Raw genomic sequence first — 72,089 nt, 5'->3', positions numbered from 1 at the left:
ATGCATTTAAAATGTACAGATCCTTCTTCAGATACAGACATTCTAGCTGTATCTGTGGCTCATGAAAGCTGCAAGAAATTTTGTTAGTCTTGAAGGTGCTACTGGACTCTTGCTTTTTTCTACAGATCCTTCTGTAACAGAAAAAGAGAGGATTACTATTTGCATTTTTCAATAATATTGATATAATTATTAGACACAGACACTATTAACAGCAAATGCTCTTAAAATACGCGACTTTCTCCCCCAATTCTGTCTTTAGTGTAACTGACAGAGGGCTTCTAATTTTAGGCTTTTTCCCCATAGGTTTTTCTACACCTGGGCTTCTAAGCAGGGTGGGGGGCATCCACACAGTGTTATGCTGTATTCATCCTGTTCCCAGGTTTTTCTTGACTTCAGTACATTGATTCCCAAATCTGCTTTTTGGAAAGAACGCAGTCTAAGCATGCCTGTGAGCTGTCCAGAAGGAATAGTGTGCATTTTGCTCTCTTGCACAGATACCATGTGGATTAACAGAAAAAGAGAGGATTACTATTTGCATTTTTCAATAATATTGATATAATTATTAGACACAGACACTATTAACAGCAAATGCTCTTAAAATACGCGACTTTCTCCCCCAATTCTGTCTTTAGTGTAACTGACAGAGGGCTTCTAATCTTAGGCTTTTCCCCCATAGGTTTTTCTACACCTGGGCTTCTAAGCAGGGTGGGGGGCATCCACACAGTGTTATGCTGTAATCATCCTGTTCCCAGGTTTTTCTTGACTTCAGTACATTGATTCCCAAATCTGCTTTTTGGAAAGAACGCAGTCTAAGCATGCCTGCGAGCTGTCCAGAAGGAATAGTGTGCATTTTGCTCTCTTGCACAGATACCATGTGGATGAGGGTTACCAGGTCCCTCTTCACCACCAGCGGGAGGTTTTTGGGTTAACTATCTAGTTAAGTCTGACTATTCCTTTAAAAAAACTACTAGCAAGGTCCTAGGACACCACAAATGTGGAACTTGTTCGGTTTGCTCCTTAAGCCTTCCAGTCAAGGAAATAAGTTCCACAGCCTTTAATTTCAAATATAAATTGAATTTTTTCAGCAATTGTTCATCGTCTAATCTTGTGTACACAATCTCCTGTCCATGTTCTTTGATTTACATTGGATCCACAACGAGATTATTAAAATTAAGGATCGGGGAACACAGGGTGCACGTCCGCTCCAAGGTTTTAGACGGCCCCTTAACAGGACATTTCCTCGAAAAAGGTCATTTTGCTGATGACATTAGATTTTTTGCTCTATGGAAATATACACCACAACCATATAAAATCCAAGATGTTAAAAAATACTACATAGACAAGAAATGAAAATGATATTTTTATTTAAAACACTGGCACCAGCCGGCTTAAACAATGAATTTGACCTGGCGTGTTTTCTGTAACTTTAACATCACCGATAATTCATTACACCTGGTAACTGCCAAAACTAACATTTAATTAGGAATCACTCCCTTACTGTTCTAACCTCACTGAGGCATAGAGAACCCGGATGGGTCTTGTTGTCTTCAATTGCGGTAAGACACGATGCTTTTTTACGGTTATGTTTTATAATTGTATGTACGTTATCCTTGCAGTACTGTACGCTTACATGTATACTTTTGCAGAGGCTTACATGCCCACTTGCATACGACAATACTGACTGAAGAAGCCACTTCGCGAAACGACCATAGATCTAGAGGGGTCGTCTCCAGATTCCTCCTGGATTTCTCTCACTCTGCCAGGACCTTTTCGTTTCCTGGACTTTATGATTTAACAGTGACAGCCTTTTCATTTCCTTGGAATAAGAAGAACTTACCACTTTCAGTTTTGAATTTACCGCCGTGAGGTGACGCAACCGTTTTTCTTTTGGACTGCTGTGAGGGTGACGTAACCCTCCTTCATACGGACTTTCTTTCTCCGGACTTGGGTGATGTTACCCCGATTGGGGATATTTGAGTTTACTTTGTAGTAATGATATATAAGTTCATTTATGCATGGTAGTATTACAATATAGTCAGTAAAATTGTGACGACTTTCTCACGAGCCCCGTGCTGTATATTTATTGTTACACTACCTGGAGGTTGGCAACCCTAACCTGGATAAATGCCATCTGCTCCTCATGGGCACCATTTCCCCAGTAGTTTTTCCCCCGTTTGTGCCAGCTTGTCCTAATATAATTCATAAACATAATTAATTTTGATATATTACAAACAGAAGTCCTCTTTAGAGATGCATGCATTTATGAATATTCAGCCACAAAATATGTTCATATGATTCAAGATGTCCAAGAAATGTATATTTCAAAGATAGATAGATAGATAGATAGATAGATAGATAGATAGATAGATAGATAGATAGATAGATAGTTTATTTGCGGCCCTTGGCCAGATAAAACAAGCTACGTGGACTAAAATGGTCGTACCGACAAAAGTTTACAGTCTGAGTCTTAAGTCACTTAAAAAAATAAAAATAAAAAATAAATAACATCCAAGTTACATCTGCCTCTTTAGAGATGCATGCATTTATGAATATTCAGCCACAAAATGTGTTCATATGATTCAAGATGTCCAAGAAATTTATATTTCAAATATATATCAATACATTCCAGTAAGTACAGAAGAGAGAAAAAGAATGTTTCCACTAGTCAGAATGTTTCCTTAGGTGACTATACTAAGTCCACTCCGAATAACCTCAGTGAATGGACATGATTAGCCAAAGTAACACTTCTAAGAGTCATTGATGGAAAAATTTAAACAAATGCTGAACATTCTCACCTTAAAATCAGTGAAAATGAAAATGGCTTAATTTGATTGGATTTTATTTAACACGTATACAAGTTCATTTGAATGTAGCCTACATGCAGCCTGATCATTACCATGTTTACCTGAAAGCCGAACTATTATAACGTAGCAGCTTCAGCTTTCCTGACGTTTCGCCAGCAGCTGTGGGCGGCATCTTCAGAGGAGTAACACTGAAGGACAGTGTCTCTCAGTGTCAAGTGTGTAGGAAGAGTAATATATAGTCAGAAAGGGGTTGGGTTTGAGCTGAATCATTGTCCTGCAAAAAGTATCAAAGGTAATGTGCTAATCACTTGACACTGAGAGACCCTGTCCTTCAGTGTTACTCCTCTGAGGATGCCTGCCACAGCTGCTGGCGAAACGTCAGGAAAGAAAATACCAAGACCACGGTCACACAGCCCAGATAACCTACGAGAACCAATAAACTACCTCACAGTCTTCCTGTGGTAGAGAAAGTTGGTATATAAAAACCAACTCTTCTTCTAAATTTCATCTAGTTGGGCTCTACAGGCTAGAAAGAGCTGATATGCTTCTCAGGGTAATGTTTAAATAACTCTGCACCGCCCTCTGGAGGACTGTCCATGATAACCTAATCAAGGCAATACATGTACAGAACATTCTTTCTGCACACTCAACCAAATACTTTCTTAAAATGGGTACCTGAGTGAAAAAATCATTTACATTCCATTCTACAAAAAGGCAAATTCTAGCTACCCCTCAATAGAAGCTGGCGATATGAGGAAGTCCCTTAAGAAATGTCAACAGTTGCTTTAAAATTCTTCACCCGATAAAAGGAAACTCCATCCCTACCTCTTCTCTTTAAATTTTGCTTTTCCTTTAAGTGAAATTTTGGGGGCAACTCTACAAGGCTTCCGAGGAGGATCCCCACATCAAAAATAAAACAATTTATCAATAAAACATTGCATCCAGCAATAAAATAATAAACAGCAGTCTGAACGCTCTCTTAAAACTCAGCAGCAGCAATAATCAAAACAAGGAAATAAGAGCAGTAAAAATGGCAATAAACACTGTAAAGGAACGTTTAAACAAATTAAAATAGCATAAAGGTAAAAAAAGGTAAAGATCCCCTGTGCAAGCGCCGGGTCATTCCTGACCCATGGGGTGATGTCGCGTTTACTAGGCAGACTTTTGTTTACGGGGTGGTTTGCCATTGCCTTCCCCAGTCATCTTCCCTTTACCCCCAACAAGCTGGGTACTCATTTTATCGACCTCGGGACGATGAAATGCTGATTCAACCTTCAGCCGGCTACCTGAAACCAACTTCCGTTGGGATCGAACTCAGGTTGTGAGCAGAGCTTGGACTGCAGCATAAAGGGCAGGGGCACAATTAACCAAAACCTTGGGTGGGAAGAAAAATATTCATGCACAGTTGAAAGTTAGTAGGGAAGGAATTCTAGAGCTAGTGCACCACCACTGAGAAGGCCCTGTCTGTGATAGCCTCCTACCTCACCACTGATGGTGAAGGCACAAAGAGGCAGGAACTCTGCAGAGGACTGATGGGCAGGCTTCTCTGGGTACCAGAAGCCCATTAAATGTCAGTGTGACAAAGATATTCTGACTGCCTCATTAATATTTCTTCATTTGAAGGCTACTCCAGTGTAGCTTTGTAAGCCTGTGTGGTGTCGTGGTTAAGAGCTGGTTGTTTGGAGGGGTGGACTCTGATCTGGCGAACCAGGTTTGATTCCCCACTCCTTCACATGAGCGGCAGATGCTAATCTGGTGAACTGAGTTGGTTTCCCTACTCCTCCACATGAAGCCAGCTGGGTGACCTTGGGCAAGTCACAGTTCTCTTAGAGCTCTCAGCCTCACCTACCTTACAGGGTGTCTGTTGTGGAGAGGGGAAGGTGATTGGAAGCTGTTTTGATTCTTCCTTAAGTGGTAGAGAAAGTCTGCATTTAAAAACCAACTCTTCCTCCTCCTCCTCCTCCTTCTTCTTGACATTGCTAAACCATGGAGCAATATTAATAGGGATCCCATTCTGTGCATGGATAAAATGCATTCTGTCCACAACTGAGTAACCACTATGAGTCCCCACATATGCGGGATTTTAAAAGCAGGGCATTGTGAGCCATGCTTGTCTTTAAGACTTGTGTGAGCTCCAGCCATCCATTCTGTAAACTAGTAGTGCTGTCCTAAGCTAAGTTACACCCTTCTCTACATCCATTAACCTTAGAAGGGTATAAATCTGCTTCTCATTGCACTGTAAATGCTGTATTTTGATATGTTACTATACAACGTTACATGGATCTACTATAGGGAACACCAAACGTCGAAAAGAAAAAGAAAGCCACATGCAAGAAGATCATTAACGCATTTAACTGAGGACAATTCAGACATTGCTCTCAGAAAGCTGAAACCAGATATGTCTGTGTTCTTGTGACAGAATTAAATCCATTGTCTATAACAGAGGACGATTTGTAAACATCTCCATTTAGCCTCGTCCCTCTTCTGTTTTATGGGTGTTCTGTAGAAGTAAATAGGAATGGGGAGGGGGAGGACAGAGGTTCAGAATTGAAAATGGTTTCTTCACAGCGGTGTTTCTAAAAGACTCACCAAAGCCCTGAACCTTGGATAAAGCAAACGGATGTCTAATTGGATCGGCCCAAAAGACCAACTTTGTTCATGGTACAATCTACTGACAAACCTAAATGTGGGGGCATTGTAAGCTGCTTCTGCTTCCCCCGCCCTTGCAGGCTTGCTGCCAGGATGGGTCCAGTGAGTACATTCACCCCACCTGAATTTTAAAAAGGTAGGAGTATTTTAAATAGGGTTGCCAACCTCCAGGTACTAGCTGGAGAGCTCCTGCTATTACAACTGATCTCCAGCCGATAGAGACCAGTTCCCCTGGAAAAAATGGCCGCTTTGGCAATTGGACTCTATGGCATTGAAGTCCCTCCCCTCCCCTAACCCCACCCTCCTCAGGCTCCACCCCAAAATCCTCCCGCCAGTGGCGAACAGGGACCTGGCAACACTAATTTTAAAGTATATTTTTTAAAATGGCAAAAAATGATCAATGTGTTACTCCAAGTGGTCTTACTCCAAATTCAACCTGCCTGATCCAACCCACACACACACCCCAGCTACATCCACCCAATTTTTCCTCAAGCTCAGGAGAGATTTTCAAGATCACTCATATCCAGCTTAAATTATGCTGGAGAAAAGAAAAGTGAACGTGCTAAGTGAAAGAGGCAGGGTGATTTAAGGAGTAAAGGCTCAATCAAGGAAGTTCTCATTGATTAAAACAGGGGTCTCCAAACCTCTTGAGCCTTGATCACTTTAAGAACAAGTAGTGGGCACCCACACAAAACGGCTGCCATAGGATGTGGGGCCAATCACAAAATGTTTGGAAGTTCCAAGCCAGGCATGCTCCTATGACTCTATAGCACTGGTTCCCAACCAGGGGTCCATGGACCCCCAGGGGTCCGCGAGAACTAAATTAAGGTCTGCGAAACAAAGTTATAAACCCATAATAAATTAATATTTTCAATTAAAAGTTCTCTATTATAAAAATATATATTCAAATATTATTCTAAGTTTAATGTTTAACTAACAGTTATGATTCAAGTTTATTTTCAAATTCTCAGAATTTTTATTTTGAACCTTGGGGTCCCTGCACCGAACAAAAAAGTCCTAGTGGTCCCTGGTCAAAAAAAGGTTGGGAACCACTGCTCTATAGGGAGCTGTTTCCCAAATGTGTACACCCTGCAGACACAAAGACAATAAATGTCTCCTGAGCTCTTCTGAAGCACCTCCTACTAGGATTGCCAACCTCCAGGTGTTAGCTGGAGATCTCCTGCTATTAGAACGGATCTCCAGCCGATAGAGATTCGTTCGCCTGGAGAAAATGGCCACTTTGGCAATTGGACTCTATGGCATTGGTCCCTCCCCTCCCCAAACCCTGTCCTCCTCAGGCTCCACTCCAAAAACCACCCGCCGGTGGCGGAGAGGGATCTGGCAACCCTACCTCCTACTCAAGTGAGGTTGAGAAAACTCAAGACTGGTTCTCTCCTTCGGTAAAGAAGGAAGTGGGCACCAAGAAGCCCACTGGTCCAGAGGCGGATCTACTGTGAAACTAATGAAGCTTAAGCTTCAGGGCTCCCAATCCTGGAGGGCCCCCCCGAAGCAACTTTTTTTAAATGAGTGGATTTCTCTACAAAATCGATGGAGTTTTTTAGTGATAGAATCATAAGCCGATGGGTTGAAGTACTTAATATTGACTTTAGAATATGCTCTAATAGTAGACTGACCATACGTACCATTTTGAACGGGACAGTCCTGTTTTTGTCATATTTCCTGGTCTTTTTAATTAAAATGTCTATTTTGTCCCGTTTTGAATAAACCAAGCCAGTTTTGTTGCCTCGCCCTCACCACACAGCTTTATTTTACACTCCGAAGGAAAAGGCACAACTTTCCAGTTATGGGTGGAAGCAAAACGTGGCCCGTCAATCAACACGTTCACACCTGCTACGCTGTTGCGAGCCTCTGAAGCCGCATGCCAAAAAATGCACAAGGCTTGCCTTCCCCTCCCCTCTGGCCACCTCGGGATCATCGCGGCTAGTTTCTGAGAGTGGGTGAAAGCAAGGAGGTGAAGCCGGGATGCACTAAAACGAATGACAGGCTAGCCGATTAGAAACAATGGGAGAGGCTGCACAGCCCATTGAAGATAATGGGAGCCTGGATTGTCAATTGGCTTGTATGAGCTCCATTGAAATACATTACAGCACAAAAAGAGTTGCAAAGAAAATGTGGAATGGATTTTCCAGTAAGGTCTTTAAACCCAGATACACTACTCTGGGACTGGAATGACAGCCCATGGGACTAGCACAAGCGTTCTGGGACCAGAATGGCAGCCCCCAGAGTGGAATGACAGCCCCCGGGACTAGCACAAATGTTCTGGGACTGGATTGACAGCCCCAGGGGTGGAATACGTGGGACACAAAATGCCTCGGCTACACCAGCAGTTTTAGTTGTGGTTTTCCACGTTAAGGTGCCTAATTCTGCTGTTACTTGAACATTCAGAATACAGTTGATCATGTTCCATGTTCTGCTTCAAATTCCTTATTGCACATAAGAAGAACATTAGAAAAACCATGCTGGGTCAGACCAAGGCCCATCAAGTCCAGGAGTCTGTTCACACAACTGGGTGCCTCTAGGAAACCCACAAACAAGATGATGCAACAGCATTTTCCTGCCTGTGTTCCAATGCACCTAATATAATAGGCATGCTCATCTGATCCTGGAGAGAATAGGTATGCATCATGACCAGTATCTATTTTAACTAGTAGCCATGAATACCTCTCTCCTCCATGAACATGTCCACTCCCCTCTTAAAGTCTTCCAAGTTGACAGCCATCACCACATCCTGGGGCAGGGAGTTCCACAATTTAACTGTGCGTTGTGTGAAGAAATACTTCCTTTTATCAGTTTTGAATCTCTCACCCTCCAGCTTCAGCAGATGACCCCACGTCCTAGTATTATGGGAGAGGGAGAAAAACTTCTCCCTGTCCACACTTCCTGTACCACGCATAATTTTATAGACCTCTATCCTGTCTCCCCCTTAACTGCCTTCTTTCCAAGCCAAACATCCCTAAGTGTTTTAACTGCTTCTCATAGGGCAGTTGCTCTGGGCCTTCTTGAGTTAGGCTCACACCAAAGTGGTGGCAGCTACTGAAGATCCCCATTCCTCTCTCTTACCTGACAGCAGGTAACAACAATCATAATAAAATCATATATATCTAAAATTCATAAGTAATCAATAAAATTCATAAAACCATTCAATACAGTTAACAAGGTGGTACTCATATAATTACAGGGCCATTGGAGGCCTGGCCAAGCAGCCAAACCCTCGTATCAGAACCCTGAGGGAGAGGAGAGGGAGGCCAGTAACGATGACCTGTGGTTGTCCTCGATTGTAGGCCTGGTGGAAAAGCTCTGTTTTACAGGCCCTGCAAAACTTCTGAAGGTCCCGTAGGGCCCTGATGTTACTTGGAAGAACATTCCATCAGGCTGGGACCAGGGCCTTGTTGGATGTTGCCCTATTGTTGCTGGTTGCCCATAACAGTTCAAGCTTCAGGGCCCCAAAAATGTAGGTCCGCCACTGCACTGGTCCGCACCATGTTGCCTTTGAGTGCCACATTAGGGAACCACTGGATTAAAGGAACTGTTCCTTCTAAGTATGTAAAAGCTTTTGGATTTAAACTGTTCTTATTTGTTTTGTATGGTTTCGGATGCTAACAACTCATAAATGCTAAAAGACACTTGCTTGGCAGGAGGGTTCTAGAAATTTTTGTTGGTTATGGGGAAAGCACTGATTTCCTGTTCGTTTCTTTGAAACAAAGGAAGGCTGGCGGCATCCCTAGTCTTACGATGAGGATGATCAGGAGCCTGGAGACCAAGCCCTATGAAAAAAGGCTGAGAGACTTGGGAATGTTTAGTCTGGAGAAGAGGACATTGAGGGGGGACATGATTGCTCTCTTTAAATATTTGAAGGGCTCTCACTTAGAGGAGGGCAGGGAGCTGTTCCTGTTGGCAGCAGAGGATAGGAATCGCAATTATGGGTTTAAATTGTGAGCGGAAAGGTACCGGCTGGATTTTAGGGGGAAATCTTTTACAGTAAGAGTTGTTTGACAGTGGAATCAGCTACCTAGGGAGGTGGTGAGCTCCCCCTCACAGGCAGTCTTTAAACAGAGGCTGGACAAGCACTTGTCAGGGATGCTCTAGGTTGATCCTGCATTAAGCAGGGAGTTGGACTAGATGGCCTGTACAGCCCCTTCCAACTCTATGATGCTATGATTTTATGTCAAGAAACCAATCAGTCCTGGAAACGTCTCTTACCCTGACAACGAATCAGAATGCTGATGGTTGGAATCCTCCCCCCCCCCCACCAATAATTCCAAATAAGCAGAGGATGACTCTTGGTGGAGAGCATGTCTGAACCAAACCCTAGATATAAAACATCCTTGGCAACAATCTGCTGCATTAGCCACGCCAGATTAAAAGGCTGGCTGAACCACTTTCAAATAAATGGGTGACCTCACTAGTGCATTGTTGGCCAGGTGAACATGCTTTGCTAAGAGCCTGATGTTACTTGGTCTAAAAATCTTAAGATAGTTAGTGCTAAAAAAAACAAAATTAAAGTCAGGTGCCTATAATTAGATCCACTTGGCAACGTGATCTGCAAGAGCATTAGCATGGCTTCTACATCAACATCAAAAGATTGAGAAATAGTGTGTTTAGAAGGGAACACTTTATTCATTTTCTAACTTGCAGGGAGGAGGGCGAAAACGTTTTAAAAACAGTAGCATGTTCTGATGTGACAACACGCAAATGTCTCCATGCATCCTGGCATCTTGTAAAAGAAAGCTCTCCGAAACAGGATTTTCCTGTTGGCAAGGAGACACCATATTTGCTTAAAACAACAGTTGTATGTTTCTGCGATATTCAACAGGTACAAACAAGGAAACGTACTGCTAGTTGAAATAACATGGGGGGGCATAATCTACAGGGATTATTGTGTTCTGTCATTTACAGAGAATGTAAAACCAAAAAAAAAAAAAAAAACACTTTTCAACAAGGCACAAATTTAGTACAAAGTTTCCCTGGTATTTAAAATAATTTGATTGTTCCCTTAAGCTGATGTTTCCCAATAGTGTAATAACCCCATAATTCTGTATTTTATTTAGTAACATAATAAATTACTTTCTGCCAGATGCAGAAATGTTTCTCTCTATTTTTCCCTACTAGTTGTTTTTAAGAGCATCTTCGAGTGGTGGGGGTGGGGGGTGAAACAACTGGCCAGGCTCTGATCTCCATTCACAATAGTCTTAAGAACAGCACTACAACATTACCAATTCTTATATCTGAATAGGGTTGCCAGGTCCCTCTCTGCCACTGGCGGGAGGTTTTTGGGGTAGAGCCTGAGGAGGGCGGGGTTTGGGGAGGGGAAGGACTTCAATGCCATAGAGTCCAATTGCCAAAGCGGCCATTTTCTCCAGGTGAACTGAACTCTATCGGCTGGAGATCAGTTGTAATAGCAGGAGATCTCTAGCTAGTACCTGGCGGTTGGCAACCCTATATTTGAATCAAGATCATCATCATGTTATACACAATATTCGTAGAGGTGAACATCACTGGGAACAGTGTGGTGTGGAATACTAACATTAACTTCAGTGGAGAAAGAAAGTTATTTTTTTTTTACATCAAGTCACAGCCAACTTATGGCAATCCCAGAGACAAACAGAGGTGGTTTCCATTGCCTGCCTCTGTGTAGCAACCTTGGGCTTCTTTGGTCGTCTCCCATTAAGTACTAATCAGGGCTGACCTTGCTTAGGTTCTGAGATCTAATGAGATCAACCTAGCTATAAACGTTCCACGATCCCTCCTCCCAAATTTGGATGGTATGCTCAGAGTGCTGAGAGTGAAACAGAAGCAGTCCTTTATTTATTTATTTATTTATTTAATAGAAGAGGGCTCAGGTATGTGAGAGTCCAGTCATTTGGTCTATGAAGACTTGGTTCTTAACGCTGGATACGGGGAGAGGATACTGGTGTTCACTTAGGGGAAAGAAGCATTTTACGAAGAGGTACTTTCCCTGTATTTATTCATATGTGTTCTTTTCCTTAACAGCACGAACACAGATAGGAGTGGTGCTAAGTGGGTGTGATTCAAGGAGAAAGGGAGTACAAGACCAGCAATACCTGCAAGAGATTCTTTTTATACTAATGCTACCGGATACTTCTTTTATTAAACAACCAGCTCTTCAGGTTTTGATGCATTTCCTTTTCTGTACCTTATCCGCAAGCATAACAGCGGGTCAAAAATGGGATCCTAGAGAGGATCAGCTGGGTGACTTTCTCGTCATACACAATCAGAAAAGGAAGAAACCCTTGAAAAGGAGCTGGGAAATCCCCCAAATGCAGAGTCTGTTCAATAGGGTTGCCTGGTCCCTCTTCGCCACCGGCGGGAAGTTTTTGGGGTGGAGCCTGAGGAGGGTGGGGTTTGGGGAGGGGAGGGACTTCAATGCCATAGAGTCCAATGGCCGAAGCAGCCACTTTCTCCAGGTGAACTGATCTCTATTGGCTGGAGATCAGTTGTAATAGCAGGAGATCTCCAGATAGTATCTGGAGGTTGACAACTCTACTCCCCATCCACTTCTCTTTTGGCATTTCTGTTTCAGTGGGATCCCAAGAAAAGAAGTGATCTCCCCTGAGAGAGAAAAATAGATGAGAAGAAACAACTTTGGAAAGGGGAGCAGAGGTTCAGGAATGACTCAGCACGCTCCACCAGCCCTTTTTGTGCTTCATTTTAATAGGTACTTTGATGACTGTGCAGCCTAGCAGACCCAGAGGTTAAGCCTAGGTTCCAATTGCTACTCAGCCATGAAAATCACTCAGTGCCCTGGAACCAGGCACTACCTCTCAGCATAACCAACCACACAGGGGTTTTGCGAGGATAAACAGGACCAGGGAACAATATAGGCTTTCTAAAGTCCTTGAGGGAAATGGCGGGATAGAAATGTAAATAATTCTTATATCTAGTGGTAGGGTTGCCAGGACCTACCTCTCCTCCGGCAGGAGACTTTTAAGGCACATCTCGGGATCGCACCGATGCGCATGTGCATCACTTCCTGTTTACAACCAGAAGTCCCACCTCGCAAGAGGCCTTATGCCACTCACTCTTAGTTCGAGTGGCATAAGGCCCCTTGTGAGGCGGGACTTCCTGGAAGTGACCTGCAGCAGAGTGTACGCATGTACACGTTTGCCCGCCGGCCGTCAGCCGGCTGGTCAGCGGGCAAAGGGGCAAATTGCCAGGGGTTTGCCCGCCACCACCGGGCACTTGGCAATGGTCCTTGTGCTGTGGTAGCAACCCAAAATGACATGCAAAGGATGAAGAATGTGAAGTTGAAGGAAGGCAGAGCTGAAGCCAGAGAAGGGAGTGGGGAGAATTGAATTTTTACTCCCTCGTGAATACTTGGGGGTAGGGCTGTCAAAAAAAAAATTCGGTACAGTTCGGATTCGGCCGAATTTGGCCCTTGTGGGTTCGGTACGTGCCGAAGTCCGAACTCCCCCACTTCGGATCCGTTCAATTCGGCGGGAATTCAAAGTTCGGGAAACAAATTCGGCCGAATAAAGCCATTAAAAACACAAACGCGCCTTTCCGCGGCTCTGGGGGGGCATTTTTGGGCTTAGAGGTCCCAAACTTTCAGCAGAGCTTCAAAGGACGTATATTGAAAGACTCCTCAAGTTTTGTAACAATTGGGTCAGGGGGGGCTGAGATATGGGCCCTGAAACGGTTCCCCCCACCCTTAATGTGCATCTCTCAGCAGAGCTTGCCACCCATGCACAAAGCTCCCAGCCCCGACAACAGTTTGCAAAGCAACTCAACTTGTAAAACAATACCTTTGCAACAGGGAAAAACCAGAAGACACACAACTGAAACCTCCCCCCTCAAACCAGGGAGCGAGAGACTCGAGGGGGAACACACACCCCAGGCAGAACCGACGAAAGCCCCCTTTGGCTTCCCCCCCACCCACAGAAACTGCTCCCTCCCCACACACATACAGACTGCTTCCCCCCCCCACACACACACATATACACAGGAGAAAAATTATAGATTAAAGCCCCCAAAGGGGTCTTACTGTGGCTGTTTTCTGTTCCATCAAGAGGGGCTGAAGAGGACTTGTAATCCAAGATGATTCCAATTAGGCACGGGAGGTTTTCTCTGGAGAAGATGCACAGGATCGGCTGATCCATTCATCCCAAAAGGGGAAAGGGGAAAGGGGAAAGGGGAAAGCCCATATCTCAGGACCCCCTGACTCAATGTTCACAAAACGTGGGGGGTATCTTAACAACACTGGTCTGAAACTCCGCTCAAAGTTTGGGATCTGCACCCCCAAAAATGCGCCCCCTGCAGTCATGGAAAGAGAAAAGGGGGGAGGCGATATTTCTGCCCCAACTGAACCCATCTTTACAAAACTTGGGTAGTATCTTAAGAATAATTGACTGAAGCTATGCTAAAAGTTTGGGGGCTATATCCCCAAAAAAGTGCCCCCTGCAGCCACATAAATGGAAAAAGGGGGGAGGGAAAAGGGGGAGAGCCCATATCTCGAGACCCCCTGACCCAATGTTTACAAAACTTGGGGGGTATCTTAAGAACACTGGTCTGAAACTCCGCTCAAAGTTTGGGATCTGTACCCCCAAAAATGCGCCCCCTGCAGCCATGGAAAGAAAAAGGGGGGAGCCCATATCTCAGGACCCCCTGACCCCATGTTTACAAAACTTGGGGGGTATCTTAAGAAGCTTCATCTGAAGCTCCAGTGAAAGTTTTGTGTCTGTACCCCAAAAAATACGCCCCCTGCAGCCACAGAAAGGAGCGAATGTGCACAAGCACCCCCCACACACACACAAGAGGATTTCGCTCTCTCTCTCTCCCTGGCCGGGCCGCACATCAGCTGATTCCTCCAGTACTCAATCCTGACTGATTGGCCAGAAGAAGACCCAGCTTGGCCACCGATTGGCCGGGGGAGGAGAATGCTGCTTACTGACGGTTATGCTGCTTACTGACGGCCGAATTTGCCTAATTTATTCGCGAACTCCCGAACTCGCTGAATTCGGCTCCCCCGGTTGCCCGCCAGTTTTGAGTTCGGTTCCTCCCGAACTAAAAACCACCGAATCAGGGGAAATTCGGCTGATTTTCAGTTCAGGCCGAACCGAATTGACAGTCCTACTTGGGGGTCTTCTTTCAGTAAATTATAGAATCATAGAGTTGGAAGGGTCATCTAGTCCAATCCCCTCCACAATGCAGAAAATTCACAACTACCTCTGCCCCCACACACATCGTGACCCTTACTCAGTGCCCAGAAGATGACCAGGGGTGGGGGGAGTTGGATAGGGTTTCAGGGATGGGTGATATTTCCCAGTCTTGAAGGGTCGTTCAGTAAACATAGTGCTGAAGAGGAAAATGCCCAGTATTTCCAGGAGAAAAAGGAAGAGCCCGCATGCAAGTGAAGGGTTCATGTACGGATCCAGAATACACACACACACTATGAATGGCCAAAGGACCAATATTTATACCCTAAAATGGGTCCTGAGGCTGTATGAGGTAAGCTGGCAGGAAAGCCAGAGACAAAGAATTGATTGCTTTTCTGGGGTTCCAACAATACGATAAAAGAGGCTTGATGAGTTGTCATTACCCAAGAGAATGCCTGGGCAGTTCTCTTGAATACTGATTGATTGCTGGGATGGGTGTAGATAGGGTAAGTAATGGTTTGCTTGGAGCGCTGATTGAATCACCTTAGGGTCACACTATGGGGATTAGCTAGCCCCATTGTCCAGCTAGGCACACCTTTGGGCCAGGGGAAAAGTTCAGCAGCCAACCTCCTTCCTGCCCAGGCTTGACCCACAAGATGGATCTCAAAACCCTCTGAGGCATCCATTTTGTGGGGAGCAGTGTCTTGCTCTTATGCTGGTCTTTGGCCACTGTGCCTTCATGACACCCCTTAGCGGGAGGAGGGGTCTGAATGCTTACAGCTTTGTCTTTACTGATGCTTCAGAATTGCTGAAGATAGGCAGATCCACCTCGAACACTGGATGGGAGACCGTACAAGAGCAGTGTATAAATGTTTTACAACAATAAGAAAAAGTAAAAAAGACATAAATTAAGGGGATCTGAGCATGAACTTCAGTTGTTTTGTGACGTTTCTTGTCACTACAAAGGATCATGCGCAAATGTACATCCCAATTAACTGTAGGGTTTTAAATCTGAGGAAGCCACATATTTGCATCTTCAAGTGTCAGAGTAAACCATACGAAAACTGTTGAACACTTACATATTATTGATAGGAGCATCTAAAATAAGGTAGTGACAATCCATTCTACACTTCAAAGCCAAACTGGAACTGTTTGGGGCCTATAGGATAAAAATTATTGTTGAAAGGGCGAAATATAAAATTCTGTCTCTAGGTAGTCTGCATACTGCCTAAGGAACAAGTAAACATCCTTCCATTTAAGTAGACTTTACGATCCTACACTAAAATATTTAACAACGGGTGGTTTTTTTGCTTGGTCCCACATAAATGAAAGAAGGGGAGGGGCTGTGGCTCAGTGGTAGAGCATCTGCTTGTCATGCAGAAGGTCCCAGGTTCAATCCCCGGCATCTCCAGTTAAAGGGACTGGGCATGTAGGTGACATGAAAGACCCCTGCTGAAGACCCTGGAGAGCTGCTGCCGGTCTGAGTAGACAATACTGGCTTAGATGGGGAAAAGGTCTGATTCAGTATAAGGCAGCTTCATGTGTTCATGTGTTCAAGATACAAATGTATGTCCCTAAGAAAAAGGTTCATAGTGTCAGACTCTAGGCTTGCCCTTAACGTCCCTCAAGCAAAACTCGTCCAGACAAGGTTCTGAGACAGGTTTAGACTTTATTAGGCGCAATATTGGACAGATTCAGAGGCTGGCTGCCTCCAGGCATGAGAGGCTGCTAATGGAGAATCAGGGCTAGAATACAGGGTTAAAAAGCATTGCAGACTGTTACGCTGGGTAGCAAAGCAAAACAAGCCAGGAGAAGTCATGATAAGCGTTCTCAGGATAGCCAGCCAAAACAGGCTATGCAGCTGTGGTAAACATTATACAGGAAAGCAAAATACAAACTGTACAAATGTATGAGAACCAGAGACATGTGACCAGGGCCTGACACCCAGCAAACCTCAGGCCTGGTCAAGGAGAAACCATGAAGGGCAAAGTCAGGCTAAGGCAAAGACAGGACCTGACACATAGTGTATTTTTTTCCTCCTCTTTTGTTGTTGTGACTGAAGTGACATCCCACCTCATTTTGTATGTTTCCTGGACATGTGGACCTTCTTATTGAGGGGAAACAAGAAGGCATAATGCCTACAGGGTGTCTGTTGTGGGGAGGGGAAGGGAAGGTGATTGTGAGCCAGTGTGAGCCTTCCTTAAGTGTTAGAGAAAGCCGGCATATAAAATCCAACTCTTCTTCTTCTACTACTCTTACCCTTCCTTTCTAGCCCATCCCACAGAAATGAATTCTAACCCGGAGCCAATTAAGGAAGACTTGCATGTATCATTTGATGTACTGGGACTCATGAATGTAAATTGGATGCACATCTGAACCTGAGCGTGAATGCTGCCTTACTGCACTGGGGTGTGTTCAATGGAATGTGCACTTAAGAGGATGCATAGCTGATTCAGCCTAGTTCTTGACCCAGTGGAGGATAGATACACGGAAACCTACTTTCTGAATTTTCTGCTCAAGCTGGAAGCTCTGCTCTTGAACGGGGTTTGTCTCAGTGCAATCCTACGCAGAACTACACCGTTCTAACTCAGCGAGCTTAGAAGGGTGTAAGTCTGTTCAGGATTGCATGGTCTGGGGCGGAATTGATGTTGGAAGACCTGTTATTGACACAACACATTCACCAAGACCAGTTCCTCTCCTTCCCCTGCTCCACTATGGTCTTTTTAAACTCTGAGAAGGCTCTTGCAACGTAAGGATTCTGCAGAGGTAATGGGGTAGAGGAATGTGGGTTTAGAGAATTCAAGCCTAAACACCAAGGGTACTGGCATTTCTGAAAGTACGTCATCTAGATCAGTTGAGGGTTAGCATCCATATAGCCCAGGCTGAAGAATGAGATAATACAAAAAGAAAACTCATGGTGCCTGTGAAGAAATGTATTTTTCTTTGGGGGTCTGAACTGAAGAAGAAGAAGAGTTGGTTTTTATATGCCGACTTTCTCTACCACTTAAGGGAGACTCAATCCGGCTTACACTCACCATCCCCTCCCCACAACAGACGCCCTGTGAGGTAGGTGGGGCTGAGAGAGTATGACTAGCTCAAGGTCACTCAGCTGGCTTCATGTGTAGGCGTGGGGAAACAAATCCAGTTCACCAGATTAGCCTCCGCCACTCATGTGGAGGAGTGGGGAATCAAACCCAGTTCTCCAGATCAGAGTCCACCACTCCAAACCACCGCTCTTAACCACTACGCCACGCTGGACACAACAGGACTGGTCCACCACATTACCTCCATCAGCCACAGCATTTCACAACTGCAAAGAGAGATGTGCATACTACAGCATCAAAATCTGATCACTCACAGTCATCAATCATGCTCCTTTCTGTCTACGTTAGGAAAGTTTGACACCATTTTAAATGTTTCAAAGTACCACAGCGTTAATATGCATATCAGGTTACCGGTACTGTATCAGGAGGTTTTTTTAACGTGAAAAATTGCTTGCAAGGGAGCGTGATTTTGGGACGATGTTATGGAACTATCAAACCAGCACTGTGCAAAACCAGCTTCTGATTTAAAGGTGCCCAGCTTGTTTTTCAGAGCTTGACCTGGGAAGGTGGTTTAGACTGATGAGAACAAAGGCACTTCCAGAGTATCTCTGCAACCTCAATTTCTCCAGTTCTGCAATAAACGAACATTTCAGATTTTTTTAAAAAAATATTTCTGGAATTCACTTCTAGAGAATGACAAACATTTGGGCGTGGTGGTTTCATGCATTTTCTGAACCAGTTTATCCATCCATAATTAACACACACACAAGACAGATTGCACTGGAGATAGCTTTAAACAGCTGACAATTATGTAATTTATAATCCTTTGTATTGAAATACGATTGTCTTTATCTGATCAGCTTCATCTCAGCCTTCTTGCCTGGTATGCGCTTTCATGTTTCACATACCAGTGCAAGTTATTTTAATATCTAATCAGCTCGTTCCCTTTGGAATACTTTCTGGCGGCACCACTGATGCTCCACTCTGTGAGTTGCCTTAACCACTTCTTCCTTACTGTTGCATTTTTGACAGATTAAAAGTACCATTCCTTTTTGAACGAGTCTTAATGATATCCTGGACCGATAGCAACATACATTTCAACGCAGGGGTAGGCCTACCAGCAGAAATGTCTCTGAATGATACGTGGATATTCACTTAAAAAACAACAACACTAACATTGTGAAAATGTACTTCAAATGTCTGTAGAAGAGACAAACTGGGTAACTGTATCTCATGTTGTGTATAGATTCACATACAAAGGAGCCAACCAACCAGATTGGATTAATCATTATTTGGACTGCAACTAAGGGTACCTGGGCAAAAGAGTACCCCTTGAGGGAAGAGAGCCAGCATGGTATAGTGGTTAAGAGCGGTGGTTTGGAGCGGTGGACTCTAATCTGGAGAACCGGGCTTGATTCCCCACTCTTCCACATGAGCGGCGGACGCTAATCTGGTGAACCGGGTTGGTTTCCCCACTCCTACACATAAGGCTAGCTGGGTGACCTTGGGCTAGTCGCAGCTCCTTTAGAGCTCTCTCAGTCCCACCTACCTCACAAGGTGTCTGTTGTGGGGATGGGAAGGGAAGGTGATTGTAAGTTGGTTTGATTCTTCCTTAAGTGGGAGAGAAAGTCGGCATATAAAAACCAACTCTTCTTTTTCTTCTTTATGTGACCCAAATAATACACGGGAGATGCACCTGAGTTGACAGCTTTTAGTTGTATGCATAGATGAATTCATGCTGATACTAAAACTCTGAAAACAAGATCTTCTAGCATCTTGATAAGGTCAGCCTTCCTTGTTCCAGTGCTCTTACCTCTCTTTACCTTTTTAATAAATAAGTCCTGAAAGGAATCAGGGGAACAAGAACAAGAGGGCAGAAATCTGACACTCCCTTGACAAATCTCTCCAGGGGTTTTGTTTTCAACGTAATTACACATTTGGTTTTTAAAGTCTTGGACTCCCATGACTTTTCAAGGAAACTGGAGTTTGGCTCTATGGCTTTAAAAGCTGTGCTATAGTGCCCCCTAAAGGCAAAGATTTACCAGTGCAACTATCATCTCAGTGGGGTGGGGGGGGAAACCAAAAAAAGCATCCAAAGAATTGTACTCGCAGACCTCAGAGATGAAGAAGAAGAAAGAGAAGTACAAAGGAGGACTGATTGGAAGGGTAGTTAGAAGTAACAGAGAATACATGAGAAGGGGTTTAGTGGAAGAGAGATCTGGCTCAAAACCAGGAATATCATTTCACATTTGAGTCACGGAATGAATGAGAAATCACAAGGCAGGGAAAGATAAGGAAGGCCAGCTCTTTAATATATTCAAGTCTGAACTGCAAAGTTTTAAAAGGGTGTATTTTAAGAACTGTTTCTCTTATTGTTTTCATTTATGCTTCATACTATTGCCTCCAGAAGAGAAGTCATCCTTTATGGTTTATTCAAGAGGAGATTTGTACCTGTGGCAACCCCACTTAACACCTAAGCCCATTTAATGATTAATATAAAACTTTCACCTTAGTGCTTTGGTGCCCCTACTTAATGTACTAGGAGTAGGGTTGCCAGCTCTGCGTTGGGAAATACCTGGAGATTTTGGAGGTAGAGCCTGGGGAGAGCGGGGTTTGGGGAGAGGAGGGACCTCAGCATAGGGTTACTAACTTCCAGGTATTAGCTGGAGATCTCCTGCTATTACAACTGATCTGCAGCAGATAGAGATCAGTTCACCTGGAGATAGGGTTGCCAACTGCCAGGTAGTAGCAGGAGATCTCCTGCTAATTCAACTGATCTCCAGCTGATAAAGATCAGTTCACCTGAAGAAAAATGGACGCTTTGGCAATTGGACTCAATGGCATTGAAGTCCCTCCCCTCCCCAAACCCCACCCTCCTCAGGCTCCGTCCCAAAAACCTTGCGCAGGTTGCCAAGAGGGACCTGGCAAGCCTACCTCAGCAGGGTACAGTGCCATAGAGTCCACCCTCCAAGGCAGCAATTTTCTCCATAGGAACTGATCTCTATGGTCTGAAGATCAGTTGTCATGGCGGGAGATCTCCAGGCCCCACCTGGAGGTTAGTAACTGGGAGCTACCCATAATCCTCCCAATATGCACAGTCATCATTTTTTCTGAACAGGGATTTTCAGGACCTGCAAACTTGTATCAACAACAAAAACCAAAAAAACAAAACAAAAAAAACCATGGCTTTCTGGTGGCATGTGTCAAAGCTTGAAAATCCACACGTTTTCTTGTCCACAAAAAATGGTAATTGCACATGTGGAGGAATGTGTCCGGTGTGTTCTCGTGCTACTTAAAGCCACAAATATAACGACTGAAAAGGGCTCTTAATAGAGTCAAAAGTGGAAATGGGATAAGAAGTATGGTATGAATGCAAAGAATGGTTTTTTTCTCTCAACATGTAGGTCATCTAATGAAGATGACTGGCAGGTTCAGAAAGGATGGGAAGAAATACTTTTTTCACACCATGTATATTTGCTATATAATATTTACAGCAGGTAGCTTCAATTCTTTGTTAAAAGATTAGGCAAATTCTTGGAGAGTAGGCCTATCAATAGCTATTAGCTAGAATAGCTAAATACCTCCATGTACAAGGGGAGAATGGATGAGCCTTGTGGTGCAGAGTGGTAAGCTGCAGTGCTGCAGTCAAAGGTTCTGCTCACGACCTGAGTTTGATCCCGACGGAAGTCAGTTTCAGGTAGCCGGCTCAAGGCTGACTCAGCCTTCCATCCTTCCGAGGTCGGTAAAATGAGTACCCAGCTTGCTGGGGGTAAAGGGAAGATGACTGGGGAAGGCACTGGCAAACCACCCCGTAAACAAAGTCTGCCTAGGAAACGTTGGGATGTGACGTCACCCCATGGGTCAGGACTGACCTGGTGCTTGCACAGGGGACCTTTACCTTTACAAGGATCCAATACCTCTAAACGTCAGAATCTGCAGCCTGACAGAGGAAAGCCGTTACTTTTCTGCCCCGCTTGAGAGCTTCCAGAGCCATCTGGTTGGCCACTGATGGAAACAGAATGCTCCATTAGATGGATCCAACGTTCATGCATATGGCGCAAGTCATTCCCCCTTCTTTTCATTTCCTCTCACTCAGCCACTCATATCCACAGAGCCCCCCTATTAAAGCCTGCCTACCTCCCACTTAAAAAGGACTCAATGTTTTCCTGCTGGAAATCTGCAGAAGGAGCCCTTTTGAAAGTTGAAAGAGAATTCAGTCTCTCTCGACTGCGGCAAAACCCAGAACAAAAGGGGCCGCTTTGCTCCTTGATTAAAAGGTGTCATTAGTTTTCTAAAAATCCCTTTGCTCAAGAGGGGGGGAAATGTCTTTTTTTTGGGGGGGGGTTGAGTATGCAACGTATTTTCAGCGTGCCTTTGTTGATACATACAAAACTCTGTGTTAAAACATACGCTGAAGCTGGGACACAGGGGGATGAAAGCGAGAGACTGACTGTTTTTTAATGGGCCATTGTTTCGCCCATATGTCTACAGACACAAAGACAAATGCAGCCGCAGTCATGTGGCGAGTGGAGGCTGAATGGACAACAGCTGTGCACTGTTTTTCTAAAGCAGCCCCAGCAATTCCCCTGGGGAGGGGCAAAAGATGGGAGACAGCATGTTGAGGAAAGCCTTCCATTGAAGAGTAAACCCAAAATCATCTTGAGGAATGTTTCTGTATCTCTCAAGATCCGGCTCCAGAGCCTAAACACTCCAGGGTAAAGCCTTCGTCCCCTGCTTGGAAAAATCCCAGGTTGGCCTCTCTTAACACAGTTCCCCCTGCTTTAACAAGGAGCCATGGAATACCACCTTCAACACTGAGTCTTCTCTCCTCCCTCAAAAGTAGATGATCTCACAAGGAGACAAAACTATTTGGCTTGTGCTTAAGCTGTCTATTTTGACTGAGTCTTTGGTCAGGTAAATCTGCACACCTCGAGAATTTGGCTTCAGGGTTCATTTGCGGCTTGGCAATGCAAATTCCACCTGCAGTCAGAACTAGAAAGGGTCCCGCATCTCAGAAGATGTCACATCTGATCCCTAGAGCCATGTTAGCAAAAACAGGCCTAATCTGCCGAGTCGTCCCTACTATATGAAATAAAATGGTTTCTCTCCTGCTCTGAAACCCATCAGGGACCTTAATACACCAAGACCTGCGACAAATCACCAAAGACAACCATTCATGTCACAAACCACAATTATGGGCACAGGTGCAGCTTGGTTGCCATACAACTATGCCTGAATGCTTCCCTGATACATGGACAGCCTGGAAATGATTTTCACCAGAAAACATTCCTCCCAGGGGATCAGACAAATATCACGATCCAAGAGGAATGAAGAAACCATACTTCATAGCAACAAACTATGAAATTACTGAATTGATCTCATACTATTGGGTTTCAGCAAGAAAGGCCATTCACAAGGATTTGGTAGAGCACTACAAAATAAACGGCAGTGAGGCCGTGGCTCAGTGGTAGAGCATCTGTGTGGCATGCAGAAGGTCCAGGTTCAACCCCCAGCATCTCCAGTTAAAGGGACTAGGCAAGTACGTGACGTGAAAGACCTCTGCCTGAGACCTTGGAGAGCCACTGCTGGTCTGAGTAGACAATACTGACTTTGATGGATCGAGGGTCTGATTTAGTATAAGGCAGCTTAATGTGTTCATTTCATATACTGAGACTTTGAAAAGACTGGATCCATATAACATGGTAGGGCAAGGGAAAATATGTATACTACCTATTTTAGAAAGGCTAACAGTGTTACACTGGTATTCCAAAAGATTGTAATGGGATCTAGTAATAGTAATGTTAAAATTTCCTACTATGTGAAAGTACAAGGTTCTTGATATGCACAAAAGAAAATATAACTTACTTCCAAAACGATCTTTAATTGTATCCCAAGTGCACCCTGTGATTTAATTGTATCCCAAGTGCACCCTGATGAGTCAGTCACATTTCAGTGAGGCAGTGGGAAAGCAAGATGCAGAAGAAAAACCCTCAAGTAATGGTTGCTAACTAGTGGGGTGGGGACACACTACCCTAAGAAACCCTCACCTGGGCCTGGAACAAATCAGTGAGAAGGAATTCCCAAGAAGGATCCAATGACTACCGTGTTTCCCCGAAAATAAGACACTGTCTTATATTTATTTTTCCCCAACAAGACACACTATGCCTTATTTTCGGGGGATGTCTTATTTTTTATTACCATAAGTACGGTATGTGTCCCGAGTCCGCGACCTGGGGCGGACCCTCGGGACTGCGCCTCGCCCCCACTGCCACACCGGGGGACCCTCCGGGAGAACCCCAATGCCTGGGGAGGCAACCCCACTTACCAGGCCGGGGGGAAGAGGAGGCGAGGGCGGCCGAGCCCACTGGATGCAGAGCCGGAGGGGGAAACGGGGGGAGGCCGAGTGCCGACCTTGCACCTCGGGGAGGCAACCCCACTTACCAGGCCGGGGGGAAGAGGAGGCGAGGGAGGCCGAGCCCGCTGGCGGCGCAGGTGGATGCAGAGCCGGAGGGGGAAACGGGGGGAGGCCGAGCGCCGACCTTGCACCTCGGGGGGAAGTGGGCCGGCCCGAGGCAGACGGTACAGGTCCTGTGGGTGGAGGGACATCCCGGGGGACCCGACAGAGGCCAAAGCTTGGCCCCCTGTTCCAGCGGGGGAGCGGGAGTCCACCGCAAGTGTCTGCAGATCGCTGGGGGAGCCATCGGTGGGAGAGGGGAGTGGGGAGAAGGCGGGGAACGGGAGTGATCGCCCCCTGGGAGTTCGGGGCCCGAGCGCGGGAACAGGGGAAGACTGAGCCCAACGGCCCATGGAGGGCGGGGCTCAGGGGAGTTTAGTCTCTCTCTAGCCACGCCTATCACTATGTCTTATTTTCGGGGTATGGCTTATATTGTGCAAATGCTTGGAAATCCTGCTACGGCTTATTTTATGGGTATGTCTTATTTTCGGGGAAACACGGTAAGAGTGAACTACTTGTAATGACTAAACTACTTGCAGTGATTAGCCACATTTCTGTTCTCAAGAATGGCAGTTTATCAGCATTGGCCTCTAAAAAAATCCTCTCAACCAGCTGCCACCAGCATGTTTACGGGTCAACCTGGGGGCACTGCTGCTACAGAACAGCCCTTTGGCCTCTGAATGTGATTCTGTTCACCTCCCCTAATCCAAAATGGTGGCCTGCCTCCAGATTTGTGGCTGTGGCATGCTACATTAAGGACAGGGAAACCAGGGGATGTAACAACATAAGGGTTTAAAACTGTCTTGCTGAAGCCGACCAACGATCATTTGATCCACCGTTCTGTTTCCAACAGCTGCTAACCAAATGCTGGTAGGCACCCTGACAGTCTCTGCTTGCCATTTTGAACCAGCATCTGGTACTCAGATGCATGTCTAACAAGGGGGACTCATTAGCCATAAAGGGTAACAATTCATGATTCAACAATCTTCACAAGTATGTTTAAACACTGAACTTACCCTGCTCATAGCACACCCTCTAAGCTGACATTGACATGTTTGCAATTTAAAGCAAGCAGTATTTTGAGCATATTTATATCTGCTGAGTTGGTGGCATTAATCATCACATAAGCAGCCAGCCAGTAGCAGATGTTAGCACGCTCAGATCCTGCTTAATATTCTGAGTGGTGGAAGAGCTAGCAGTGAAGCATCAGGTCGAGCACAAGGGAAATCGGGAAAGTTGGACAAAAGTAGGGGTAGCCACTCCATGGCAAACCTGAACCAAAGCTTCCGTGTTGACTCTGTTAAAACTTCTACAACACTGCTTCCATCATTTGGAAAATGCTAATACCCAATTCCGTTGAAGCATATAGAATTTAGAGCAAGACTGCCGTCAGGATCACAAAATACATATTGATTATACCTTAAATGTTAATCCCAAGTCTGCCCTCCTCCCTTGTAAAGCACACACCTCAGTGGAAAATTGGAGGTCCTATTTTCTTTAACCATACAAGTCAGCACTGTCCTATTGTATACCACTGCAGAAAATCTAGTGCGTGGGTGATACAAGACAAATTGGACTTGTAATCACGGAAATGGTTGCTGCACAGGCCTGTACATACCATCTTGTTCGTATCACTCAATGTGGCTTTGCACATCCACAACTATATAGCTGAATTAGCCCTACCCACCAAATCATGCACCGAGCCAACAATTAATAATCACTTTGACAAAATCCGCTGCCTGTATATATGCAAGGAAGATGTCTTGGGGATCTGGTTTTTCCTTGTTCCATTTGTAGTTCTGAATAATTTAGATTAATACAGAAATTTAAATCAAAATTTGGTTCTCCTTTGTAAAGTGTAACTGGCCAGTAGAGGGCTCAGCTATCACTAGTCACCATGAAAACAGCCTGACTTCCCAAGGGCACAAAATACAGGATAACTCTTGTTCTCTTAAATATATTGCTATGTGTGTAACTTTGGTGTCACATTAATTTTTTTCCCAAATCAAAGGCAGGTAAGGCTTTTATGCTAACATCCTTCGGATTCTCCTCCAACTACAAACTGAAACACTACAGCCCAAAATTCTGCCGCCTTACTTTACAATCTCTTCCTACATAACCAATTTGAACTTACTGATCAGACATTCCACATAGCCAGCATCACATTTAACCTAGGCCTTCAGCAGATACGTGTTTTGAGTCTGCCAAGGAGACCACAGGTTGCCAAGCTCTACCATCTTTCTAAAGAGCCAGGACCGCTTATGTCAACTTTCCACCATAGCAAGTTCTACCAAATTACTGTGAAGTTGGATGAACAAGCAGTCACTGAGGTTTTAACAGTGCTTTGACCTAAGCTGTAAGGTATCATTTTGAACCATCTAACCTGTTTGAGCATCGGTTATGACATAAAGAGTACACAGTCAGAGGCATGAAATATGTGTTGGTAGAGATGAAGACACTCAATGCTACAAAAGCAGAGCAGGAGGAAGGCAGAAGGTCCGGTTATCCAGAACATTGGGTGTGTTACATAATGCAGATAAAACCAGATCAGAGTCAAAGGAATAAACTACCTGCTGGCATTGGTGTCAACTACTTGGGTTGGTGAACAAACCTTGGGAGGAGAAACTGCTTCCTCTCATCAACTACCCCGACTTTAGGAACAAGTTTGATAGCGCCTTGTCTCATTAGTCTCCCTTTGAAACGCTTCTGATAAACCGTAGAAACCTTTAGGCTTATTCTGCAATGCCAAGGTTGGTTGAGATGCTCCACACACACTGATGTGCCACTTTGTTGATCTGTCCTCTTTCCGTTTGGCCAACATTGATGTGTATTATCACTTGCACAGATTACATGAGATGTGCAGGTAACAAACCCACCTTGAACACTTCAGGAGAAAAATACAGGTCAGAAGTACTGTGAATAAAGTCGAGGAGTATCGCCGATATTGGCTCGTGCTCTAGTATCAACGCAATGGGTATGGGGACAGAAATGGTACCAGGCTAGTCCATGGCATTGTAGCTTCAGCAGGTGGTCCACTGTTGCTGGCAAGAATGTGTAAGCAAGGACTGACCTGTCCCCACCCCCAAGACTTGTGAGAAGTGTCATGTGATGATTCACCTTAGAAGTTTTAGCTGCCGGTGACAAGCTGTACTTCTCCAATTACCCATTGGGCTCATCCCTAGAAAAGGTGATGCCTGTGACGAGTTCTGCCTTGTCTATCACTTCTCCAGATGGTTGCTGCCATTTTAGGAACGCTTATCCTGCAGTTTGCTCTCATCCAAAGGATGGGTATAGATGTGGTTGTAAGCCCAGGCTCAGCTGGCAATGGATCATGTGGTGCATTCTAATGAATTAAGTACAAAACCATAGCTAAATGTAGCAACCATTTTCTGATATGCAACTTTGGGTACATCCCATTGAATGCAAGAAATAGTGCAACTGATGACATAGGTTCTGACTTCTGTTACAATGCATTTGCTAGTAGTGCAAAGCTTTGTTTGTTTTTGATGCATTAGCTTAATCCTTTTTACAGCCAGTAACAATGCCTGAGTACTGGTGTACTCTATATAGATGCCACACTTGAAAAGTGACTCAAATGCTTAAATGATGTTAAGCATTGTTACTGCAATGTCTGCCACTACCTCTTCCACTTCTGACTTGGCAATCTGGGGGAAGGAGGGATCAGGAACCACAAATGCCAGGTTTGGCCCAAGGACTTCTAACTGCCCCCTTCACACTGCATGAGACAGACAAGAGGGTACTAAGAAATACAACTCAAAACCTTACAATTAGATGTTACTTTTAATAGGAAATAAAAGGGGGGATGTGCATAATTTTTAGGGATCCAATAACTTGATTGTTCATCTTTTCTCCCCATGTCCTGAACATCTCTTCGAGAGCAGAAAATTTTCACAATGCTTTTGAACAGAAGAGAATGCAAGTTACTGGAATATTACAGTCCTTTTTAAAGCAGTACAAATGATAATAGCCTTCAGAGTCCCAGAGATTGAAATTATAAGATTACAAGCATTTAAGACACCTAGTTTTGAACTACTTACAGCTGTATTCATCAGATCAGTTTTGCTTTAAACAAAACATAGGTAAGAATGGAATCTCATTTCTTCATAAATACTTTTAACTAGGATGGAGAGTTTACATTTTCTTCATTGGCAATAAAAAGTGCTCAATTCACAAAAAGGGATACAGCAAACCCAAACATGCAATGTCTGTATTTATTTTTAAAAAACAAACCTTTTACTGAAACGTAATGGTGAAGTAATCAGCAATTAGATTATCTTGTAGTATTTGACCAATAGAGAAAAAGTATAATTTTAATCTGCATGTGTATATAGTCTCTCCACTTATATTATAAAAGGAAGAAGGGGATAGGGCTAGGGAAAGATGTCTCACAAATCGATGATCAAGAATCTAAAACAATGAGTGGTTTTATAATTTTGAATAATTCTAAATCAACCATTTGGGTGAAATGGGTCTCTTGCAGTAATCTGATACATCTGAAGCAGCAAAAAACACCCCTCCACCTACACTTTTTGGCATTTATGTTGTACAGTTGCTCAAATATACTTTTCTTCAATTTTACAAAGTCATTATCCAGTGTGACCATGAAATACAGACTGTCAGTTCTAGGTAGCAAAGGCTATCTCCAAGACCAATGTTAATTAAAAAGAAATGAAGCAGGGCACCGCACTAATTTTGGGAACTAGTACACTAAAAGAGTGAAAACTGGGGGAGGGGCAGGGGAGGGGGAGAAATAAAGTCAAGGAACTAAACATCTGCAAAAAAGCTGATTTTTTGGTTGTATAGTATTTTACATTTTGTGATCTGCTGCATCTGCTGATTTAGAGCAGAGACATGCTTGTCTTTCCTTGTGTCCTTTCTATATTTTCTTCTCTCTCCCCTCCCACCCACCCCACCCCCCATACCTTACACCAAGTATCATGGATATGAGCCCAAGTATCCCAGACAATCCAGTGAACAGCTCGTGTAATGCACTGGTGTGATGTGAGATTTTTTTAAAAAGAGTCTCTCCCCTTTCAATCTTCATCGAAGTTCTGTTGTAGAAGGAAGTTGGCCGCCAAATTTTCATTCTTCTCGCATGCAAAATACGCTTGAATCACAAGTCCTTCAGGGAACCCTAGTGCCTTTAACTGTCGGAAGAAGAGGGGGGGGGGGAAACACATTTACGATTCACAGTTGTAACAATTCTGAGCCCTGCTGGTGCTGCCTTTGCAATATCAGGGCCTAGCCACACTAAGGCCATTTATGCTGGGTCAATTTTGAAGCTCGCTCAAAGCTCTTTAAAAATGCGACCTTTAAAATGACTATTCACAGTCCTGATGCAAAAGGAGAAATTCCACCACCCCCACACTCGCCTGCTCGTTTGCACAGCCATTAGCAATTGCCGGTTGCATAGCTCACGGACAGCTGTGATTTTGCAAGTTTCCTTGAAAGGATTCTTCGGGGAGGTGGAGCATACACAAAAGGTAGCGTTAAAGGGTCTCTTAAGTAATGCAAAGCAGGCATGCGCCGGCTTCGCAATCACTTCCTGAACCATGGTTCACCGTGAAAAACTCAAAAAAAATATGCGGGGCAATTCAGCCTGGAACGCACTGCTAATTACCCAGCATAAATGGCCTAACAGACTACAACACAAGTGTATACTGCAACAATCCAATGAACAACACTTAAGGCCTATTTAAGTGAATGGATTGGAGGGGAGAACAGTAAGCTCCAAGCAACCTTTCTTAAATGAAGCTCTACTCACCCTTTCTATAGCTTCTTTTTCCTGAGGTGTTACTTGAATATAGTTCATGTGACGGCTTCCAGCTTCAGCTGCTACTCCGCCGCTGCCACCACCGCCGCTGCCACCGCCCCCTTGACCTGACTCTTGAACGGGCTCATTTAACATCTGAATAAAATGCTCTTGGTGCTGGCTTATTTGCTGTGGTGCATGGGAGGACAAAAGGAAACAATACACTGAAATAAAGCATATTCATTTCTACCGACAGCCTCAAAAGGTACTTCCGTTTACACTAAAAAATGGCAACCTACAGAACTCTGACAAGGAAAAACAGAAGGGTGACTTGAGCAGAATGCCCTGCAATATTATATCTATAAATGTGACCAGTGTCAGCTAAAGGTGCCTCATCTCATTTTACTGCCTCCACCCCACCCACCTCCTGACCCCAAGCATTTTTAGCATCCTTTGTGAAGGCAGCTTAAAATGACAGAGGAATCTCAGGGTGCTTAAAAAGTCACCTGCAATAGCTGAGGATTTTCCCGTCCTATCTGTTGTAGCAAGGCAGGCAAAAGAGATGGATTCTGCTGAATAATTTGCCTCATCTGCTGGAACTGAGGTTGATTTCGTAAAAATTCAAGTGGATGTCCTGAAAGGGAAAGAGGCCCATTTGTAAAGATACCAGTAATGCTACTTAATACCAAAACAAGGTATGAAAAGGCTTTGGGTCACAGAAGTCATGATGCTCTGAACCTACTGCAGAGTCCACCACCTGAGGAAACCTCATTTTGATCTGATTTAAAACGGGTCTGAGGGTAGGCAAAGAGATTCCATGAAAAGACAGCAATATTTCCGTTTCTGTCTTCAAGTCAATGAGGAAGCAAATTATTATTTACTTACAGGATTTCTGTGCTTGTTGCCTGATTGACACAAACATTTTGTTTTAAAAAATGCAACCAATATAGCAACAGGGGGACATTTCTAAAGGGAACAGGGCTGTGGTACAATTACATTGTCCAGGAGGATGCTTTTACAAAGGAACACATGCTGTAGTTTATGGCACTGTTTACAGTCTGCATTTTTACAAAATTGTTTTCTGATTCTTGTAATATAGCTTTTGTGTTTCCTATGCCATGTTTTATACTGTTTATCACATTGTAATAAGACTGGAATATGAAGTTAGAAAACAATGATTGTATGTCTACTGCATTACTAAATTTTATAATCCACCTTGAGTCTCAGCAAGAAAGGTGGACTATAAAATAAATAAGTGGACATTAAGAGGCAGTTTCAGCCACAATAATGCCCAAAATTAACTTCCCAGTTTATCAATACTTTCGCCTTTAGTTTTGATGCAGAAAGTATAAAACTAAATGCATACCTGAGTATTTCAAGGGGGTGATGCTTTATATATATGTGTGTGTGTGTGTGTGTGTGTACAATAAAAGACCAAGTGATATATATACACAGATATATACATGACCAATTTCCCCATGAAATTGTTTTTAAAAAGCCAGCCAGTAATAGCCATACCATCATTAATCCAAAGCAAAAAGTAGTAGGCACACTGCTGGGGTGCAACAATGTATCATACTACTCCATATGGCCAAGACTGACGCCATCCTCCCCACCAAAGAGGCTCTTCTGCCAGAGGAAGGCTCCTGTAGGCTGGAAGAAGGCTTCACGTCTGGCTGAGCAGAGAAGCTGAGACCACGCCATCAATATATGCCACCTGAGTTCCTTGGGCAAACTATGGGATACGAGTGTGAGATAAAACTGCAAAGGGATCTGAAACTTGGCTCTTACCGCCTGTAGAACTAGTAGTAGTTGTAGTAGTAGTAGTTGTAGTTGCTGCTGCAGCCGCCACAGCTGAGGATGGAGAAGCACCAGTGCTGGCTGCTTGAGGAGGATCAGCCATACCTTGACTCTCTCTGTCTCCAGGGATTCCCTAAATGAACAGACATGTTTTAAACAAAATTTACTTAGCAGTACACACTATGTCGAGTATATACTGAAATACCACATTAACAGCGAATGTCCAAATTTTTTGACAATGTCAATGTTCTCATGTAATTCCTAACAATACCAAATCAACTTTGAACAGATCCACAAATATACGCTTGCCAGCATGGTGAAGTGATTAAGAGTGCTGGACTCTAATCTGGTGAACCGGGCTTGTTTCCCCACTCCTCCGCATGAATCATGCTCGGTGACCTTGGGCTAACCACAGTTCTCTCAGTCCCAGCAGCCTCGCATAGAGTCTGTTGTGGGGAGGAGAAGGGAAGGCAATTGTAAGCTGCTTTAAGACTCCTTAAAGGTAGAGAAAAACAGGATAAAAAAACAGGATAAAAAACTAACTCTTCTTCTTTTCTTCAGACATACACAAGTGAACACTTACAATCATATTTAGGAGGCAGACACTGGTATAGCTCTCAGGTTTTCAGATATTCACAATATTTTGGATGGTTGTGAACTCTCACTAATAGGTCTACAACCACTAAGTGAGAACTATTTCTTCATATTGGGGTGGGGAACCTTTTTTCCGCCAAGGGCCACTTGGATATTTATAACATCATTTGCGGGCCATACAAAATTATCAACTTAAAAATTAGCCAAGCCCCAAGCAGGCAGCTGCCCCAGATGCCCCCCCCCCCCGAAGCAGGCAAGCAGGCAGGCATCCAACCGGTGGTGCACTTGCCCACCTGGTGGCACAGGATGGTCTGTTGCACCAGCCGGGCGCAGCCGTCCAGCCACACGCCAGAGTTGCTCCTGCTCTGCATGGTTGGGGTCGGATTCTACAGCCAGCTCCTGCTACTTCTGCCTGCAGGGGTGAAATGAGGATACACTGGCTAAGAACTCCCCCCTGCGCATTCTGGCCCTCCCCCTTTAACCCTTCCATTGTCGCCACTTCCACCTCCAACCCTCTTGTAGTACAGAGGGAATACGTTTCTCCACGGCCGGGGTGGGAAAGGGCGGTCCCAGTTTCCTGGGCGGTCCCCTAGCAGCTCCATAGCTAACGACTCTTCTGCAATGGGGGAAAGGGTTCCTGTTCTCAGCAAAACAAACTCACACCCGCCTTGAATACAGGCTATTCCTGTCCACAGGAGGGGGCGGATCGCCAGTCTTAGATCCTTCTGAGCTAGAGATCTGCCAGGACCCACAAAGGGCCAGACCAAATGATTTCACTGGCCTTAAAACGGTCCCCGGGTCTGATGTTCCCCACCCCTGCTTCAGAATCTCCACTGCAACTGTCTGTACCACTGTAGAGACAGGCCATGTTGTAAACTGAGAAGCAGACTTGTCATTCTCTCACCCCACACGCAGAAAACACTTGACACTTGTAACGGCCACAAGCAGCATTGGGTCAGGAGCTGTTTCTGGGTCACCTCCAAGACTTCTCAAAGCAATACGCTGTCTAAGATTGCAGAAGAGACTCCATGTTTGATATTAAAACTGACAAATTAAGATCATGCTATAGGCCATCAGGGCACTAAACTCACAAGGAAGTAGCCAGGTTTCCCTAGGGCAGGGGTCGGCAAACTCATTAGTCAAAAGAGCCAAATATCAACAGTACAACGATTGAGATTTCTTTTGAGAGCCAAATTTCTTAAACTATATAGGTAGGTACACTGTTTATTAACTTAATAAACTTTAATTTAAAGTTTTAAGTCTTAATTAAACTATAGGGACACTGAATAAAACTTGATATCATACTTAATAGTGATCTTATTTATTGATAAAAATTAAATTGTAAGTCCCTGCCATTTCCCCCTCCCCGTCCGGAGTCCTCGTCTGGAGGCCTGGTCTACCGCCATAAAAGCCTATTGGTAGACCTGGCCTCTGAGGAGGGAAAAAAGTAAGGTATCCATAAAATTAAATCATGACAATGACTGACAAATACTTAATGTGAACAATGTGAGCAAACTTTTCTCTAGATTCACAGATGCAGTAAACACATGAGAACATAAGAAAGGCCGTGCTGGATCAGGCCAAGGCCCTTCAAGTCCAGCAGTCTGTTCCCACAGTGGCCAACCAGGTGCCTCCAGGAAGCCCACAAATAAGACCACTGCAGCATCATTGTCCTGCCTGCGTTCCATAGCACCTGATATAATAGGCCTGCTCCTCTGATGCTGGAGAGAATAGGCATGCATCATGACTAGTATCCATTTTGATTAGTAGCCATGGATAGCCCTCTCCTCCATGAACAGGTCCACTCCCCTCTTAAAGCCCTCCAAGTTGGCAGCCATCACCTCCTCCTGGGGCAGGGAGTCCCACCATTTAACCACGCGTTGTGTGAAGAAATACTTCCTTTTATCAGTTTTGAATCTCCCACCCTCCAGCTTCAGCAGACGACCCCGAGTTGTACCATTACGTGTGTCCCGGGTCGGGGGCCCCACCCCGCGCCCTGGGGCTTTCCAGCCACCCTCCACTTACCAGACAAGCCCCTGCTGGCTCCAAAGTGTGCCTCTTCCCTACAGGGACCCGCAGGCCCAGAAGACAACGGGGGAACGGAGTCGGCGCCGCAAAAGACGGGGCGCCGCGGCCCAGCACCGCTGCCGGGGACGCACCGCCAAAGGAAGCCCGGCCCGCCAAACACCTGATAGGCGGGCGGGGCAGGCCAGGAACCGCCGAGCCGCCCGCCCAGCAATCGCGCGGCTAGAGGGGAGGGGAGGCATTAGCCTCCCAACCATTGAGGGCAAGGGAAAGGGGGACCCGGCCATTCTCCATGGCGGGGGGGGGGGGAGAGACAGCGCGCCCGCTCGCCTGCTCTCGCGCGCTCGCTCGGTCTCTCTCAGGCGCGCTGGCTCCTCAGCCCGGCTGCCGGCGCGAGAGCAGGGGCTCCGAACCAAGTTCGGAGAGCCGCACTCAACGGGCCAAAGAGCCGCATGTGGCTCGTGAGCCGTGGTTTGCCGACCCCTGCCCTGGGGCCTGTCCACTACCCTGTCAGTAGTTCTAGTTTTTTGCATCCTGAGGGTCCATCGAAAGTTCATGATCAAGGCTTGCAGAAGAATAACCTGCATCCTAGGACCATCCAGGAATCGGCCTCACAAAACAGCCTTCCAAGGAGCAGGGCCATCAGCCACCTCCTAGCCTTTGTTAAACAGGCTCGCCACTCGGGTAACTCAATCACCACATCTTTTCCACTGCCCCTCCTGGCACCCATCATCCCCCCCACCCCATGACCATTTTGGGCCATTTCCCACTTTACCTTCACAAAAATCCAAACCAACCAACAACCAGGTTTCTGACTTTCCACCAATCAGAACCAGAATTTTGCTAAGGTTCCAAAAATACCACTAATAGGATTTGGCCCCGATAATGAATGTCTAAAGGGAAATAAGGATAAAAATACCCTCCAACGGAGAGCTTTTATGTTAGCTCATTTTAACTCTTTCCCATCCAAGGTTCTTTATGGGAGATTTACAAAAACTCCCTTTACCAAGAGACTATGTCCATGTGGAATGGGCCAGCAAGATTCCCTACAACACATTATCCTAACTTGTCATTTACATGAGGAACCCCGCAAAAAACTTATATTACCTTTAATTAGCAAACTGATGGCCCCTTGCAGAACAACCATATGTCAATTCCTGCTGAATGTCTTCATGCCTGAGGTTATGGTGAAGGTAGCAGAGTTTTTGGTGGAAGTGGTTACGGTTAAGATTAAATCCTAAATATTGATTGTAATTTTTATGAAACACTTGTTATTTCTGATCTCATGACCATAACTATCTATGCCAATAAAGGTTGGTTGGATGGATGGATGGATAAAAATAGCATCCCAAGAAAAGGAGAGACTGGGTTTAATTTGATCTCCAATTATTGCTCATCCACCGAGATCACTAGACAGAGACACACACACCCCTCCAACCACCTGCCCTTCAACTGCATTAAGACTTCTGGACACAACAAAGTATGAGACTTTCTGCTCAGCTTATCTATGCCTCTCACTCATCCTTCCTCCTAAGCCTCATCATTCACTGAAGTGCTGCTCAGAGAGCACCTGCATCTTTTCCCTTCCACCCCCCTCCCAACTTTCTCGGGACACAGTATGCTCATATGAACACTGAGGGTGGGTTATAACTTTCTGGACTGCTTGAGGGAGGAATACCTAACATAACTGGGACAGCTTCCACTAGGGATCTTCTGATTTGCTTGTTGTTTCTAGCTTCATGTATGAGGGTGTGATTTTCACATGCCATCTAGTTATTTGCATTTCACTAATTTCCCCATTATGTAATATTCTATATTGCTCTTTCAATCTACCTGCATTTCCTACTTAGTCTTCTGTTAAGTTTTAATCTTTATTGAACATTTAAAACTAGGTATTGCCTTTCCTCACTGTCTGCCATAAGAACATAAGAAAAGCCCTGCTGGATCAGACCAAGGCCCATCAAGCCCAGCAGTCTGTTCACACAGTGGCCAACAGGGTGCCTCTAGGACAGTGGTGGTGAACCTATGGCACGCGTGCCAGAGGGGGCACGCAGAGCCCTCTCTGTGGGCATGCGCGCCGTCGCCCCAGCACATCTAGAGAGTTGCAAATCCAAGGCAAAACCTCCCGTGCGTTTTGGCCATTTGGTCCCTCCCCTCGCCCGCCGGCCGCGCTAAGACCCTGCGGGATCTGCCCAGGCCTGCCTCCCGCCTTCTTTTCCCCCCTGCTTCCCGGAGCCTCTCAATGGATCTCCGAGTGGCCGAGCGGCTCTGGAGCAGCAGCAGTAGCAGGCGGCAGCAGCAGCGGGGCGGGCATGAGCGGCGAAGCCGGGGGCTGCTGCTGCTGGCCGCCCTGGCTGGAGCGCAGTACAACAAGTACAGCTTCCGCAGCTTCCCGGTGGGCGAGCTGCCGCCACTGCAGCACGCCTATGCCTACATGCTGGAGCAGTACAAGGGCAAAGTCTGGAAGGAGAGCAGCCGCACCCTGGAGGCCAGCCTGCGCCTCCGCCGCCTGCCGCGCAACAGCGAGGCACACTGGCACCAGGAGTGCGCCGGTGGTGGCGAGGCGCCAGGGGAGCCCTGGCTCGGGGAGCCGGCCTCTGGAGAGCCGGGCCCCGGCGCCACGCCAGATGAGGGGCTGGCTGAGCTGGAGCTCTTTGGGTGCGTCCTGCGGTGCGCCTCCTGCCTGCGGTGCTGCAAGCATGGCCTGCCCATCTTCCAGCTCAGCTACCCGCTGGCCAAAACCCTGTGCGACTTCCAGCGACGCACCCCTGACCTGTACATGCACTATGCGCTCTATAAGATGAGGGGCATGCCCCCTGGAAACTGTCTGGCCGCGTGATCCTGTGCAGAGTGACTGTGCTAGCATGGGATGAAGTGGGGATGTTAATGTATGAGTTGTTTTTTCTAAACTAAAACCTCAGTATTCAGGTTAAATTGCAGTGCTGGCACTTTGCGATAAATAAGTGGGTTTTGGGTTGCAGTTTGGGAACTCGGTCTCAAAAAGGTTCATCACTGCTCTAGGAAGCCCCCAAACAAGCCATCCCCAGTCCTTCTGAGGTATTTGTGCTCATTCTGAGCACAGACAAAATAACTCCCTGATGCAGAAATCTAGGAGTGCACATGGGAACAGAGTTTTACCAGAAATGTTCAGAGTACATGTTCCCTGTAACATGGTTGACCTAAGAATTGGCTTCCATAAGGGTCTTAAATCTACACACCAATGAAGCAGGAAATGATAAAACACTGGAATATACCAAGAACACAGATCAAGATTCAGGCACATTAGAGAAAAACTGCAGACAAGAGAAAAAGAAGTGTGCAAACCAATCACCTCTCAGCCTCATGTCTGTAATACGGTGTAAATAGTTTAAATTAGTGTTTTTCAAGGACTACTGAAAATGGATGCAAAACTCTTTGCACTCTATAAGCCCTGTGCAAATGCCACCATAATTAGTCACAACAACAGTTTCACAGGATTATAGTAATCTTGGTTAATCATATATTTGTATTTTTATTACAAAATGTACATCCTGCCTTTCTGCCCAATCAGGACCAAGACAGCTAACCATTAAAATAAATTTATAAAAACATATCAAAGCCAATTAAAACCCAAACTACCTTACAAATGTAACAAACACAACACAGCAATTAAAACAGGTAGTGGGCACCATAACAAAACGGCTGCCACAGTGGTGGGCCCAGTCACAAAACGGCTGCCGTGGGGGCTGGGCAGAAACCATTGGGAGGTTCCAAGCCAAGCATCCTATGGCAGAGAAAGCTGTTTCCAAACAGGTGCTCCCTGCAAACAGTCTTCTGGGCTCTTCTGAAACACTTCCTGCTCCAATGAACAGTTACATTCGAATCCGTTTGGAGACTCTATAAGCTTTCAAGAGTCAAAGCTCCCTTCATCCCTGAAACTCTTGTTGATCTCTAAGGTGCTACTTGAACTCAAATCTAACTGTTCTACTGCAGACCAACATGGCTGCCCTCTGGAACTGAAGTGGAAGAGTGCCAGGATTGGCTCTTTTGCTTTGGGGAAGCAGCAAGTGAGCATAATGTCAGGGATCAATGATGCAGCGAGCCCATTGCACAAGTGAACAGGTAAGACCTTAGATGAGCCAGCAACTGCTTAACCCTCTCAGTTCTGTTCCAGCCCAACCGTAAAGAAACTGAAAGTAATGCTGAAAGTATGCAGAATGGGCGCTGATTCTTCAATAGACGTCAAATCATGGCCTTTCATTTGTCCAGGTAGTTATCCTGATATGTTCATTTCTTCTATCATACAAGTGATTCTCCAGTCACGCATGGAGATCTTGCCTAGCGGTTTCATATAAACTAGCACTATTCACATGTTTTTCATAAGCGGGCGCTATACTGTGCCTGGCGTGCTGTACTTGCTTCATACAAGATTTTCTCAGGCGGGAAAACACTGGCTTCCTGAGGTAAATGTGCGGAAAATCATACCAAGTTCCATTTTCTTAAATGGAGGACCTCTCCTTGTAGGGAAAACCTGAACAAACTGGGACTCATTCTAGAATCGTTGCATTCAGAACCCTTCCAGTACATAAAATGGCACTACTGAATAAATATTGGTATCTGATGAAGGAAACTTTGACACTCAAAAGCTTATACTCTGAAAATCTTCTTGGTCTGTAAGGTGCTGCTGGACTTGAATGTTGCTCTTCTACTGCAAACCAACACAACTATCCAGAACCCATGAGAAGTGAAGAACTCTGGCCCCTTTTCACCTGTCATTTTTTTAACCATATTTAGCTTTCCTTCAGGACGAATTGCTCTATTTATTTATTTTTGCGCAGTAAAGAGGGGGTGCGTAATTCTTTGAACGCTGAACAGCAAAAAGGAAACAAAGCAGCCACAATATTTCAGATTAGCGTTCTTACCGTAAGAATCCTGAAGCTCATTAGTGCACCAAGCCTTTAAGCCTCCTTCATGCAAGCCTTGCTTTCTCCATAGTTCTTAATTTCACAGCAAACAATAGGAACAGGAAGATGCTCACCATTAGAAGGTACTCCACCGCCCTGTCAGGATTGTTGAAGCTGGCTCTCAGTGCGGCAATCACTTGCTCTCGCTCGTATCCCATCGACATGATCTCGGTCACCATATTTTCATAGGACTGGCCTGTCACTGAGAAGGCGAAAGCAGAACAAGGTGGAATGGGCGGGGGGAATGTAGAGGAGCTTTGTTTGTATAAAACATGTCTGAGCTTCATATATCTAATCAGAAGTGACAGAACAGGCTAATTAGTACTTGTAGTGGTGACAAGACATAATGGTCTCTTTCATTTCTGGTTGCTAAGTTTATATCCAATACTCACTATAATGATAACTGAAACACCCCTCCCAATCGTGGTTTTACTATGGTCACGTGAATTGTAACTATAAAACACAAATTTAAACCCTCTAATGCACAAGCCTGGAAACTGTTTCACCAGCCAGCACGGGTTTCTCAAGAATAAGTCATGTCAGACTAATCTTATCTCCTTTTTTGAGAAAGTTACTACCTTGCTGGATCAGGAGAATGCTGTAGACATAGTTTATCTAGATTTCAGTAAGGCTTTTGATAAGGTTTCACATAGTATTCTAGTTGACAAACTGGGAAAATGTGGGTTAGATCCTATTATTGTTAGGTGGATCTGCAACTGGTTGAGAGATCGTACCCAAAGAGTGCTAGTTAATGGTTCCTCATCCACTTGGAGAGAAGGGACTAGTGGAGTTCCTCAGGGATCTGTGCTGGGCCCTGTGTTGTTCAACATCTTTATAAATGATTTAGATGAAGGAATAGAGGGGATGCTTATTAAATTTGCAGATGATACTAAATTGGGAGGGGTAGCAAATACGGTAGAAGACAGAGCCAAGATGCAGGATGATCTTGACAGGCTTGAGAAGTGGGCTAGAACTAATAAAATGCACTTCAACAAAGACAAATGTAAAGTTCTGCATTTAGGTAGGAAAAATCAAATGCATAAATATAGAATGGGGGAGACTTGTCTGAGCAATAGTGTGTGTGAAAAGTATCTTGGGGTCTTAGTAGACCAAACACTGAACATGAGTCAGCAGAGTGATGTGGTAGCTAAAAAGGCAAATGCAGTGTCCAGATGACGCGAAGTGATGGTATCGCTTTACTCCACTCTGGTTAGACTTCAACTAGAGCACTGTGTTCAGTTTTGGGCACCACAATTTAAAAAAGGTGTAGACAAGCTGGAACTTGTCCAGAGGAGGGCAACAAAGATGGTGAGGGGTCTGGAGACCAAGTCCTATGAGGAGAGGTTGAAGGAGCTGGGTATGTTTAGCCTGAAGAGGAGAAGACTGAGAGGGGATATGATAACCATGTTCAAGTACTTGAGGGGCTGTCATATTGAGGATGGTGCCGAGTTGTTTTCTGTTGCCCAAGAAGGTCGGACCAGAACCAACGGGTTGAAATTAAATCAAAAGTGTTTCCGTCTAGACATTAGGAAGAATTTTCTAACAGTTAGGGCGGTTCCTCAGTGGAACAGGCTTCCTCGGGAGGTGGTAAGCTCTCCTTCCCTGGAGGTTTTTAAGAAGAGGTCAGATGGCCATCCGTCAGCAATGCTGATTCTGTGACCTTAGGCAGATGATGAGAGGGAGGGCATCTTGGCCATCTTCTGGTCACTAGGTGTGTAGGGGGGGGAGGTAGTTGTGAAGTTCCTGCATTGTGCAGAGGGCTGGACTTGATGACCCTGGTGGTCCCTTCCAACTCTATGATTCTATTCTATGGCAGAAGCCAAGTTGCCCGATTATTTTTGCCACCTTTGAATAGCCAAAAATCCAACACAAAAGCTGGGCACATAGAACAATGAAGGACCTGCTGACAGCTCCAAACTGCTTCAGCAGGTGGGGGGGAAAGGCTCAGATCCTATGCATACCAAAGGTTCATCAGAATCAAACATTTTTATCCTATTCCCCCAAGCAGCTTAGGCCAGCATACATAGAGTTTCCTTCGTCAATTTATCTGAAGAATGAGGCAGGTAAGGCTGAACATGTGTGACTGGCTCAAGGTCACCCAAAGAGCTTTGTAGCCAAGATGGGATGCCCTGGGTAACAAGCTGGATAACTGAATGAAAAAGGAAGCCCTAACCAACCTCAACCTTTCCTTTACAGAGGAATGTTCATACAACTAGTGACTAAACCTTTCAAGCTTAGCATCCATATACATGTTTAACTCACTGCTTGTACCCTATTAACATTATGTTCCCAACTGTTCTCTATCAGGTCCCACCACAAACACCCAATTCCCTCCACTCCCCTACCGGGGTAACCTGCTCTAACCCATACTCTAGTCCTCCGATCACACTGTTCATCACATGGCAGCTGCTGTTACCTTCTCCTGGGATGACACCTCCCAGTTAGGGATGGGAAAGAGAGATGGGTAACCCTGTTTCTTTCCCCTTCCCTATTCAATTTCCTAAACTGATTCTCAGTACCTCTGGCTACCCCCTTACATATAACTGGCTGAACAAAGCAAGGCTTGCGATTTAACTTTCCTGCTTGGCAATCTCGTTTTATAGATCTCAGCACACTCATTCACATTTCAGCTACTTGATACCTTGCAATGTCCTTTGGCTTAAAGCAACTTTTCAATTCTGAAGAAAGCTATTAGTATGCAAATGTTCAATGAAAAATTCTGTATTTCCAGTATGAACAGTCACCTTGAACACCCACCACACCCCTTTTCAATGAGTAGAAGAATAATGCAAAATATATAATAATGAGTTAGATCCTTTAAAGATGAAGATCTGAATTAAAGCTTGTATGCGTGCTCAGGAAGCAATTTTCTGCCTGAGGGTCAAGTACCAACTTGCCACCCACCCCTATTTTACAGACTGAGGAAAGCATTCCCAAACACAGGGGTAACAATTCTTGCCTACTATGTAGTAACTAAGCAACCAAAATAAACACCTCTGTACTACTACCATAGGTAAGGAACTAAGTACAGGAAAGGCTGATGATATTCAATCAATCACAAGTTTACAAAAACAAGGTGTATTAAGTGCAGTGAATGACATACAACACACAAATCTATATACAATCCTATGTTAGCAGTCCTAAACAGTACAAGTCTCAAAAGTTCCACTATGAGTAATCTTCATAGAAGAATGGTGAGGGAATTTGGTATAAACAGTCCCATACAGGTACAAGTATCCAACAATGAACTGCAACAAATCTTCAGAGAAGAGTAGCAAGGGGGACGATCGTTTCTGTTCTTCCTCAGCCCCGTTTAGTCAAAGCCAATTTGTATGCTTTCAAAATTCTCATATTATTTCCTTTCTCCCATAGGGATGAAAAAAGCAGCTATGCCAAATATATCTTGTAGTGTTCCCCTAAGGGATACTCCATTTCCGATGCATAGTTGCATAAATACTTAAAGCCGTTCCCAAAGGGATACAAAAACTCTAATCCGCATGGCTATTGTGGACTAGCTTTGGATTTCACACATTAACAGATCACTTCAGGATACAATAGTTCCATATAGGGGGAGGCAGTTTAACAGAGCATTCCCAAGCCACGTTAGTTCCTTGTAAGCCTGCTGATTTCAATGGACTAAGAAGAATGTAATTGTTTAGGATTGCACTGCCAGTGCGCCAGTCTTGGCCTATGCTTAGTAGTTTGGGGGGGGGGGAGTAAAAACCCAGCCTCTTGCCTTTTAAAATCTGGAACAGCAAGTTCCAATACTACTTGTGAAGAGTTACAATGCAAAGAGGTGTAAAAATAATTTTTTTTGTCCAGTCTATATTACTTGTTGTATATTGATTACTATGCAATAAAAAATATTTGTTTATACTGCTACCTTTTTTAGGAGAGGTTGTTTTAAATTCAGGGTCATCTGCTTTTATGTACAACCTTCTCTTTTTTTAAGGGGTGGAATCGACCTACATTCAAGGCCATCCTCCTTTTGAGTAAATACAGTAAAAGTAAAACTTTAATAACATACAGAGGGGAAAGAGTTGATGTATGAAACTTGAACGGTAGTGACTTGAATCCAAATAGTCCGATTAAGCTTCCCAGATGCCAATGCTCACAAGACACAGTGATGCAAGTTTCTAAAAGAGAACAATTTTCCTGACTTGACAAGGTATCACACACCCAGACACCATGCATATATGCAGCTTACACTGAAGCTCGTGGTATTGCAAGATAAATCAATTAAAGCTGCAAACAAAGTCCATTGGTTTAGGAAGAATACAGACTGTTCTATACAAACTCAAGTAGTTGCCATATAAAAGCGAGCAGCCATTAAAAGAGGCATACTTGTTGAATTATGACACTAACTTCAATGGCTGCAAAAGTAAGAAGATGCAAACCAGCGATCTTTGAATCTTTCACAATAAATCATTTCCAACCTTTGGAACACTTACCAAGTGCACTTGTAGCATCTTCAAAGAGATTTGATCGTGAAGTATCACCTGCTGAACTGTAACAAAAAGCAGAAGTCAATAGGCACCTCTTCCTTGAAAGGGTAAAATGCTTCCAATAAAGAGGGGGTTTCCAGGGCACTTGACAAAACAATTAATAATGAAAGCAACATGTTATGTGTACTCTCTAAACTGCTAATAGTATGAACAACCCTGGGTAATATTCCAGTATCAGTTAGACTACCGATAGCAAATGTTGTGCAACCATTACTTTCACTTGTTCATCAACTCCATGAGACAAACTGGATTATGGGAAATGCTCAGGATTAACTATTTGGTGTCATATTAAAAACTAAATTAGGGCTGGGTTATAACTTCTCCAGAGTAACACTTCTGACCAAAAATCAAAATCCCTATTTTCACATATATTCACTGTGTTGGAGGCAGCAGAAGAGTTCATAGAAGAAGCTGGCTGGTGCAAGCCATGAGCAGGAGAAAGAGATTTTATCCGATTCCCCCAGCACCACCCCATCCTGGGGGGCAATTTGCTTGCAAGGATGCCCTGATCAAAGGAATTGTGGGTCAAAACAGCAAATGTACTGGGTAAGGGCAGGGGAAGATCCTTCTGGGAACTCTTCTGCTGGACCTTTACTGAAACTGACAAAAAGTTCAAGATTTCCCTTCAAGTTAATGCCCTCAGTGGCCAGCCTGAGCATTTTTTAGCCAGAATGGAAAATGAGACCTAGCTATAAATGTGCACAGCAATTAATATGTAAATCAAACCAAAACAAGGTTGAGAAACCAGATGGAGAAATCTACTATTCACAGTTAATGGTGGAGAAAGCATTTTGTAGTTACTAAACATCCTGAGCCGAGAGGTTTGTGTGCTCCCACCAATTAAAGGCCCTGACCTGGCTGACCCCAGGCTAGTCTGATCTCGTCAGATCTTGCAAGCAAAGCGGGGTTGGCCCCGGTCAGTATTTGGATGGGAGACTATCAAGGAAGTCCAGGGTTTCTATGCAGACGCGGGCAATGGCAACACTCCCCCTTTTAGTCTCTTGCCTTAAAAACCCTAAGGGGTCGCTGTAAGTTGTCTGTGACCTGACGGCCCTTTCTACCTCCACCAATTAATTACTTCTGCAAGTGGATGTATTATTAGTCAGTCATGGCTGGTTTGGAAAACAATACAAAATAAATTCGTATAGCCAAATACATATCGGTACTCTACATTCAAGCACTGATCCTTAACCTAGTAAAATATTAGAAAAATGCTTTGCATGCAGTGTTTAGCAAACATGAGAACTTCAGTAATTTCTCTTCTGAAACTGCAGATGGTTATCGTCCAAAGAGTACCAATGCCAAATAAAACCTAAGAGGAGACACTCTGGTATCTACAACCTGCTCATACCTGTCTGTAGGTAACGGACTGGTGTCAGCTGGTGTCTCTAATGGCTTCTCTGCTGGTTTCTCTTCTACAGGGGCACTTACTGGTGCAGGCTCACAAGCTACCGCAGCAGGTGTTGGAGCGGCTGGTGCAGGAGCTGAAACTGGTCCAGAAGCAGGGGCTGGGATGGGTGCTGGTGTTGGGGCTGAAGCAGTTATCGTAGAAGAGCTAACAGTAGTGGTGGCAGTGCTGGACTGCTGAGTTGTAGCTGGCGATGGAGCTGGAACAGCTGATGCTGCTTTGGGCTATGGAGATCAGAGACCATCTAAGTGAGTCAAGCTCCCAAACCATTCTCTAACCTTTCTTTGCAAGACCCCGCTCGACAAATTGCAAATTTAATTTTCTGTTCTTAATTTGATTTAAACTTGATTACGTAAACGCACAGCTATGTTCCTGGAACTTGAGAGCGTCTCAAATGCTTATCAGAGGTATATGCAACAAGATTAGACCCCTGTTCTAGAGGACAGTTCTAGTTCACAGCGTGAGCGAGGCATGAGAGGTCAGGAACTCATGTTAACTGAGTGCAACCCTTAGACCATGGCCCAGAATTCTCAGCTACAAACCGGGGCTCCTTGGCAGATGCACAGGGGTTACTTAGTAGACAATAGAAGTATTGTGAAAAGGGCACTTAAGAGGTCATTGCTCTGGTATAGCAATTTTCAAGCTTGCTATCTTTAGTGTATGGTAGAACTGTTTCATGACTAAAACATGTACTGGTTGAAAAAAATTTCCTTTCATTTTTTCACCCCAACTGCAACTAATGAGGAGACCTGCAAGGCAATTCAGCAGAACCCAGTTTATACAGAACTGTGAAAACTGTTGCCCATCACAATATGGTTCCCAAGATCTGGTACAGAGGGCCAAACTACAGAAGATGTTGTCCCTGAGTTTGCCCCAGGGACACACTTCTATATTATAGAATGAACTCCCACCAAGGAATTCCTTTAAATGGCACCATGGGTGTGTGTCAGCAAATCCCCCCCCCATGCCTTTTCCCAATCAGAAACGGCACTGGGGGTATTTGCTGACACCCCCAAACACACAAGAGCTGTTTCGGGTTGGAAACATGGCAGGGGGCAGAAGCCCCTCCTCCCTGCACTGTGATGATTCTGACCAGAATCAGCCCCACACAGCACTGTTAAAAAAGAGTTCCCCAGTGGGAACTCGCTCTACATAATGAAGGCACAGCTCCACACCATCTCATCTAGTTTGGTCCTCCTTCAGTTCCATTTTATGGCAACATGAAACACATATTCTATTCAAACAATTGTCAGGGATGCTCTAGGCTGATCCTGAATTAAGCAAGGGTTTGGACTAGATGGCCTGTATTGCCCCTTCCAACTGTATGATACTGTACATTTCACCAAACCATTAAATTAATCTGACTACAAAGGAAAACAGCAAATAAATTTTGGGTTTTAATAATGTTGAAGTTTTTAATGGTGATCTTTGTATTTTATTGAAGATATTTGCGATTGCTACATGTGCTCTATACATGAAAAGCAAATTCTCATAAACTTGTACTATAGCAAACATCAAAAAGTTTTTATTTTGATATTATCAGCCCTTTTAGCCCACTTTTCTCTGCTCGATGAGGACTTGAGGTCACTTAAAATGTCAACAAACAAAAAACCAATGAATGCAACAAGTATTTATACCTGGATTACTTAACAAATCACCTGCTGTGAACATACTAACCCACAGGGTGGGAAGGGGAGCACAGTGGTTGGTATAAACTCTGTCTGATGGCAGTAATCTCTCCCTAAGCAAACTGTGGTACTCAATATGCTGCTATATTACCATATTTTTCTGTGTATAAGACTTTTTTTCTAAAAATGTTTAGACAAAAATTGGGGGTCGTCTTATACACAGACATTCCCGCTCTCTTCCCCGCCCATCAGCTGATGGGTGGGGAAGAGCCCGGTCGCCCTGGTCGGCCAGCAACCGGCTTTCCCGTGGTCCCTGTTTTCTTAATTTTGGGTTTAAAAAAGGGGTTGTCTTATATATGGGGGCATCTTATACATGTAAAAATACAGTATTTACAATACCATTGCATTAATTTCTCATGCAAGTAAAGTCATACTCAAAATTACAATAAAGACTGTTAAAGACCACATATGGAATGAGAAATGCCAGATATTCCAGCTGGATTCAGAAAAAGCAGCACTAGAGATCATATTGCAAATCTACAGTTACTGGAGCATTCGAGATATTTTAGAAGAACGTGAAATGGATCAACTCTATAAAGGTAGCCACACCCCTCAGTTTGCAAGAACTTAGAACAGCTGTTAATGATAGGACATTTTGGAGGACTTTTATACTGTAAGGATTCTGCTCATTTAACCTACAGGCCTTGAGCAATGTCACATTAGATACAACCAAAAATAAATTTAAATAACCGGTTACCTCACTTCAAGTCCTTTGAATTGAATTACATGAGCAAAAAAAATGGCTACAGCCATCTACACCTGCCAAGGATTTCTTAACCTTATCTGGTATTGATAGCCCCTCATTGCAGATAAGAGGAATAATGCACAAATCCCTAATATGGCAAAAGGTACATCCCGGTAAGCAATGTTCCAAAGTCTGTATCTGTCCTGAAGCACAGTCACAAAGTCTAACTGAGTATGCAGTTCTTTGCATTCAACTTGAGAAGGGATAGTTTAATCCTGCAAGCATAAATACTCTCATGTATCGAGGAACAGTTAAAAAGATAAATATGATATGGGCGCCTTTGGGTAAGACGATCCTAAGGATAAAGGGGTGTATAGTGTACGGCCTTTTAGTCATAGTGCTGATAAAGTCCATGTTATAGACATTTATTCACCTCAGAGCACGCTGCTGATATTCCCAATATCTCCAAATCACTACTGCTAAAACCCAGTAGTTGGAGTCTAGTTTCCATTAATTTTCCCCATGGGATAGCATAGGAGTCAGATTTTAATAGAGGCACCTATTAGCTTCTGTGACAAATAAAATTATCAGCCAAAGCCCAAAGGTCCTTGCCCATGCTTCCAGAGATTTTAAGCCTAGTTCTGCCTTTAAAGAGGCATTAGTCACAAAACTTGGCCTCCCTGTGATCTTCCGCAAAAATAATGACAAAAGGGAAATTTGGAGGATATAAATGCATAGGGTCCCCGTAAGTCAGAAGTGGCACACACATTATATAAGGCAAAAATAATGAATAGGAACTTACTTTTGTCACCATAACCACCACAAAATTCTTCTCATCGATTTTGTATTCTTTAAGAGCAATATCATCATTAAGTATTTTACCTAGAAAAATAGACATTTTAATGGTTTTAGCTTTAACAGTAAACATCACTGCATAACTGCATACAATCTGTGTGCATATCTAAAGATAGGAAGAAATGGCTAAAAGCCATACAGGCTAAAAACAATTAAAACCATGTGGCAGCTATCATCACAAGCAGCCTTCAACACACTGGGGAGGTCTGCCCCCATTCCTCTTATCAATTTCTACACTACATTCATTCATCTACTTTACTGCAGTTTCCTTCTAAGCAATCCCTCCAAAACGTCACCTTTAATGTCACTTACAGCTTGATTAGAGCCCAAATTCCCACTTCTCTGAAACATTTTAACCACACTAGTCTATTGAATGCAAAAGTATTGTAGTATTAAAAAGCAAACAGCAATATGTGTAAGTAAATGAAATCAGCTATAAGATATAAAGAGGCTGGCAAAAATATACAACATCAGATAAATTTAGCTAGTGGCATGAGCGCCATCAAAGCTGGTATCATTTCCATTTGACCAAGAGCTACTTGTGGCAAATCTGTTACTTCAGCCACCTTGGAATTACACTAATATTTTCTTCAGCAAATGTGATTCATGAACATACATTCCTAAATACACATGTGATTTAGGGAACACATTAAGAGTTGCAGCCAACCAAGGATTCCCAGGAATCTACTGCAGAGTCAGGAATGACCAGTTTACAAAACATTTTTTTTTCTTGTCAAGTCACAGCTGAGTTATAGCGATCCCATAGGATTTTCAAGGCAAGAGACTAACAGAAGGGGGTTGCCATTGCCTGCATCTGTGTTGTAGCACTGGATTTACTTGGTGGTCTTCCACCCAAATACTAACCAGGGCCAACCCTGCTTACCCTCTGAGATCTAGCAAGATTGGGCTAGCCTGGGCTATCCAGGTCAGGGTGCAGGAAACATAGCCATAGAAAAACCCAACTGGCAAATAAAACATGAAGCAATTCCAGGGAGCTGTATGACTTAAGCAGAATTAACTGCATTTATAAACAAGACGGTTTGCCTACCTCTGGGTGGTGCCTGGAGATCTCCTGGAATCACAACAAATCTCCCAGCTACAGAGATCAGATCCCCCTTAGGGTTGCCTGCTCCTGGTTGGGAAATTCCTGGAGGTTTGAGGAGGGCAAGGTTTGGGGAGGATAGTGACCTCCAAATCAGCCTCTCTCTCCAGGGGAATTAATCTCTGTCACCTGGGGAGAAGGTGTAATTCTCCAGCCCCCACCTGGAGGTTGGCAATCCTAGTTCCCATGGAGGAAATAGTTGCGTTGGAGGGTGGAGTCTATGGCATTATACCCCTCTGAGGTCCCTCCCATCCTCAAACTCCATTCTTCCCGGGCCCCATCCCAATCTTCAGGTATTTCCTAACCTGGAGTTGATTGCCCTATCACTTTCTCACCCAACAGCCAACTGACCTTTATCTGCCCCTCAGTCTTAAGCTTCCCGCAACCTATATCAGGAAAACTCTGGCAGACTTACATGGTAGGGAAACCTCAAGGACTTGTGGGGTGGCACCTCACCTTCCCCTCTATCACCCTCCCCACACTATTACCCCTTTCCACCTTTCTGGCAACACCTACATCCTTTCCCCGGCTCACTCTCCTTCTCAGCCATTCACCAACCTACCTTTTATCTGCTTTCCATCTTCAGCTATATTTATTATTTATTCACTTCATTTATACCCCACCTTTCTCCACAGCAGGGACCAAAGCAGATTACATTATTCTCTTCTTCTCCTTTCTATCTGCACAACCTTCTGAGGTGGGTTAGCTGACAGCAGGGTGGAACTGATTTAAATCAAATCAATTTAAATCACTAGTCAGTAAGACTAGATTTAAATCATGGTTTATGTAAAGGCTCATTCTTGCTGGTATAGTCTTAATATTTACCACCAGATGAGGGCTTGATTTTTAGAATAATAACTTTTCAACTTTTCAGTTTTATCAAAAATTACTGATTTGGTAATACTATTAGAAATACATGTGTGTGTTAAGTGCCATCAAGTCACTTCCGACTCATGGCGATCCTATGAATGAAAGTCCTCCAAAATGTCTTGTCTTTGACAGCCTTGCTCAGATCTTGCAAATTGAAGGCTGTGGCTTCCTTTATTGAGTCAATCCATCTCTTGTTGGGTCTTCCTCTTTTCCTGCTGCCCTCAACTTTTCCTAGCATGACTGTCTTTTCCAGTGACTCTTGTCGTCTCATGACGTGACCAAAATACGATAGCCTCAGTTTAGTCATTTTAGCTTCTAGGGTCAGTTCAGGCTTGATTTGATCTATAACCCACTGATTTGTTTTTGTTTTACATAGATAGATAATTATGAAATTATTGCGAGGTGAACTATCTCCAGTTTCATTCGGGCCACCAGGGGATTTCTCAACTCTGTATGTTTATTTTATAACATTTTTGCTGTAAAGAGGCATGTTATCTCTGCAGACACAAATTCACAGTTTTAAGAACAGCAAAACTGAGCATCTGTGATAATATCTTCTAGACAGAAAAATTGCCCAAAATAATCTTACAGAAACCTCTGGAATAGCTTGACATTGTGAATGGATTAATGGAACTCATTTACATAAACATTTAAACAATGCATAAATATACAGCCTCATGATACATAATTAAAAACTAATCCTTATTTCATGAATAACCTTTGGACTATAATGTATCTTAAATAGCTTTTTCTGCAAAAAGTATTTTATTTTTTGAAATATCTGGCTTAAATTAAAAAACTGGATTTTTAAAAATAATTTATTTTTATGCACCCTGGCTGAAGGTATGTGACTGGTCCAAAATTACCCAGTGAGCTTTCACAGCAAGATGGGGATTTGAACCTGGGTCTTCCAGACCCTACTCTGAAGTTCTAACTGCTACACCACACTGGCTTTCATAAGGTGGCTGCTGTTGAAAGTAGCAAGCAGCCAGGCCTAGCTGAGTCATGGAAGTCGGATGGTATGTCACCCAGAGGTTGCCTCCAGGTCTAGGGTTGCCAACCTCCAGGTGGGACCTGGCGATCTCTCAGAGTTACAATTGAACTCCAACCAACAGAGTTCTGTCCCCCCTGGGAAAAATTATTGTCAAACCCTGCTCTTCCCAGACTCCACAAAATCTCCAGGAATTTCCCAACCTGGAGCTGGCAACCCTAGCCAGGTCTGGCCCCAATGTGTGCTCCCTCATAAACCAAAATAGGCCTGGTAAGGGCTCTTCCCCTCCCCCTTGCTTTTACTGATATAACCAAGCCTTGGAACACTGTGGTTGCCTAGCTACAGAGGGAAGCTGTTGCTTAAAGGTACAGGTGCTCCTTTTATCATTTTTTGGTTTTTTAAACCTTTAATGTTGTGGTTGTTTTTAGCTTTCACATTCTTGTGCAAACCTGGGGCCCTTTTCACGTTTGTAGGAAGATCTGTCTTCCCGGTTCACAGCTCCCAGGTCACCAGATTTAAGTATTCTCAGATTTGGCCAACTTCACTATTAATATAAAGATAAGCAAAGGACCTCAAGCATTTTGACTGTCAAGATAGTTGCTCAACAAGCTCTGAATACCTAGTTGTCAGATCTAGAGATGAAAGCTGGGGCCCCCAGAAAAGTTTGGAAAAAACAGTCTGTTCACCCTCCCTGATCTTTACAAATGGGAAATTTTGGGAACAACGAAATAATCTTTTGCAAACAAGTCTCTCTTTTGGAATGAGATAAAGGTATAAAGCAAAGTTTTATATAAAGATTTTCGTACTATATATTTTGAGTAAGAATCTAAATGATTAATTGTAATTTTTACATACAGTGTAAGCATATACAACATAATTTCAAGAATGTTTGTTTAAATGTGAATAATTTCAGCATGTGTTTAATGATAATGCAATAAAAATGTTAGTGCTTTCCATGTTATAAAGTGTAACTTGATATCCTAAACATGCTGGTAACCCTACATATTATGGCTGTATCACTATGTTTCTGCAGACATAATGCTCTTTCATTCCACAACAGAAATTGTTTTCTACTTTCCAGTTTTATATTTTCTCTCTTAGATGTCAAAATTATGATAAATGCATTGTCATTATACAGTAGAGCAATTTACAATTTTTTTCAAATACTGGTTAAATCTGCAATTTTTCTTATAGAAAACTGGTATTTATACTTCAAAATTCCATAAATATCCCAAACAGTATGGTTTGGTATGTTATAAATTATGCATATTATAGTGTTAAATCAGTAAAAGAGGTTTAGGTTTGATGAGAAATCATTGCATATATTTCAGTTTTCTCCCAAAATGTCTGCTTTCTAACCGAAGGAAAATGGTTCCCCTCCCAGCAGCTTCAAAAATTCTAGAAATGTTACATCTCTAGTTGAATCTATTGTGAATTAATCCTTCAAAGGTTGCTTAATATTTGTTGATTTCCCCCCTTAATCTACGGCCTAGAAATAGAAAAGAAACCCGGCTTTACTTTACTAGTTTAATCGGCAGTACCTTTTCAAAAATTAAGGTACTTGGGTAAGCTGTATTTCTGCCCATTTCCACACTGCATGAAATATGCCGATTAAAGATAGACTAAACTGTACTTGCCTTTTCTGTAATATTTCAACAATCTTCAGTGATGAAGGAGCAGCCCAATCCTATGCATGCTCCCTTGAAAATTCTACTACATTAAAAGGAACTTTTTCTATGCATACAAGTTAATCAAGCAGCATCTTCAATGAGTTCTGTTATAGCATAATTCTAACAAAGCCACCGACATTCTAAAATGTCTTCTGTATTCATCAGAAGAAGAACTTTACATAGTGCATAAAGCTATACAAGTGTTATATCATTTACTTGGTGCATCATTAGTTTGCCTGAGGTGCTTACCATTATAAAAAAAATAATCTTCACATGAAAGCACATTACCTGCATATATTAATTTTTGGCCCGCTACAGGAAAAGCATCTTTCCCTTTTTCTGATTCAATCTTCTCTTTCAGTGCTTTTACCTATAAACAAGCAATTCTAGTTAGAACAAAATGTCATACATCTTCTATTAAATGTATATGTTTTCTATGTAAAAGAAATGAACTGGCTGCAAAAATATTTGCTGGAAGGTCAAGTATTACAGGCATGACAAGATCCATAATTTGCACACTACAATACAGCATATTCAATTGCCAGACAAGTATTATATATATTTTCCACCTCATGGAGATACTTTTTTCCTAGTGACTATCACGTCTTGCCTCTGGAATTCTCTGGGCCTTTAAATCTTCAAGCATCGCTGCATGTGCAATGAGACAATCCGGAGTTTCACAACTGCTCCCCTGATTCTGAACAGATACACTCTATAGTGCAAAAGACTATGAGGTTGCATGACCAGAGGCCTTCAATTATGTTCCCAGGTAGTAAAAAGGTTGCAAGCAAACGTGTTTGAACTGTTACAAAAAAATTTAGCATGATATGTATCAGTCACAAAACAGGAAATTTGATTTAAAATACAGCCTTCTCTCGGCAACTTAAACCAATGATTTAAGTCAACCCCACGTGAAAGACATTTCACTAATCCCACTTATGATCACACATTACTAAATATCTAACACACGCTGGAACCTATCCATAATAGAAAGAATATGTGGACCCAGAGAAAAGGGGGGAAGCCCCTCTACCACCTTTTCTGATGGCGAAAGTGGGGTGGGAGGGAAAGGGGGCTTTCCCTCAGGAGACAGGAAGTCAAAGTTTTGTTCCTGCCTCCCAGAGCAAAGGAAGGTAAACACCCATCATGAAGATGCCCTCCTCCAGAGCGAGAACTGGGTGCTTCTCCTCCGTCCTCGCAGGAAAAATTAGTTTCCCCCAATGCACATCTGACTGAAAGTACAATCATGCACCTGTGGTCTGGTACATGTTAGGTGCATCATGTAGTTATGCCCTTAGTTTCAAGCAAACACATGCCCTTCATGAACAAATGCAGCCAAGCTACAAGCTCAGGCGATAGATGGAGCCTGCCCCTCCTCTCCATCCCACTGTCTTTAGCATGCCTCAGGTAGAGAAGTGGCATGCATATGGAAGAAGGAACGAGAAAGAGGGCAAAGAAAGGGGAAAGAATATGAAAGGTGACCAAGAAAAATATCAAATGAGAGGGTATGAAAGGACTGAAAAGGGAACTTGGGCAGGGATAAAGGTGTCAGGAAGCAAACTGGTGGGCACCAGCTTCAAAGAGGATAGGCTGAACTAAGTGGTATGATTGGCTTTGGCAGTGCACTTGCTCAGATGTGCTTGAGGGTATCTGCTAAGCCTCTTTGCTAGACAGCTTGAATATGAGATCTCATGCATGCTGAACCTATGCTGTTCCAAAATTTCACACTTCCCTGATGTAAAGGCTGGAATGAAAAAGGGATAAAACGTTTTAACAAAAATCTGAAACTATTTCCTGAATATTCAGACTACATATGCAACTTGAAGTAGAAATCCTGAAAATGTTTACCCAGAAGTTCCACTGAGTTCAATGAGATTTACTCACTTGGCATATACAGCTGCTTTCACAGTGAAGGCAGATGAAGGAGGAATTACAATTGCTCCATAATGAGTCCTTCTCTCAGTTCTTTTGGATGTGTTGACAATAGCACTGCCATGTGGGATGGGATATTTTCTTTTGCTGTATTTCTATTGTTATCCCAGCAGGCAATCAAAAAGACAGCATTCTCCACAGCAGGACCTGGAACACTCGTTCCTCTTTCCTATTACAATGCTCCATCCCACCAAGCTATCACAGAAGTCACAGGGGATATACCCTGTAAGTGTACAGTCCCCTTCCCCTCCCAGCAGCACTGCTCCCTTTCCCAGACAATGAGTTGTGGCCTGCTTGAACCAGCAAGCTCTTCATGCACCTTCCTCCCAAGTGAGCTGTTGAAGCTGGCTGGATGACGTACTCAAAATGCTCGTCCTTCCATCTCTGCATTTTCTCTCCAAACTGCGGGCTGCATGTGGTGAAGGATTTAAATTTCCATCTGCAGAAATGCTGGAGGTATAGTTACAGGCTCCTGCTTCCTCACCACAGGGAGTCATACTGGTGAACTTACTGGGGTGAGTTTGTAACTTCCAGGAAGTGTTGTGTTTATGTGGTGGGGTAAGATAACATTACTGCCATATATGCCTCACAGCTTAATATGGGGCATCATTATATCGTACCAGGCTTGTGGTTTCACTGGTGTTGCAGGCTCCATCCAAAGCAATACTGACTTCCCTTTCCATTTTGCTGCTGGGAATGTGTAGGATACCAGCTATACTAAAGTTACAAGAGTGCAGCAAAGACAACAGAAATTCACTGTAAACTAGTCAAGATTTGTGGCTAAGCGGAGATTTGAACTCACATCCACACCTAATTCTGTAGCCATAACTGCAGGCACCTGACACTGAAACAGACCACCTAACACTAAGGCATATGAAGTAAAGAACTATTCAAACAATTTCAGGTTTCTGCTTCTGGGAGCTTATGAGGCTTTTGAATAATTCGTATTTCAGTTCGGTGAAAGCCACTTCTCAAGTGCCGTTCTGGAAAGTGCCTACATAAGACCATCTTCAGCAATCAGGTTTCATCCCTGACAACAGGAAGAGAATTGTCAGTTACTTTATTGCTGAAGTAGCAAACCATCCAGCAAAACAGGTTTTACTCTCCTCCATGTGCTTCCAAGAGTACCCAAGAGACCTCTCATGATCAAACTGATGCAGAAACAGCCTGCATGGATTCTGGACATCCCCACAGAAGACGTTTCCACAGTTCTGTCTCCAGTCCATATTAAGTAAATGCTTAAAGGAAACTTAAAGTGGTTAAGGATGTGCTTGAGTAAGCAGCTCAACTATATTAATGAGTCAACCAACTACAAACATTTTAGCAACTTAAGCACCCTAGCCAGATAGGCACAGGATATTGACAAGCCCACTCTTTAAAAGGGGACATGTATTTAGTACTAAAACTGCAGCAGGTCTGAAAAAGTACTCAACTCCACACTCACAAAAAAGTTGGAACTAAAGTGGCAAATTGGATAGATTTCACCAAAGCCAAGATGAAGCTACAAGAGTCAAATCCTAATGTTTTAGTGCCTGTAAAATGCCAGAATAAGTTTATCATAAGTTTCATATATTTATTGTTATATTGGAAATTTTAATGTTGTAACCCGCCCTGAGCCCGGCCGGGGGAGGGCGGGCTAGAAATATGAAAATAAAATAGAAAAATATAAATGGCTTAACATACTTCAAGTAATCCATCCAGTACATAGTCACCAACTATTCAGAGGGAACCCCCATACTGGGAGTGCCCAGTTTCAAGCAGCTGAAAAGTCATTTCCACCCTAGTCCCAAAATCATACTAAAAGGGGAATGCTGAACCAACAAAAATACTTTTTCTTGCCTCATCAGAAGCTTATTACAAAACACTCTGCAATTCTCACTTAAGAACATAATAAAAGCCCTGCTGGATCAGACCAAGGCCCATCAAGTCCAGCAGTCTGGATGCTTCCTTTTCCTATGCTCAGGGAGAGGCAGGATATTAAACCTTTTGCTGCCTGCCCTGAACTGTCAATTCGAGGACTTCCATAGCAGTGAAAAGAGACAGGAAGCACATAACACGTAATACAATAACATAACACGTAATGCAGAAAAACATGCAAGAATAATTGGCTGTAAATACGTAACAACAGGTAACGTAACGTGAAAAAACAGTGATTGTTAGAACATTGGGTAATAACACTCAGGACAGAGTGGATGGTTACTATACTTTTGAAGTTAGCGCATCATGATCCTTTTATTAATATTCTTCACCCTGGGTGGGCAAGATGTCCTCTTCCCTCAGAGAAAGAAGGAGCCCTCACAGGTAAGCCAAGGCTCCGTTCTCTTCTGAGGATCAGAGGACATCTGATCAGCGGGATTTTCAAAAGCTGTGTTATCTGGGTGGGATTAACGATCCTTCGCTACTTGCTGCAGGACTTTTCTCCGAAAGGCCGCATCCGCAGAGGCATAGGTGTTGATTTTGTAGTGCCTGACGAATGTGAAGGGGCTTGACCAAGTGGCCGCTCTGCAGATTTCTTCCACTGATGCTTGCGCATCAAAGGCCGCTGAAGTCGCTGCGCTACGCACCGAGTGCGCTGTAATCCCCTGCGGAGAGGACATGCCAGAATGTTTGTAGCAGAGTTGAATGCATTGTTTGAGGCACTTGCTAATGCTTGGATTAGACATCTTGGATCCCTTGTTGGGTGGAGAAATTGACACAAAAAGGGCCTCCGAGCGTCTGAAGGGCTTAGTCCGCTTAAGATAAATTCGGAGTGCTCTCCTCAGATCCAAGGTGTGCCAGTTCTTTTCTCTTGGATGAGTCGGATTGGGGCAAAAAGATGGTAAGATTAGCTCTTGTTGCCTGTGAAAACCGGAGTTCACCTTTGGTATAAAAGTTGGGTCCGGCCTAAGGACCAAATTGTCTGCGTGGAATACGCAAAGGCTGTCCCTGGAAGATAGAGCACCCAACTCCGAAACTCGTCTCGCTGAGGTGACTGCGACGAGAAAAAGAACCTTCATACGTAGGAAGGCTAAGGCAACCTCTCTCAAAGGTTCGAACGGTGGTTTAGTCAGGGCGTTTAGAACTAAGTTCAGACGCCAGGTAGGGAACCTGTGTACAGTAGGCGGAGATATGTAGGAAACCCCTTTTAGGAAGGTGGTGACGTGAGGGTGTCGAGTCGTGGGGTAGCCATCTAGATGGGTGAGTACAGTGGCTATGGCCGCGACCTGTCTGCTGATCAGATGTCCTCTGATCCTCAGAGAAGAGAATACCCCTTTCCTCCATTAACATGTCCACTCCCCTCTTAAAGCCTTCCAAGTTGGCAGCCATCACCACGTTTTGGGGCAGGAAGTTCCACAATTTAACTATGTATTGTGTGAAAAAATACTTCATTTTATCTGTTTTGAATTTCTTACCCTCCAGCTTCAGCAGATGACCCCGTGTTCTAGTATCTCAAACAACTCAACATCCTGCTGCCACTACATTCAAACTGTACTACAACAGTTATCTCTCCACTTAGGACAATTTAGTGATTCTCTACAGTCCTATTGTCTTCACTCTATTCCATTTAACTTGTTGCCACCTGTTCTGTTTTTCTAGTTCTGTGTGCCTTCTGGTTCCTTCCTGTCTCAAGGAGGAGGAGGTTGGTTTTTATATGCCTACTTTCTCTTCCACTTAAGGGAGACTCAAACCAGCTTACAATCACCTTTTCCTCCCCACAAAAGACACCCTGTGTGGTAGGTGAAGCTGAGAGAATGTGACTTGCCCAAGGTCACCCAGCTGGCTTCTTGTGTAGGAGTGGGAAAACAAATCCGGTTCACCAGATTAGCCTCCGCCGCTCATGTGGAGGAGTGGGGAATCAAACCCGGGTCTCCACATCAGACTCCACGGTCCAAACCACCGCTCTTAATCACTACACCACGCTGGCTTGGAAAGTCTTCAAAATGAAGACGAGAGGGCAATTCCCTTCCAGGAGACAGGAAGTTGAAGATTGGTTCCTGCCTCCCTGAGCAACCAGTAGGAACCACCCATTTCAAGATGCCCTCCTTACCTCAGTGCAGAAGGAACCTTCATAGTAAGTAATCCAAGGTTCATTCTTCTTCTGTTCTGTGCACCAAAAACCAGGAAGCCTGTTTATGGCTAGGTGTAACTATTTTCACATCCAAGATGGAATACTGCAGGCTGCTATTCTTTGGTTGCAGAAACACATAGGTAGCCATAGTAGAAAAAAAGTTCCTCATTTAACCTTACAAGTAATTAAACAACACTGCTTTTCTATGGGAGGGGGGAAGTTGGCCCTTCATCTTTGCTAGGGTTTTGACAAGTCCGATACAATATCGTGTGCCACAAAAGGTCTGCATTATATTACAAAAGTGTATTTACATATAAATATCCAAGTAGACAATCAAGATAAAAATTACCAACTCACAGGTGTGGTGTAATGTTTTTGCTCAGACTCAGTTACAAAAAGAAGCAATGATCTGTAAGTGCTTTTTGTTGTCCGTTTGTGCCTTTGGGTTACCAGAGAAATTCTTCAAGAAGCCCAGGCTCTTACTCTAGTGCATATGTTCCATATATGTGAATCCTTTAGAGCCAAATAATGGCAATTTTACAAACACTTGACCAGCTACTCAATGCTCTACCTACATCTTTACTGTAGAGCCTGTACATCCCACAAGGATGGTAAATTGTTCTTACTCACAGGTTACATTTTGAAATACACAGTACCCCCGAGCATATGTAGGCTGATGAACCTAAAAAAACTTGATATCATACTTTATAATGATTTTATTTATTGATAAAAATTAAACTGTAAGTAAGGTATCCATAAAATTAAATCATGACAATGACTGACAAACACTTAAAAGTGAACAATGGCCTTGCATCTCCTTGGAAAGTTTGGGTAAATCAGGTTTGTATGTTGTTGTTTTTAATTTTAGGCATGATTCCAGGTTCTCATCAATAAGATGACTTCTCAATTTACTCTTGATAAGGTTCATGCTTGAAAAAGATTGTTTGCGTGAATATGTAGAACCGAAAAGGGAAAGAACAGCAAACGCTAGTAGAGGAAGGAAGGGGGAGGAATGGAGAAAGGAAGGAAGGAACTGGGAAAGGAAAGAAGGAAGAAAGAAAAAGGGGGAGGGATGGAGAAAGAGGAAGGAAGGAAGGAACTGGGAAAGGAAAGAGAAGGAAAGAACTGGGGAAGAAAGGATGAAAGGGAGGAAGGATGGAAGGAAGAGTGGGGGGGACAGAGAGGAAGGAAGGAACTGGGAAAGGAAAGAGAAGGAAGGAACTGGGGAAGAAAGGATGAAAGGGAGGAAGGATGGAAGGAAGAGTGGGGGGAGGGACAGAGAAAGAAAGAGGAAGGAAGGGGGAAAGGAAAGAGAAGGAAGGAACTGGGGAAGAAAGGATGAAAGGGAGGAAGGATGGAAGGAAGAGTGGGGGAGGGACAGAAAGAAAGGAAGGAATTGGGAAAGGAAAGAGAAGGAAGGAACTGGGGAAGAAAGGCAGCCTGGAGCTGGACTTTTGGGAGCCGCCTGAGGGGGACGAGGAGGAGAGTTTACCCCTTCCAAGTGGGCTGGTGATTAAGGCGTGAAATCGGCCCCCCGCCCTGGAAGTTCCCCCGCAAGATCCCGGCCGGGCAAGACACGGCCTGCGCAGGGGGCAGGAAGGCGATGCGCCGGACTGCCTCCAAACTCTCAGTCTGAGGCGCGGGGAGGGCGAAGCAAGCTCAGTCCTGGCCCAGGAAGCATCGTCGCCCCCGCCGGGGCCAGGCAGAGCCAACAGGAGGAGGAGGAAGTGGGGGGGTGAGAGGTCGCCCATAGAGACAGAGGAGGGAAGGCGGCGGCGGCCGAAACGAGGACTGGACAGCCACGCCTCACGCCTCATGGTGGAGAGAAGGAAGGGGGAGGGAGGAGCCCCCTCTCTGCCAAACCAAGGCACGCAGCCGGGCGGCAAGAAAAGACGGAGGGGTGGCAGCTGAGGGGCTCTTGTCGTTCTCCAGCCACCGCCACCATGGTGGGAGGAGGGGACGGCTCTGGGGCGAGAAGGAGGAAGGGCCACTCCTTCCTCTCTCAGAGACCCTCCCGCTGCTTCAGCCGGCCTAGGGCGCTGCTTCCGTACGTGGGAAGAGCCGCACTCAGGGGCCCAAAGGGCCACTTGGGGCTCAGGAGCTGCGCTTTTGCGACCCCTGCACTATGCCCTCTGAACAGTGTACCCCAGAGAACAGCAAGAGGGAAAGTGAGAGTCTGTAACTGGAGAGGGAAATCACTGAAATCAGCCTTCCCATAGGCAGAAATGTCTTCTGCAAGTAGAAATGATGCAACCCATGATATTTAGAAAGCCTATACTAATTTTACCTAACACTGAATCATGTTTCTGCAAATGAATGTTTTGTGACAATACCTTTGATACTCAGTATCAGAACACTGAGATATAGAAAACAATACACCACACTCCCCAGCTGATCCTGAGATATGAAAACAATAAAATATCTAAGTGGCAACATATGCTTTAACCTTACACCCCTTATCCCTTCACTACCAAAAGCCAAACCAAGTTGCTCCAGTTTTTAGCAACAGCAGATTGCCCAAACAGAATTCCAAAGTTGTGAAGCAGATTTTGAAAATACCTTAAGCACACCGCACTTGTCAGAACTTGGCATAAGAATAGAATGACAAAGGTTTTTTTTCCAGCCATTCCAAGAGACCATAACAACACAGTGTTAGCATTTTATAAGTAAACACAGTAATTGTGTCTAGAAGACAAGAAAACCACTGAAGACAGATAAAAACCAGTGCAATGTGCTGCCATGGACTCAAAAAGCAATGTTTTTTGAAGAAATGACAGCCACGGGTCCAAATAAAAAGAAGAGAGCAAATCTTCTCACCAGATGGGAGGGTTGGTACCAAATATCACGAGTTACTGTAGCAACTTGAAAAGCCAATTACAACACTGGATCAAGAACTCCAAAGCTGTGAGGACAAATACTTGCAATTATAGGTGTTACATCCCTCTTACAGACCACAGGACCCGCTCATCATTAAATCAACCTAAAAAATATCAGAACACATATAGGCTTGATTAAAGAACCAAAAATTAACATGAGATTCTTTAATGTCAACCCTGCACCATTTTGCAAAGTGATTTTAAGTTGTGCCCATTATGAGAAGAAAAAAATATTTCCTAGATCAGGGCTCAACAAGCCCCCGAAATCAAGACACCAAGCACTAAGCAATTTCACTGTGGTGCCTAGTATTTCCAACGACTATCAGTATCTTTTGGTAATACACAGAAGCACAAAGCTTATTTATTATTCTACATCAGAACACTTGCAGCATGACAAAAATACATGAGCATGGAAGTTCTTATCACTGCTTATTTATATGCTAATTTTATGCCATTCAATGGTGAAAGATGAAACATTTTTTTAAAGATTTCTTTAAAAAAATTTAAATAATTTCTTAACTAGTTGCTTTCTGTAGGGTTTAGGATTAAGTTTAGTAGCAACAATAGCTAGAATATATGGTCATTAAAAAAGAAAACCATGAAGGCTGAAACGTGAACCTTGCTCTGAGAACAAAAGAAAATTTGTCAAGGCCTGTCCTAGACAGAAGGACAGTGTAAGTTATGCTGGCTACAGATGTTGCGCTGGTTCCTTAAGAGTGGGGCAATTGTCCAGATGCTGTATATTTTAGGATAATAATTCCAGATGTGTAGCCATCTACAGCAGAAGTTCCATGGCACCTTAAAGTCCAATAAAATTTATTCCAGTATAAGCTTCTCAGTGGGAGCATGTATCTGAGGAAGTAAACTCTGACTGACGAAAGCTAGCAGCAGTAGCCTCTGTAAACCAAAAGGTTTGGGGATGGTTAGCAACCACCTGCTACATTAACCCAACACCACCCACCCACTTTCTTCACTAAAGCAAAAAGCTGAAATTATTTATTTCAGTAACAGCAGCTTTGCAATCACTTTCCAAGGAAGTACTAAATGGTCTGCTAAAAGAGTGCCTTGCACAGTCTTTATAATTGCAATGGGGATTTGTGTGACCACTGGAGGCCACCGTATTTAATAAAGGCAACCAGACAAATGACTAATTACAAGCTTCAGCTAAATGCTCAAGTTACCAGACAAACTGGAATATCCAACTTGTGTCTTCAATTACAGAACTTCTCCCAGATACAGGAAACAGGCCCAGAGAAGCAATGAATGAGGTAAACTGCTACTGTTTGTTAATTCAGACAGGAAACTGTCAAGAAACTACACGTTCTTCATGCCTATTTCTCCAATACTTCAGCACTAAATAGAGAATATAGGTTTGAAAAATACAATAATCAACAGAAAATAGTCTAATCACCAACAGTTAAATGTCAATAGTTTCTACCAATACGAAGCTGATACGATAATTAAAAGTGTTAAGAACTGAGTATCCTGCCCTCCCTTCAAGAAGCCAAGGAAACCTAACAGTACAAAATAGATTAGGCTAAAAGACACACACAAGATCACGCAGTGAAGTTCATCACTGAGGAGGGATATGAACTCTTGAGTTTCCCATTACTAATCAAATCCACTATATATAATGTCCTTTTATTAATAGTAATATTTACCACTTCTGAATGTTCAAAGAGCTTGATGAACACTTCACCTCAATCTTTACAACAACCCTGAAGCACAAGTTATAATTAAGTTTCTTACTGATGGGTTGTTGAGTCAGAGGTAACCCATGGTAACTTAGTGAAGCAGTGATGGAGGAAAGAACTGAACCAGGGATATAGGTCTAAACTGGTGTCACACAGTGGCTAAGACATTCATAGTATTAACCCCTTGCAGGTAAGACTGAATCAGCACAGGCTGGAGAAGTACAATCCAAACAGCTATATTTATAACTGGAACTGAAACAAGAGGCAAACACAGCAATAGAGATACAGCACGGGTTAAACAGACCCAGTCTACAAAGCTAGCAACAATATCACACATGCAGACATCCCAGCAACCAACATTCTCTCTTGCTTTGAAACTAAAACTCATGGTGCTAGCTCCTTCTTTCAAGATGCTGCATCTTGTCAGCAATTTAGCCAGAAGACCATTTTAAGAATGTGTTGGGAGTGGTCACAAGCCAAACTACCTCAATCCCAAAACATAGCCTCTTACTTGTACCTGGCAATAAAGGCATTGAGTAGTGCACCACTAAGGGGTACATTTGTTGGAGTGGCTAGTAATGCTTAAAGCCTCTGCACACAGTCTCTGCGAATGAGACCTGTATGCAAAGCACAGATCAGCCACCACAGAAAGCTACATTTCAAGTTCATAACTCATGCTAGTAATTCTGGCAGTTTAATTAAAGCATAAACATCTTTCGCATAAAATTCAAAAATAAGCTTTGTGCCTCTAATGCTCCCACGGAACCAAAAATATTTTTAACAAAAGAAAAACTAATTTATCTTAACTGGTATTCTTAGATGTCTCCAAAAGATAACCCAGATTATAATGAAATCTGAATTTAATACAAAGGCATTGAAGCCTACCTTAATCTCTTAATAACCATCAAACACTTGGCATCTGAGCCAAATCAATGGCAATCAAGAATCTGGCACTAGAGGCATCAGCCTCCTTCATCCTAGACTGAATTCTGGCCTCTTCCTCCCAAACTGCAGATTGCAAATGACCTGCAAACCACAACTGCAAATCGAGGCTTGATTGTGGTTTCTATATTTGGGTTACAGGGTACACACAATTTACAGTTTACCAATTGCATAATGGCAAACTATGCTGATCCACAAATGAGGAAAGCAGAGTAATTACTGCATTGAAACTGGAGCACACAGAACTCTTGACAGTCATTTCAAACTTGCTCACATAGTGCCAAACCACAGTATGGCATTACATGCTTACTAAGAAACTCAGGACAACATTTTGACTATATAAAAGAATAAACCAGGGACAAAAACTCTGAAATACAAGGTCAAGCATATATGCAACGTGCCATATATTGTATTATGCAAACTCTGAATATTTAGAAGTTGTCAACCCATCTATTTTTTAACTCATGGGGTGGGGGACTTGGCAAGTAATTACTGGGCCTTGCTTCTGGAAACTTCAGTCACCCTACACAGCATTGCTGCTTGTGTACAAAGAGCCAAAGAGAAATCTTCCTATTTCACAATTGCCTTCTCGCCTTCTATTTAGAGAAACGCGGTAGTTCAAGAGATCACAGGGCCTGCAATTGAGGCTTTGAATTATGTGCCTAGGTAGAAAAAAAAAGACTGGCTAAAAATCAATATGTCATTATCACCACCACTTAGCACCACACATACCTCCTAAGTAATCTATAAATCACAAAACAGGTAATTTTTATCTAAATCTGTATTAACTCTGTACTGTATGAATGTACACAATTCCCTAAACGCCAGGGCACTGTAAATACTAACTGTTTAAAGCACTATCCAAACCTAACTTCAGTAATCCTTACAACAGCACTATAGGGTAAGTCACAGTCACCCTCATATTACGCATGTAGGATTGTGGTTGAAAGAGACACAGTGGCTTGCCCAAGACTACCCAATTAATTTATGCTATGTCTCCTACATAAACATCCAGGCACCTACCTGACTCCTAAGCAGAGAAACTGTGTAGTGCTTGGAGATCTTATTGTTTGTTCGTGACTTGCAAAGCTAAGAAAAATACTGTTAGTTCCAAAGCCAACTGCCTGTAAACGTGCATGTTGTCCTGACTCTTGGCCTAATGTAAAATTATTGGAATCCTCCAGATAATGTGCAACAATTTGACAAATACAAAACAGAAAAACCACCCTTTATGACAGCCAGTTATTTCTCTGCAGCACAACAGAAGGGAGTATCTAACCAACAATTCTACTTTTAAGTTTGGCCTTGGAAAACATTCACACAGCTGTCCTATTGGACATTACACCAAGATACTCTCTAAACTTATTTTACCTACAGCTGTATACCAAGATAAAAGATTTAGAAGATCTGATGCAAAATATGCTACCCAACTAAGAAATGACAACTGAGTGGGGAAAAAACGAAGTCTACTCAAACAAGATGCTTGCTAATTCATTTGTTCATTTCCCAAAGGTTTTAGGACTATTGTAAATCAGGTCTTAAAATTTTCACAAGATGTACCTTTAACTTACTTTCTTAGGTGATATTTTCTTGAATTTCAGTCAACTGTCCAAGTTTAGAAAACAGCAATGGAAAAGAACATCTTGATTACATCTCAAAGAAAGCAATATAAAGCTTCTTAGGATAGATTCCCAATGGGACTATATATAACCTACCTCCTTCAAGCTCCAGATTCAAGTGTCCTTCACCAAAAAATTCAGGGGGAAAAGCCAAACACAGAGAAAAGATGGGATCTTTGAAACACAGAGAAGCTGAATACAGAAATAAATAAGCTAATGACACACTTCAAGCCCTGCTGGTGTTATATCAGCAGCAAGAAAAATGGGAGTGTCACATCATTTAGAGGTTAGTAACCTCTCTGCAAAAATACGACCAAATCTGAAGAAGCCATCAAGGATAAAATACAAAACACTCCCCTTACTTCCCCTAAAGAGGAAACACCCCCAGTAATACCACCAAGCTCCCTTTAACCCACATCTAGGCTACATTTCTGCTTTCCAATCATCCTTCTGTTTTATAATATAATCAGGGAAGAAACACCCCCCCCCCAAAGAGATCATGTGTGTGTTAAGGGCCGTCAAGTCGCTTCCAACGCATGGCGACCCTGTGTATCAGTGTCCTCCAAAATGTCCTATCTTCGACAGCCTTGCTCAGATCCTGCAAATTGAGGGTTGCGGCCTCCTTTTTGAGTCAATCCATCTCTTGTTGGGTCTTCCCTCTTTCACTGCTGCCCTCCACTTTTCCCAGCATAAGAGAGCTCACACTGACTCGAAATCTATAAATTCACTATTTAACTACAGCGCTTCTCTCCCATTGCAAAGAGTACGCCTGGTGACACCGCGCCACATCCCGCTCTCCTAAAACGCCCAGCGAGTTAATTCAGAAAACCATACGGGCAGGGAGCAATCAAAAGCAAAGACCCCCCCCCCTCTCCCAATTCGCTTTCCAGAGTCTTCCTTGCGCTGAACCTCACGACCACAGGCTTCACGAGCCCGCTTTCGGGAGAAAGCAGGAGGAAGCCAAGCCTAACATACCCTCTGCCCTTTTTCCCTCCACCCGGGCCCTTCTTCGCTTACGCAGCCCGGGAGGGAGGGAGGGAGGGAGGGAGCGCGCGCTCGCGCACACCCCCTTCCCCTCCTGCAAAACGAAATAATGCAGAGTCACGGCAAAGCCCTGCGCGCGCGCCGCCCGCCTCCCAAACCCCCTTTGCCTCCCCTTCTCAGGCCCTCTTGCAACGCTTTGCACGTTTCAGGCCGACCCTACCCGCGCGCCCCCGGAGCCACTTCCCACCGAGAGGAGCGCGCGCGCGGAAACGGCGGCCTCCCCTCCACTCGCCCCCCCCCCAACTCGGTCGCAAAGGCTCGCAGCCCGCGCCAAGTCGCTGGCGCCGAGGGAGGAAGCCAACCGCAGCCAGCGCTCCGCAGCCCCAGGCCCCGTCCCCTTTTCCCGCTTCCCCGGCCTTCCCGAAGCAGGCCTCAACTTCCCCCAACCGCCACTTGCAGCAACTGCCCCGGCGCGTCAAGGCCGAGCCTTCCAGCTGAAGGCCTCAAGGGATCCCCACCACCACCACCACCGGTCCAAATCGCAGGCTTAGGCCCGACACCATCTCCCCCTCCTCCTCCTCCTCCTCAGGCCGCACCGTCTCCTCAGGATCGATGTCTATCTTGAAGGTCTGCTGCTGCAGCGTCTTCAGCGTGATCTGCATGGCGGCGGCTCAGCTGGAGGCCCCGGCAAGGCCTACCCCCGCAGGCTGCCTCCCCCTGGGTCCTCTGCTCGCGGGCTCCGGCCTAGGTCGGCTCCGCTCGCGAGGGTGGGAGAAAGAGCGGACGGGGGGGGGGAGAGAGAGGAAGGGAGGAGCCGCGCGGAAGGGGCGGAGCCAAGCGGGGGCGAACGTTCTCTGCGAGCGCGCGCGACTCTAAGCGGGATCCTCGCGCTGGTTGGCTGGCCCGCTGGGGCTCGCCGCCGCCGTGATGACGAGGGAGCGATCTCGTGACCGGCGGCCGTCCCAACCGCCCCCTTTCGTAAGAGCCGGAAGGCGCTGCAAGGGCGCGAAGTGCGCAGGCGGGAAAAGCCTTGTTTTTGTTTTTTTTAACGGCAAGCTCTGCGCCTGCGTGAACCTGTTTTGGTAGGGGGAGGGGCGGGAAATGTGAGCTTGATCAGTGCATCCAGTGTTAGAGTAGGCTGTCTGTAGCAGTAGGAAAGAGCAAGAGTCCAATAGCACCTTGTGTGTGTGTTAAGTGTCGTCAAGCCACTTCCGACTCATGGCGACCCTATGAATGAAAGTCCTCCAAAATGTCCTATCTTTGACAGCCTTGCTCAGGTCTTGCAAATTGAGGGCTGTGGCTTCCTTTATTGCAGTGGTTCCCAACCTTTTTTTGACCAGGGACCACTAGGACTTTTTTGTTCGGTGCAGGGACCCCAAGGTTCAAAATAAAAATTCTGAGAATTTGAAAATAAACTTTAATCATAACTGTTAGTTAAACATTAAACTTAGAATAATATTTGAATATATATTTTTATAATAGAGAACTTTTAATTGAAAATATTAATTTATTATGGGTTTATAACTTTGTTTTGCGGTCCTTAATTTAGTTCTCGCGGACCCCTGGGGGTCCACGGACCCCCGGTTGGGAACCAGTGCTTTATTGAGTCCATCCATCTCTTGTTGGGTCTTCCTCTTTTCCTGCTGCCCTCCACTTTTCCTATCATGATGGGTTTTTCCAGTGACTCTTGTCGTCTCATGACGTGACCAAAATACGATAGCCTCAGTTTAGTCATTTTAGCTTCTAGGGTCAGTTCAGGCTTGATTTTTTTCCCCCCGCGGTCCATGGTATCTGTAACACCCTCCTCCAACACCGCGGTTATACGAAAGCCCCAAAATAATAATACACGGCATAAAAAGTGACTAGAACCCTAAAACTTAATAAAAGAAGCTTAAGCGGCACCCTCGTTGTCAAATACTAACCGGTGCAAAAACATCAACCGCCCTTCAACAATTAATTTAGCCTCATCGACCCACGAAAGCCAAGGCCCAAACTAGGATTAGATACCCTATTATGCCCGGCCATAAACCAAACTTGCACCAAACTTGCGGGGGGTATCGATTATAGGACAAGCTCCTCTAGGTTGGTTTGGGACACCGTCAAGTCCTTAGAGTTTTAAGTTTTTCACTTGTAATTCTCTGGCGAGTTGCTGGTGGGGAAAATAGCACCTTAAGGACAAACAAAATTTCTGGCAGGGCATGAGCTGAAGAAGTAACGTAACAAAGGCCATGCTGGATCAGACCAAGGTCCATCCATTAGATCTTTTAGGTCTCTCTGTTATTTCTTTTCAGGACCCAATTTCACCGTGATTGAGAATTATTCCCTCTCTGATTTACTTAAATTAGACTAAAGTGCGAGAACCACTATTAGGGTACCATTTTAATTATTACATTACTATTATCGATACTAATTAATTTTATATCTGTGCGTGTTTATGCTGGTTTTTAATGAACGCAGTATTGAATTGTTAGCCGCCCTGAGCCCAGCTCTGGTTGGGAAAGGGTGGGATGGAAATTAAATAAATAAATAAAATTAATAAATCAAGTCCTGCAGTCTCTGATCTCAGTGGCCACCAAGGTCCATCTTGTCCAGCAGTCTGATCACATAGTGGCCTCCAGGTGCCTCTAGTAAGCCCACAAACGCTCATACCCTGCCAGAAGTTTTGTGAAGTCTTTAAGGTGCTACTTGACTCTTGCTCTTTTCTACTGCTTGATAAGTAAGGTTGCCAACCTCCAGGTGGTATATAAATCGATAGAAACCAATACCACTATACAAACATGAGTCTATTTTATATGCATTCATTAATCATAAACTCCATTATGTATATAGTAGCTTTGAGCTTTTATGCAATTATTATAATATAAACGCATAAGATTTTGACAAGGTTCCGCAATTATTTTTCACTTGTTGCTTCCTCAGAAGTCTGTTGCTTTAAATTCACAGGAGAATCTTAGCTGCTTTTGAAGTCCTACTGATTCTTATCCCTGTTCTCCGAGCGAGTATTCAGTTAAATCTGACAGACCACGCTCAAAGCTTATATATATGTAATGGAGTTTATCATTAATGAATGTATATAAAATAGACTCATGTTTGCATAATGTTATTGGTTTCCATTGATTTATGTTCAGGAACCACTCCCCTCTTTATATATTGGTAATCTCCAGGTGGTAGCTGGAGATCTGCTATTACAACTGATCTCCAGGTGACAGACATCAGTTCTCCCGGAGAAAATGGCCGCTTTGTCAATTAGACTGTATGGCACTGAAGTCCCTCCCCAAACCCTGCCCTCCTTAGGCTCCACCCCCAGAATCTCGAGATATTTCCCAACCTGGAGCTGGCAACCCTATTGATAAGGGAAGAGGAGGATGGATAGAAAGGTGGGAAAAAGAGGTAGCTGTGGAGGGCCCAAAGGGGAGACCAAAAAGGAGAAGAAAGAGCAATCAATCCATAAATACTGGCTACAGTTATTGTTACTTCCATTTTCAAAGATGTTTGTACTATCCTTTTTTACGAAGGAAAATACGCCTGGTGAATACACACCTGCACAATGAATAGCTGCAACAACAACGACAGAACTGATGTTGGTTTCCAGTCTCTTATTGTCTTTGTTGGAGTGTCAGGATCATGCTCTGTGACTATCCCCTTTATAACCCCATGTGCTACTTGAATGTAAATTCCATGGAAATCTTTTATTTAGGCAATTTGGAGTTTTGTCTGGCCTTGTGGAAGCTCAAGGGCGTTAAGATAATAACATAAAGTTAATTTTAAAACGGCCTCTCTGCAGAACCGACTTAAAATAATAGCTTTCAAGTAAATATGGTTGTGAACTTGGCAGAGGTAGGATTTGATATATATGAGAGGACTTGGGAATCCAATACTAGCTAGCTCAGCAAATTTGTAAATCAGTTTTTTAAATAAATCTCTAGTGTTCCATTCAGGGGGAAAAAATACAGAATATACCCAGATGTGTTCTCGAATTTTAAGGTTACAATTTTGGTTGCAATTTTCCCCCAATGGGGGAATGCACATATTTTGATTGGCTATTGTAATTTGTAATGTATTTCTTGACCCGAAGTCTATGGAAGATAATGGGCGTAAAAGGGTGTAAGTCTGTTTAGGGTGGTACTATCTCTAATTTGCCATAAATCTCAATAGATGGCCTAGCCTTTTCTCAGACTAATCTGCTTCACAGGGTTGTTGTGAAGCTACAATAGAATATCCTGACGCATACCACCCTGAGTTCCCTGGAATAAATATAGTATGATCATTCCCATTATAGAAATGTAGCTTCCATAGGAATGCTGCTCACCGGTTACAATGATAAGTTGGGATCTTAGGGCTATAGCAGGCTATAAATATTTATCAACAGATATGTCTTTGCTGGTCTTATGAAAGGAATCTAAAAGATTCAGATACTTTTTATTGGCTCAAACGTGTTAGTCAGCTAGAGAATTCACCATTTCAAGTGAAATACAACTTTTCTTTCAGCAGGAAAATATTCTACTTCAACTAGAATGCCACTCTGGGAATTGTCTTGTGCAGGTCTACTTGGAAGTTAGTCCCATTTGATTCAGTTAGGCTTACTCCCAGGAAAGTATTCTTTGGATTGCAGCCTCAGTATTGAATTATAATTTCATGCTTGACCCAGAAGAAGTAGTTTCAAGAACAATATTTTATGGTACTCTAAGTTGGATCCTTTGAAGCATCAGTGGAAGACATTTTCTGACAGACATTTTCCTCCACCCCCTTCCCCAAGAAAGACCAAGACTTCTAAAAAGCTGATGAAGGAGATCAAAGTCCTATGTGGACAAAAAGGAATAGTGAGGAGAGGAAACTGTGAAAAATAGCCTCCACCACACTCCCATGCCATTGATAGTACTGTGCCAATGGAAACAGTACTGGTAAAAAAGAAAGGTGGGGTAATTTTATCCTTGTAGAATTGTATCCCAGGAGCCCCGTGGCGCAGAGTGGTAAGCTGCAGCACTGCAGTCCAAGCTCTG

The 72,089-nt window shown here is 43.9% G+C and overlaps 1 protein-coding gene and 1 non-coding gene across 3 annotated transcripts; one reads left to right on the top strand and one right to left on the bottom strand.

Moving 5' to 3' along the window:
- The first annotated feature begins 15,926 nt into the window (after positions 1-15,926).
- TRNAD-GUC (transfer RNA aspartic acid (anticodon GUC)) lies at positions 15,927-15,998 on the top strand. The gene has a single exon. It is a non-coding gene; the product is annotated as a tRNA-Asp (tRNA).
- Positions 15,999-28,529: 12,531 nt separating this feature from the next.
- RAD23B (RAD23 homolog B, nucleotide excision repair protein) lies at positions 28,530-67,784 on the bottom strand. 2 transcript variants are annotated; one of them, XM_056848832.1, is made up of 10 exons: positions 67,686-67,784; positions 53,283-53,364; positions 48,309-48,388; positions 45,077-45,357; positions 43,672-43,727; positions 39,295-39,422; positions 31,650-31,791; positions 30,365-30,492; positions 29,871-30,047; positions 28,530-29,253 (listed from the first exon to the last, which is right to left on the bottom strand). In XM_056848832.1, the coding sequence occupies exons 1-10, from the start codon at positions 67,749-67,751 to the stop codon at positions 29,140-29,142; spliced, it is 1,254 nt and encodes a 417-aa protein (XP_056704810.1). In that variant the 5' UTR covers positions 67,752-67,784; the 3' UTR covers positions 28,530-29,139. The 2 variants fall into 2 exon arrangements, with proteins under 2 accessions (XP_056704810.1, XP_056704809.1); XM_056848831.1 differs by having other exon boundaries at positions 29,871-30,066; positions 30,366-30,492.
- Between the last annotated feature and the right edge of the window lie 4,305 nt (positions 67,785-72,089).

This window comes from Euleptes europaea, chromosome 4 (assembly GCF_029931775.1).
Source record: "Euleptes europaea isolate rEulEur1 chromosome 4, rEulEur1.hap1, whole genome shotgun sequence".
NCBI lineage: Eukaryota > Metazoa > Chordata > Lepidosauria > Squamata > Sphaerodactylidae > Euleptes > Euleptes europaea.
Note: the sequence above shows the minus strand (reverse complement) of the source record. Positions and strands in the feature narration are given on the sequence as shown.

Bases quoted from the DNA above. Each gene is read 5' to 3' on its own strand.
- RAD23B (XM_056848831.1), bottom strand. From the start codon at position 67,751: ATGCAGATCACGCTGAAGACGCTGCAGCAGCAGACCTTCAAGATAGAC. The intron at 48,389-53,282 runs GTAATGTGCTTT...CTATTTTTCTAG, and splicing joins CCAAAAATTAATATATGCAG to GTAAAATACTTAATGATGAT. The intron at 30,493-31,649 runs GTAAGAGCCAAG...TTTCCCTTTCAG, and splicing joins TACTACTAGTTCTACAGGCG to GACATCCACTTGAATTTTTA.